Source organism: Monodon monoceros, unplaced genomic scaffold (assembly GCF_005190385.1).
Source record: "Monodon monoceros isolate NGI ecotype Baffin Bay Population unplaced genomic scaffold, NGI_Narwhal_1 Super_Scaffold_19, whole genome shotgun sequence".
NCBI classification, from domain to species: domain Eukaryota; kingdom Metazoa; phylum Chordata; class Mammalia; order Artiodactyla; family Monodontidae; genus Monodon; species Monodon monoceros.
This window is the reverse complement of record NW_021703775.1, coordinates 87,155,164-87,221,387: the sequence shown is the minus strand read 5'-3', so window position 1 is coordinate 87,221,387 and position 66,224 is coordinate 87,155,164. Positions and strand designations below refer to the sequence as shown.

The 66,224-nt window shown below is 54.2% G+C and overlaps 1 protein-coding gene across 3 annotated transcripts; it reads left to right on the top strand.

The window, feature by feature from the left end:
* The first annotated feature begins 5,739 nt into the window (after positions 1 to 5,739).
* Positions 5,740 to 37,817, top strand: TPO (thyroid peroxidase). Of its 3 annotated transcripts, XM_029232299.1 has the most exons (14): positions 5,740 to 5,833; positions 10,980 to 11,064; positions 14,541 to 14,710; positions 17,225 to 17,357; positions 21,087 to 21,216; positions 22,714 to 22,920; positions 24,037 to 24,552; positions 28,447 to 28,699; positions 29,244 to 29,414; positions 30,643 to 30,880; positions 31,395 to 31,603; positions 32,193 to 32,363; positions 36,856 to 36,987; positions 37,714 to 37,817. In XM_029232299.1, exons 1-14 carry the CDS (start codon positions 5,740 to 5,742, stop codon positions 37,815 to 37,817), a joined length of 2,613 nt encoding a protein of 870 aa, XP_029088132.1. The 3 variants fall into 3 exon arrangements, with proteins under 3 accessions (XP_029088132.1, XP_029088134.1, XP_029088133.1); XM_029232301.1 differs by lacking the exon at positions 29,244 to 29,414; XM_029232300.1 differs by lacking the exon at positions 36,856 to 36,987.
* The last annotated feature ends 28,407 nt before the right edge of the window (positions 37,818 to 66,224 follow it).

Here is a 66,224-nt window from a genome sequence, read left to right as displayed (position 1 = left end):
ACAGTGACAAAGGTCAGCGCTGACAGGGACGGAGGTCAGCGGTGACGGTGGCCAGGGTCAGCAGTGACAGACACAAGGTCAGCACTGACAGGGACGGAGGTCAGCGGTGACAGTGGCCATGTTTGCTACAGCATGTTGTCTCTGTAGATTCTCTGAATTAGGCGATTATTACCGCTTACCAGGAAAGTTACCCGCTTTTCCCACAAGAAACCACAACCTGGAACGCAGGGCTTCCAGCTGGAGAGCCCTTTTCAGCCTGGACACCGTGGACTTTAGTTTCCATCTTCATACAGCACTTGACCTTCTGTCCTTGTTAGCAAGCTTCTTACATTCAGAAAACTCATTTTGCAAAGTTATGAAAAATCGGTAGTGGGACTCCTGGGTTACAGAAAACACGTACAGCTGTACCTGAAAACCAGAAATACTTGTGACTTGACTGTGCAAGTGTCTGAGAAGAAGAACCGCTCCATTACACTGTGCGAATCTGCCCAGCGGTCTAAGTGAAGATGTAAGTTTACTTCACGTCTCAACGAAACCGATGACACGTTCATCGTAGGTGTGATTTTGTTCAGGATTTTTATCGGCAAGAATCAGATATTCACACAGACTCTCTTCATGTCTTGGCAAGTCAGTCACTAATGACTAAACCTAAAGGAGAACTTTTTAAAAAATTCCTCTTACCTTTAACAAAAATACAAATAGAGAGGCCGCTTTCTAATCACGTGTCCTGGTGGCAACAGCTGCGAGCCACACAAGTAAAATGAAAAGCCCTCTTACAGAGTCTCCCCTGTCCTACCCGTCCTCGGGCCTGGCGGGGACTCTGGCTGGTCCCCTGGGCCCTGTGCTGTGGGCGTCTCTCCTCGACCTGGACAGAGCACCCCCTTCCTTTTCCGAAAGGCAGAGAGCTTCGGTCCAGGTGCCCCCGCGTGCAGGGAGCACAGCTGTGAGATCGCAGAGGCCTCCAGCATTTGGGCCCCAAGTCGGCCCAGCAAGGCCACCTCTGGGGACGACTCAGCACCGATGTCCCCAGAGGAGAAGACCCTGCACAGCCGTGCCCGTCCCCCGCTCCCTGTGCCCCATGCCCCTCCGTCCCGCTGGCGCCCAGGAACACCCCGCACCTCCAGTGGGAACTGGGATCTGACACCCGAGGGCACGGCTGCCACACCCGCCTCAAACCCGGCCACCGGGCTCCACCCGGGGACGACGTCTCTGCAGTGACAGGGCTCCGGGCACTCGTCTCTCAGGGTAAATTCCAGATTCCTCCGGGGGGCCGGGGGAAGGGTCGGGGTTGGCGGGAGTGGGGAGCCCCAAGGCGAGCCTTTGCCCAGAGGCCCTGCTGAGCTAGCACCCCAGAGAACAAAGCACAGCGGGCAGGCGGCAGGCCCTCGGGTGCTCGAATCGCAGAGCGCGGTGTCGAGGCGAGGCCCCCAGCTGCCTCGGCCGAGCCTACACCTGTGGTACCATCAGCTAAGTGGGCACGGAGCGCTTTTCCCGCTCAGAGCCCTGGGCGTGGACCACTAGCCTCACCCAGAACGTAGACCAGTGATGTCCCCAGGCTGGCTCTGCCCACGCGGCCTGGGGGCCAGAGTCCGGGAGGCTCAAGTGACCCGGGCAGGACCACGCCGGCATCCCACAGGAGGCCACCATCACCGTGGGCGGGAGGGTCCACCTACCTACACATGGCAGGAGGCCACGCACTTCCCCGGCACAGATCACGTCCAAGAGTCACACGTGAACTGGTAGCGGAAGGCACGGGGCCCGCGGACACACATTTCTTCACACGGAGTCCATGTGGGCAGACCGGCCACGCGTGGTCCCTGGATCCAGCTGCCTCTCGCACACTGCCGTGAGGGCGCATCTTCTCCTCGGCAGGTAGGAACGTGCACAGCGGCTCTGCTCCCTTTGGTGCTGGAGCGAGAGGACACTGGGCCCCTGTGCGGGGACCCAGTGGGAGGGGACTCGCTGCACCTCACTGCAGCCTGGATGGGCTGCACCACGTCCCCCCAAAGTTCACATGCCAAAACCCTGACCCCCAGAACCTCAGGACGTATGTGCAGTTAGGGTCTTTAAAGAGGTAATTTGGGTAAAGTGAGCTCTTCATAAGGGGCCCCAGCCCAGGAGGACAGGTATCCCTGTAGGAAGAGGAGGTCAGGACGCAGACACGCAGACACACAGAGGAGGACAGTAGGGACACAGGGAAGATGCCGTCTCCAGCCCACGGGACACGACCCAGCGCCCTGGGGTCCGGGAAGGAGGTGAGGCCACGTCTCACTCTGGACACGATGTTTTCAAAGGAGGCGGATCACGTGACCCCATCTTCATTTGGAAGGTCGTGGGCACAGAGGGAACATCCAGATGTATTTAGTTGTCACCTCCCCCCATTTCGTATGTGTTCAGGGGACGACCAAGAGGCATCCACTTCTCCAGTTGTAGAGATGGAGAGTCACACACAGCGTGGAGGGGACCCAGGTCCTGGGGCGACGGACGGCGGGCAACACAATTATTAATGTAGGACACATCCTTCAGAAGCTTCAGGACACACGTCCTGGGGCTTTCATTTCTGTGTACGTGAACATGGGCAAATCATATGCACCGTGACTTTTAAAATACCTTTAGAAAGACGGTCACATCAATAAATTCCCACAGTCCTCGTGACCGACTGGGATGTGTGCGTATGTGGTGAGGGGCTGTCAATGTCTCACTACCTGAAGCTGGAGAATGTTTTATCAGAACATTGAAAAGGGCACATGCTCTGGGCCCTTCAAAGGCAGCTGGAAATGCAACGAATACCTCTCGAAAGTGCAACCCTGAGCTGGTTTTTCCAGACTGACCAAGCAGATAGGTTTCCTTGTGTAACTGTTACTTTAACAAAAGCCAAAATGTTTTCTTTATTTCTTTTTAAAAAGGGCGCAATTGCTTTTTAAAAGTCTCCCCAAAGATTCCCTTTCCTAGATTGTCTTTAAGCAGTTAGTTAAATGATACAGGTATTTCAGGAGAGTTCTATAGTTTTTTGTCTATAACTCACCAAATATCATTGTTCTTAATGCACAATATAAAACTGAGGTCGTCAGAACATTTAATAAACCGGAAAAGCACATTGCCGACTTAACACCCGCTAACATTTCTATCATCCCTTGGAGTGATTCAAATTCACTAAAGGAAGAATAATGATGCGACCTTCTTCTGTCTCTTTTCTGGAGGAAGAGGACCTTTGTTTGGGACCCTCCACTTCGGGGCAGGGCTGGGAGGGTGAACAGTAAAAGCCTCAGAGCACCGGCAAGGGCGAAGCGTCAGGTCCGGGATTCCATCTCAGGCTGATGTGTTTTGCTCAACCCTGTGCTATTCTGACCCCTCGTGTGAGGACGTGGGGTGGGGACACCAGTGAGCTGGAACCTCTAGAAGGCTCAGTGGGACGTGGGTGCTTCATCCCCACAGGGCACCACGCAAACTCCAGGCTCTGACGTGAGTCACGGAACATCTTGGGCCCAGTCGTGGAGGGTGACTTGAGCACAAGGACCTGCTGTTCCTGGGTGCAGCCAGCCGGCACGAGACGCCCGTGGAAACGGTTACGTCAAGGCACTGGCATCCGAGGCTGTGTGCACAAGGCCACCCGTCTGAGCGTCTGCCCTGAGCCAGCCAAGGACTCAAAGGAACATCCGGTCTCCACTGGGATCGTCCTCACATCCGGGGCCCTAAACACAGGCCGACACCAGCTGGTGTCCCAGTAAAGAGACTCCTCTGGGTCCCTGCGTTCTCCCTGAACCACCCCATGTGTCACATCTAGCCGCCTCATCTATGTTCACGACCCTCTTCAGGCACATTCCACCCAAAGTTCCAAAAGTGTGTTTCCAAATGCCACCAGCTGGCTGCCTGTGCACAGCTCCAATGCCTCAAGTCCAATGTCCAAACCCGAACAGTCACCTCTGCTTCTCTCACCCGGTTCCCCTCCTTTCCTGGCTTCCCCAGAGTCAGAAGCGGGATCTCCACGACTTCAGGCCAGCAACTCAGCCTGGCGGGGCCCTGGCTCTGCCCCCTCCCTGCTCCCAGGGAAGCAAGTCACCAAGTCCCTGCTTTGCTGTGAAGGGGCCTTGGAGTCTTGCCCTTCATCTCACTGTCTCAGCCTGTTCCCACCATTTCAGGGAGAAATTACCATAACTGTTGACGATTCCCCACCTGCTTTTCTAACTCATTTACTGTGTTGCTTTCAAACTGATCTTTCCTATGCTAATCGTGACGTTCTAGTGCTTCAAACATGTCCTGATGTCCCGATGCCTTGCATACGTGTTAGCATCTAACCTCAGCTTTCCTGGAGGGAGCATATCCCCAAGTTTGAATAAGGCACCAAGAAGAGAGCGAAAAAGAGCAGGAAGAAGAGGAGTGATTTTCATGTAGAAGAAACCCAAGACTCAGATGGGAAGTGGAGAGGTTCAGAAACCCCATGCTCTCCACAGACCAGGAGATGCGCTTCACCCCCTGTCAGAGACAGGATGCAGGGCATCGGCGGGGCTCCCTGGAGCCGCTGCCTCTGAAGATGAACCTGCTCTTTTTCATAAGGTGTTTAGCTCAGAGAAGCGAGAGAGAGGACAGTGCGAGCGTTATGAGGGGCCGGTTGTACTTGGTTTCTTCTTTCCCGACACATACGCATTCTTTCCCTTTCTTCCTCATTCCAGGACCAGAGGCTCAACCTCACATGGATGCACAACTGGCCAGCACACAGCCTTCTGTGCAAACACAGAGGTAAACGTCCAGCCAACCCAGGAACGGGAGCCGGTCCAGCCCGGTGATGTGGGCGGGGAATGGAGCCTGGAGCCTCTTTATAGCAGGAGGTCAGGCCCTGGGCAGACGGGCACGTCCAGGGTCACCTGTCCTGCACACCTACCTCTTGGCTGAGCGGAGGAGAGGGTCTGGCTGTGAAACATTTTGGCTTTCCTTTTTCTGAGAGAAATCCATCACTGAAACTTGTAAAGCAGTTCAGGGGAGGCTGTTCTGTGGGCTCAGGGCACATCTGGGAGGCTGTCTGAGCAGAGCCGCGGGGCTGACGACTGTTAGGTTTCCTGTAACCTCAGTGCAGAGAGCGTGGCCGGCGCGTGCGGCCAGGTCGGTTCACAGGTCAGCAGGCCCTGACACGTACTCCACTCAGGATGCCCTGTCAGCCCCACCCCATTTAACAAAGTTCGTGGGCCCAAAATAGCAGCAGAACATCCGATGCTAGGAGAAGAAAAACTGGGAAAATGGAAATGATGGATTTGGAATTTTTGCTTTGTCTTAACAGCTCCGTAATTCTGAAATCAGTTTATAGGCAGGAAAAAGAATGTTGTAGGAAATCCCATGTGCATTTAGAAATTTTATTTACCTCTTTTCTAAAGGCTAAATTCCTTGTATTATTCATTTTTTTAAATTCTACAGAGATGTGTTATGGGAAATAGATTTGTTTTATTCCCTGTAATTATCCCCAGAAGTTTTACGGCATTAGAGCATCACCATGAAATAAAACAGGTTGTCACTGAGCTATTCTGGTGACCACAGCTGCCCAAGAGGAGGGATCTGTTTTCAAATAGTTGGGCGGGTAAGGCCTGTCCACACCACAGACATGTGGGTCAGAACCCCCCAGCGCTCAGACCCAAGCTTCTGAGAGCAGCTGCCTCACAGGGACTAGCGCGTGGAGAGTCGTCGGCAGGGACTCTAACTGAGCGGCTGACCGTGCCCTTGACCACCTGATGCTCTCAATTCCTCTTCAGGATGGGAGCTCGTGCCGTCCTGGGCACCACACTGGCCGTGGCCTGTGCCGGAGCTGTCTTCTCTTTCCTCCTGAGACACAAGGACCTCTTTTGGGGTGAGTAACAATAAATTACGGTCTTCTGAAATCATAACGTTATTGCTCCCAGCAACCAGAACAGGAAGCATCGTGGGTTCTCCAGAATCAGGTAAGACCTCTTCTGAAAATTCTTTCTGAAAAATAACTGATTTCCCTATGATTACACAATAGAAAATTTCCATTTTTACCTACTCATATATTTGAAAAACATTTCTTTGGGCGTAGTTGTTTGTTCCTGTATCACAAAATCATTTTTCATTAAATCACTTCTGTGCTGTATTTTCAGGAATCAGGGTGCTACAATGTCAAATTCAGTTAAGAAAGGTATAGCTATGCTGTGGTTGAAATCATCACAGCTCAAACTCTGCTTCTGTTTTGGAAAAAAAGGTCCCAAACACGGAGAAGGGATGTGACTGGAGCAGGGTGTCGGAGGGCTTTTCGAGGATGCTCTCTGATCACCAGCCTCTGCAACACGGGCCCCCCGGGCAGGCTCGCCCCTCTGGGCTCTTCAGGGCTGGACATTCTGCTCCCCTGGCCTCTCCCCCGAGCCCCGGGCCCCTTGATCACCCTCCAGGCCTGATGAGCGGCCTGAGTCCACGCAGCCACGTCCACCCCAGGATGTCTCCTGCTGAGAGCCACGGAGTCTCCAGTTTCATTGAACACGGGGGCCTCAGGGCCACACGAACAGTTGCACCAAAGTCCTTTGCAGACCCATATGCTCCTTAAGAAAATGGCCTGGCCATCAAGGCCATGAGGAGGCCGGGGTCAGGCTCTGTCCCCACCCACTACTGACTGGGCCACTCTCCTGTCTGTAAAATGGAGAAAACTGGAAGATTCTCCACCACAGTTCTATTTGTGAGTGTCAATGAGATGCTCCGTCTAAAGTACTGAGTGCATCGTGCCTGGACAATACGAACTAGAAAAAACAGGAACCAACTCCATTTAAATACCCGCGCGATGCGGTCCCCCTCCTCCCAGCCCAGCAAACCCATCACAGCAGATGGGTGCAGGAAATGCTTTGCGAATTGGTCGTTGCTTTCGATATTTACTACAGTCCTAGTTCTACAAAAGCATAGTGACAAAGATGTCATGAGTGAGAGCCATTCAACAGAATATAAGTATATCTGCTCACTGGACGTTTTAGTTTTAGATGTCATATTTTTTTTTAAATTGGGAAAGGTGTATCTACAGCTTTGCTAGAGCAATTTTTGATTGTTTCCCCATCTCTAAGAGGTTATTTTTTTCCTCAGACTTTCAGTATATATATAACTAATGCACAGTATAGCATCTGATAAAAATACTGCAATTTGGAGCCTAATGTATTGCTCATTAGAATATTTTGAAGCTGGCTAATTACTTGTTTACTTTGTAAATTAATTATTTAGAAAATATCCTTAGTCTTGCAGTGTTTCACTTTTACAGCCTTTAATACAATGATTTTTTTTTTCCCCAGTTGACAAGCCAATGGTCATTTTAAACAAAATAATTGCGCACTGGTTAACTTCCTTTTTTATTTAGTTATTTATTCATTTATAATTGAAGAATAGCTGATTTACAATATCGTGTTAGCTTCAGGTACAGCAACGTGATTTACTCATACATATACACTGTTTCAGATTCTTTCCCCTTACAGTTTACCACAAAATACTGAGTATAGTTCCCTGTGTTATATACAGTAGGTCTTTGCTGGTTATCTATTTTATATACAGAAGTGTCGAACTTTCTTTGAAACATAACTTTTATCAGTCACATTTCTCCGTAGGCAAAATTTCAATGACGATCCCACCAGACTTTTTGTCTGCATTTGGGTTTATGTCACTGTGTTCACAGACTTTGTGACACGAGCTGTTGGATTGCTCCCTGTCGCTTGTTCAGAACCGGCTGGGGGCCCCGGGCATAAGGACCAGGTCCGGGCTGGACCACAGACGTCCATCTCCACCTGCCTGTGGGGTCCAGTCACCCGTTCACAGCTTAGAAAGTAGAGGTCCCAAGGGTCTCAGAGACGGCGGAGCTGTGGCCATGCTCACCCTCACCTCCCAGGTCTGCACGTGGAAACAACACACACGTTTGAGCCTGGTTGATAAACACTCAGGAACAGCTGTCCTTAGGCGTCACATCAGTGTGTGAACCATAGGCAGGTTTGCACAGCAGGAGTTCAAGTCCTCTCTCAAAAGCTCCGAATAGCGCTTATCATGGAAACCGCGTGAGTTCATCACCTCACGGACTGGGGTTCGTTTCTTGTGTTTGTGCAAAGTCAAGATTTAAGTGCAATCACCTGTGTGTTCCAACGCGTCATAGCTGTTGCAAGAGAATCAGACGCAAATGAACAGGAGGCAGCAGAGGCGTTGCTGCAGGTGGGGGATTTGGGAAGCCAGCCTGATGAGTGAATCTGTCTCACAAGGAAAGTTGGCAGACTTTCTCCAGTTCATTGGGTTTCAGCAAACAGGTATCACTAACGTCAGGACTAAACACAGAGCTCAGAGCAAAACCACGTCCTCGGAGTCAGTCGAGAGTACAGCTCAGAGAGGAAGAGTCCAGCACTCTTGCCTTGTTATTTTAGTAGTCACTCTTTGGAAATAAGTGACTTCCTTCTTTCTGGCCTGTAGTGTTTTCTTGCATAACGGCTTCCTGAATTCCAGCTCTTTCCATATGAGATGAGCATGTTCGGAGGGGACCTTCTATGGGTAGCGCACCCCCTCGGGTGGTACCCATCTTCAGAAGGCTGATGTCTCCAGATCAGACGAATCAGGAAACTCCCTCGAATTTAGTTTTCAGACCTGAAAAGAAGAGGTTGGGTTCCAGGTCTCCCAGTCTGTGGTCCTACGGTCGGATGCTGCGTCTCTGGACGCCACCCCGTGCCCCGGTAGCTGCCCAGCAGCAGCTGAAGGAGGTGATTGAAGAGCCAGGAAGGGAGGTGAGCCTGACCCCCCACACGGTGAGGAGGAGACGACACGGGTCACATCCGCCCGCTACCGGCAGAGACTGGAGGCAATTCAAGATGAGAACTACACTTTTATGGGGAATTTTCAGCACAAAAATATATTTCTTATGCAATATCTGAAGAGATAATAGTCTGCAAGCCTGTAACACTATCTTTAGGAACTCGGTAAACTACTTCATAGTAAGGAAAGATACTGGAGAATAAGTCAAATAAGTCAAATACAATCGATTACGCTTAAATGACAATGTGAATATCGTCAAGAAAAGGAAGGATCTCTCTAGCAACTGTTAATTCCAAAGACAGTGGTGACAGACAAACATTTTTCTTTTTACTGAATCTGTTCTCAAATAACTGCCAAGTGCTGCGAAGAGCCAGCAGTTGATCTCATTGCAGGAGACCTAAGAGGCAGGGGGGTCAGTGCATTCGGCCAACGCAGGGCCAGGCTGACCGCAGAAACGAAAATGTGGACGGACGGTTTGGACGGGAACGAAAGGAAGTACATGAAGGTCACAGGGCCTTAAACCCCGAGCTTTCGTGGGGCTCCCAGTCCTGAGAGCTGAGTGAAATCCCCTCCAGCCCCAGGGCAGGGGTCCCTGAAAAGGCCGGCCTCTCCTGCGGGTTCTGCAGCCCCAGACTGGTGGCCCCTCTGGGGTCCCCCTGACTCCTCCGCTCTGCCCGCTTCCTGTGCCGCATGCCCACCATGTGCTTCAGACCCCATGGCAGGAACCCATGGCCGTGGTGGCCTGGACCCGGCCGAGCTGAGGCCGTTTCCGCCCCGTGTGCCCTCCACCAGCCCCGGGTTGGAGGAGCGCAGGGGGCACAGAGGAAGGACCAGAGGGAGTCACACTGTGGAATGTGCGCTGATGGCTGGGAAAGGACACTGAGGGGCTGCAGGCAAAACCCGACGTCCTTCAAGGTGCCTTTGTGGGTCCACCAGGGGCGAGACCCCACGCTGGGCTCCTGGATGCAGGATGGACTCTGACAAGGTCTCCGCCTCCCAGGAACCTGCCGTCTGATTCTCCCAAATTTTCTTACAGTTTCGAGTCCCTTTACTTCTTCTTGCAACAAAATCTTTCGTTAAATTTTAGGACAAAAGCTATCCGGTAACTTAATCCTCCTAAATTTGCTCAGGAATTTAATGTATTTTTCTGGAATACGCTATGCCTACGTATTCTACGTATTCTAAAGATATGGAAATTTACCATTGTAAAAATAGCTTTCTTTCTATTTAGATGTGTAACATTCAAGAACATTCTGATATTCTATTTATTCTTAGAAATGAATGCATTTCCTTTGATGAAGTATTGATTATGCAAAAGGTAATTTAGTAACAGAAGTTACTTGTGTGCATTAATGAAAGGAGTTGCCTACTTTATGATATTCATTTGGAACCTCACGTTTTAACCCCAAGACGGAATCTTAAATTATTGTCTTAGTCTATTTGGGCTGCGATCACAGAACCATGGACTGGGGGGGCTTATACACAATAGACCTCTGCTTCTCTCAGTCTGGAGGCCGGAAGTCCCAGATCAAGGCTCCAGCACCTTCAGATTCTGGTGAGGATCCTCCTCCTGGTTCACAGACGGGCTCTTCTCACTGTGTCCTCGCCTGGAGGGAGGGGCGGGAGCTCATGGGTCCCTTATACGAGGGCAGGTACCCCATCATGGGGGCTCCATCCTCACGACCTCATCACCTCCCAAAGCCCCTCCTCCTGACGCTGTTCCATTGAGTGCTAGGATGTCAACATACGAATTCTGGGGAAACGCAAACGTTCATACCACAGAACTTGTTAAACATACCATGCACTAAAAACTAAAATAAAAAATAAGGGTCTTTTCACTGCAAACTGCTGGGGTATTGGAGTAGTTTATCTTCTCTTAAATGCACAAGTTAAAATAGGCAACTCTTATTGTAAACTTTCTTTACCACTGGTTTAGGTAACTAAAACTCAGAAAAGAAGTTATTCAGAATCCCTGGAGGTGGCTAGGGCAAGTGAGAAGTAGGAATGGCCGGGCTGCCCGTGTAAAGATGGTGCTGGGTCCCTCCCCTCCCCATCCCCAGGGTCTCTGCCAGAGAGGAACCAACACTCACTTAAGATGGGGAAACGGACCCAGGACCCCACGGAGGAGGGGCCCAGACGCCGCGTGGTTGTCACTACATCCGGCGGCGCGTGGCGGGGAGTTTGTGAACTTTGCGTTTGACGGTGTGATGCTTCGTTCGTAGGAGAGACGGAGGAGTGTCGAGTCAGGGGCATCGTGGAGGCGAGCAAGCTGCTGGTGGACGAGGCCGTCTACTCCACGATGAGAAGGTACCGTCCCGGGAGTGGGAAGGAGGTGTGCCAGCTCCTGTGGCTTAGCGGATTTGCCCACCATATTCTTCACAGTTTCCTCCACCTTACAAATTAGGGGCTGAGACTCACGTGAGCTTATTCTCATTTCTGGGGTCACATGCAAACAACCGAGAGGAACCGTATTCAAATTCTCTCTCTAGCAAAACAGAGCAAAGGGCAGTGATGCAGCCAGGGTTCAATATATCCTGGTTCAAAAGACAGATGAGGGAGCCTGGCTCCTGCAGAACTGGCCTCAGACCCAGGGGGCAGGAGGGGTCCAGACACACGGCCCCAGCGTCCGGGTTCTGTGACACAGCTGTAACCTTACCTAGGAATTAAATCTGCCCCGCATTCCTTTTAAATCATTAAGAAACACCTTCATTTTAAATATAAAAGTGACATCAATATTAAGAATATTATAGTCTCACATTAGATGTTTGTAAAGCAAACACGACAAACACACAAGAATTTAAAAAGCAGGTTTTATCTTCACAAGTGTGTTAATTTACTGGAATCTGACTAATAATTATTTAAGGTCTCAAGATACAAAATATCACAAGGCAGAGGCTGGTTTACTTCAAATTTCTATTATTCCACCAGAAGAAGGCCCTATTGTCCGTATTGGCTACAACTAAGTTTTGCTTATTTTATAAAAACTTCAATCAAAGGGGAAAGAAAGAAGAAATCTCTTGAAGTCTGACTCTGTTAGTGTGTCCACGACTATGATATCAACTATCCATGAAAAGGGGGAAGAGCTACTGACAACCCCCATGGAGAGAAGGCACTGAGCCTCCTTGGACCCCCCCTGCAGCGAAGGGCTGCACCGTCCTCTCCTGAGGTGACCTGCTTTCTCCCGAGGGGGAACTGACCTTTTGCAAAGCCTGTGGCCTGGGGGCTTCGTTTCAAATGTAAATGTTGGAACAAAGGCTACTCACTGACTGTGCTGCACAGTGGATCTTAGTAACAGCAGAAGAAAAACACTAGAAACCTGGGAATGAGGCTGTCCCCATTGAGACCTGAGCAAACGGGGAGGTGAGTTCCAGGCCCACACAGGCCCACCTGCTGCCCTGGGGCTCCGGCCGGCCGCAGCCTGGGGAAGGGCCCGGGGGCTGGTGCGCGGTGGCCCAGGAAGATCCTGTCTGTCTTCTAATACACCAGCTCTCCTGAGAAGGGGCCCTGGCTGCCTCCCTCCAGGCGGCTCTCCAAGGGTGTCTACACAGCGAACAGCCTTGGAAGACAGAGTTTTGTTCACTGTCTGACGTGCGGTTAAGGACTCCTTCCAGTAAAGGCCAGGCTTCCTGTCCTCCCAGAAAGACCCGGCTTCCTCTGCAGGACCAGAGCCCGCGGGCGCTGCCACCGTAACAGATCACCACAAACTCAGTGGCTACAACAACGTAATTTCTTACCTTACCGTCCTGCGGGTTAAAGTCCAGCACGTACCTCACGGGCCCAAAACCACGGTGTCAGCAGAACTGTGTTCTTCCTGGAACTTCAGGAACAAATGTGTTTCCTGCCTTTTCCACGTCCCCGAGGCCACCTACATCCCTTGGCTCCTGGCCCCTTCCTGCGTCTTGGAGCTGTCACATCTATCTCCCGAGCTCCCTCCACTGTCACCTTCCCCTGTGGCTACCCTGGGCCCACCTGGGTCATCCAGGATGAGATCCGCTTTTATGATCAACTGAGTAGCAACCTTGATTCCACCTGCAACTTAACTCCCTTTGCTGTAGAAACGAACATGTTCACAGGCCTGAGGGTCAGAACCTGGATGTCTTTGGGGGCCAATGTCACATCTACCGCGGCGTCCAGGGTGTGGAAACACACGCCAGCATGGGTGGGCAGCCCTGAGCAACGGCCTCATTCGTCTCTGAGCCTGGAGCCCGGGGTCTCTGAACCTGGTTCCCGTGGGAGCTTGTAAGGAAAAGCTCTGACCCTCAAAGTTCACGGCCTCACAGTACCTTTGGAAAACACGCTGGCAAGTCCAGCACGCTCCCACGTTAAGTTCTCTATCGTGTCCGTCTATACGCGCACTGGCTGGTGTCTAGCGTGCCGCGTGTAGGACCTTCGATTCTCAAGGCCGTCTCCGTCAGTCACGGGCTGTCATCCTGGGGCACCGCCTCCCTCATCTGTAAAATGGGCCCGCCTAGCGCCGGTCTCCCGCGCTTTGACGAGCAGTAACTGAAGACGCGGAGTCATGTGGGCCAGTGCTCGGCTGGCACCTGCACGCCACCTCCGCTCAGTGGGCTCCGCACATTCCACGTTGTTAGTAACAAGGGAAATGTGTGAAGGATCCACTTGCTCAGAGCTGGCAGAACGACTGAAGCACAACTGGGCCATTTCCCCAAGACCTCAGGGCTGTGAACCAGAAACCCAAGCAGCAGTGGTAGGGGGTGTCCTGCCCCCAAGCTCTGCCCCCACGGCTCTCAGGTTAGGCTTAGAGCTGGTTCTCACACGGGCTCCTGGGGCCTCAGTGGTGCAAACCTGCAGGGGCCACCAGGTGACGGCAGCTTCCTGCACAGGCCACCTGGGTCCTGCCCCTCCAGGGGTCCCCGGGCCCTGAAATGCTGGTAGGCAGGTGGGTCCCCTGTGGTGGGAGCTGCTGGAATCCCGAAGGCCGGGGACCCTCGTGAGAGGACAGAGGGACGGGAGGGTGAGGGGCACCCGCGGCAGGACTTGCAGTTCTCGCCGCCAGCAGCTCCGTCACCTGCTCAGCTGTGCCGTGAGATGCGTGAGTGACAGGGACACAGCAGGGTCGCAGCCTCAGCACATCTGGCCTGGGACCAGGACAGGCTGCTGGCTCTCAGAGCCCCGTCCATCAGCTGGAACCCTCACGTCTAACTGGGTTGTTTTCTCAAGTTACAAAATCAATTTATTTATCCACAGTAATATTCTCAGTGAAACGTTAATTAGCACTTAAAATACCCTTAAATAACACTAAAAATCAGTATTGCACAATGAGCTAGAGAAACTATCAACATGAAAATTGAGACGGCCCCATCTCAACAAAAATCTAACGTACATTACAAAGTGACCAAGAAGAATGAATCAGCGGCACACATACACAGATGAGCCATTGTCAAAAAGGGTTCTGAAACCAACTTAATTTAGTTTTCATGGCAATGTATGGTACATGTATAGGCAATGTTAGCAAACCCGCTTACTAACTGGACTTTGATGAGAAGGTTGATCTCACACAGCTGTTATGAGGGTCAAATGAGCTGGCTACGCAAGTTTGTAAAAGACAAACATCGGTCATTCTCCTCACCTTTCAACACTGGAAGATTGTCTACACTAGGGTCCCATCCCTTCACTAAATCCCGCAGTCCTTGTGGATGGGGTCCTTGAATCCCCACCTGCCTGTCACCTGGCAGGTACTAAGTAAAGGTGTGTGTGATTGATTAGTAATTACCAAACACCATAAAATAATAATTGACTTTACATCTCCTCTTTGTGCCCAGAAACCTCCACAAAAGAGAAACCATTTCTCCATCACAGCTTCTGTCTTTTTCCAAACTCCCTGAGCCCACCAGCCGTGCCGCGTCCCGGGCGGCGGACATCATGGAGGTGTCGGTGCAGGAGGCAATGAGGAGGGCTCACCTAGGGTCTGCACCGTCTGGGCCGCCCACAGGTGAGCACCCGGGGGAGGGGGGCAGGTCAGAGCCGGGCAGGGCTGCGCAGGGGCCGGGGGTGTCCCCACAGGGCGCGATGCCCACTCGTTCACAGGACAAATGAGCGGTTCTTTAAGAGGCTCAGTAGCTTGGTTTTGTTGTTCTGGGAAACCACTGCTTCTCTGCTGTTCAGATGGGGTTTGGAGAAGCAGCTCAATAACCTAAGTGTCCCGCTCTGTGGTAAGAAATGATTGAGGGATACTTTCAAGGCCCCGACCGACCTGGTTAAAACCTGGGGGAAACTCACTTCTGTGGGACGCAGTGTGTTCCAGGGAGACGGGGACAGCAGCCCCACTTCTCCTGAGAAAACTGCCTCAGGGTCCTGCTCAGGCCTCTGGGAGCCAACGTGCTCCTCCCTATGATGGGGCAGTCACACTGGCCGTCCACTCGGCTGGCCACAGGCAAACCAGCAGACACGAGGGGCGAGCTGCATCCCATCAAAGGCTCTGTTGATGTTAGGATACTGAGTGAAAGTGATTTCGATCATAGGCATATTTCTAAGTCCAATGATGAGGAATTAAAAAACAAGATTATTTTTAATGAACTTGTGGAGACTTTTTTCCATGTGGTGCCGTGAGCTACTTGGTCTCCGAGTTTTTCCTCCCAATTAGCTGTAGATTAGTTTCATGCTGATTTACTTAGCTTTTAGAATGAGACAGACTCAGCTAAACCGGGATTAACCTGAATTCTCAGATACTAAACTTAGAAGTTAAGTTTAATCAACTTTAGAGCAACCAAAGATCCATTTGAAATGTTTTTATTGAAGCAGTTGAAAACTGTCTCTAAGGACTGTTGGTCCGCGGTCCTGTCCCGGTGCAGCTGGGACTCCGGTAGCCGTGACTGCAGTCAGAGGTCCTGCCGGCGTCGGGTTCACGGTGTAGAGTCGCAAGGCCATTGCCCAGGTCTGCAGGTGTATTCAGCTGATGGGTTTCGGCCGGGCTGTGGTGCAGAACTGAAGAACCCCATAGTCTAGGCTGTTTTCTATTATTTCCACTATCAGCATAGCCAGTCTAGAAATTTCAGACTTAGTAAAAGTGAAAGGATCCAAATGTTTCCCCATCAGTTCGTCACCAAACAGTATCTACAATCAAATGTTGGCACCCCTCCCCTAGGGATGTTTCCTAACATTGGTTTTGTATTAACATAGCTATGATCGTGGTTCTTTTTTAAAAAAAGTAAATGCATTTATTTATTTATTTATGATTGCATTGGGTCTTCGTTGCTGTGCACGGGCTTTCTCTAGTTGTGGCGAGTGGGGGCTACTCTTTGTTGCGGGGCGCGGGTGTCTCATTGCGGTGGCTTCTCTTGTTGCGGAGCACGGGCTCTAGGCACGTGGGCTCAGTAGTTGTGGCACACGGGCTCAGTAGTTGTGGTGCATGGGCTCAGTAGTTGTGGCGCACGGGCTCAGTAGTTGTGGCGCACAGGCTCAGTAGTTGTGGCCCACGGGCTCAGTTGCTCCATGGCATGTGGGATCTTCCTGGACCAGGGCTCGAACCCATGTCCCCTGCATTGGCAGGTAGATTCTTAACCACTGCGCCACCAGGGAAGTCACATTGTGGTTCTTCTCATGGACTTTGTCTGTTAGACACTCGCACGTGCTTGAGCGTTTCCTGGTGCGAAGCCTCACCTTGTTAAGGAATGTGTATTTCTCTATCGACTAAATAAAAATTGTAGTCTAAGCTTCATTTAACTGTCCACATACAGTCATTCCATAGAGGTTGTTCAGTGAACATTAATTAAGCTAGTTTTGTTTCTCTCTAGTTTGAAAATGGGATGCGTGTCTTCCAGTGTTTTTCTATCTTGATTTCATCGGGATCTGGCCAGTTTTATGGCATTATCTTTGAAGATTTATACAAACCATCTTGGAGAGTAACCAGTGATTCCTTCTACCAACAGACAAGAAAGTGGTCCTTGCTTTGATTTGTCAAATAAACAGCAACAAAACTGGCAAAAAATAAGAGACTGTTTCCTGGGGCCCTAACCTAGAAAGATTTATGAGAAGGAACCAAACATCAACATGAAGGAGAAAAGAAGGGTTTTGTAGATGGACACGTGGATACTGTTAGGAAACTTGACTGAGGTAGGGTTTGCGGGGAGGATAAAGGCCAGGATTCGCCGTCTTCTGAGGTCAGGGCGTGGGCCCCCAGCCTCAGCCGAGCAGCACGGCAAACGCTGGAGATTCCACAAGCGAGGCTGCGGATGCCTCTGAGAAGTGCTCGCCTCTGGGGTCAGAGCTCTCAGAATTGCTTTTCTGAAAGATCGCAAAGCAAAAATAAATGTTAAACCCCACATTCCTAGCAACGAGGACACTCAAGGGGGTTAAATGAGAGAGGATTGATTTCAAGGAGAAGGAAGGGCTTCCTGCAAAGAATGAGGAGGTTTCTGTGTGAATCCCGATCACATTAGAACATTTACCCCGTCAGGTAGGTTTGTTATTACAATCGAGGGCTGAAGCTTTGGTGTTTGTTCCTTAGATGTTTTATCAGAAGATCTACTGAAAACGATTGCAAACCTGTCCGGATGCCAGCCCTACATGCTTCCCCCCAGATGTCCAAACACCTGCCTGGCAAACAAGTACAGGCTCATCACGGGCGCCTGCAACAACAGGTAATTCCTCAGCGCCCTCGGTCTCACCTGTAAGTTGTATTTGAACATGACAGGTGTCATCAGGGCAGAGTCTCCATAGATTGTTTGAGGTTTCATTAAAGAAAGTGGACAATATTGACTCCATTATATTAAGAAGTGGTCAAGCCTCTTCCTTACGCCCATGTTTCCAATACTTCTGTGTGTATCTTTAATAAGACACAGATTTTAAAGGTCTTCAGCTCCCTGGCAGCCAGGTACCACTTTCACCAGCGATGCTGATCATAAACCTTCAGGTGTCCCTGAGGTCATCCCAGCTTTCTTCCATTTCTTTTTCTGTGTATTTGCTGTCCACTCTCAGCCCCCGACTCAGGCCGTCTCATACTCTGATCGCTCTTTCCAGAAGGTCAGTCCATTCTGACAACCCCCAGACATTCCAGGTGACCCCAGCCACCTCCGGACCCCCAGCGCCCCCAGGGCCCCATGTGCCGTGTTCTGGGGAAACTGTACTTGCAGGTGGATGTGGGGTCACAGATGGCAGGACCAGGGTCAGGGGTCTCCTCTGCCCATGGCGCCCCTCCCGGCTCCGCTCTCTGCTGTCAGCCCCACTGCCCGCCGAGGAGGGGACAGCCAACGTCCCCTGCTGATGGGCTCTGGGGGACGCACCTTCCAGGGAACTGTGGGTGGAGGCCGAGTCCCTTTCTTTCCTTCCGTGATGACGATTGAATCTTGTGTCACAGTATTTACAGCAACTAGATCCAAAGGACCAGCAGGGACTTCATACTTATTTTCTGCCCCAAACATAACATACCTGCTCAGAAAACTCAAGTGATACCACCCTGAAGCCTCGCTAACTGTTTTATAAATGAGACACAAGGGCCGCTGAGCATCGGCCCCAAGGTGGCCGATTCTCTCTGCAGGCTCAGACTTGCTAGTTCAAAACCTGCCCACACCAACCTCAAATGTTCACACATCCACTTGTTATAAAAATAGCCCCCGGAGCAGATTTTCAGCTGCCTGGTGTCTGAGAGACAGGAGCTGGCGTTTCAAACAAATCCCAGTAACGTGGAGCCGCGGGGGGAGCAGACACCTGTCTCCCTCCTGAAACTCTCCTCCAGAGACGTGTCACCTGCTTGTTGTCAGCTTTGCGACCACTTCCAATGTGGTCGTCAATCCAAATCTACTAAAGGAAACACGTGCTGGTGAAAGCTGACCCTCTGGGGCCGCCGCGGTTATCCTGCTCCAGCCTAGCAGCATTGTAGAGCGATGCCGGAAGCCTGGAGGGGCCCCGCCTGGTGGCTGCGAGGTCCCCACATGGTGCCCCTGGGTCCTGCCGAGCAGGCTGGGCTCTGACCCGACCAGAGGGTGAGACGGTCACAGAAACCATGTGATGTCCCGGGAGCTGCTGAAACATGACCGTCAATCAGAAAAAAACACAAACAAACAAACAAAAACACCCAGTCCCCTGAGCAGTTAAATCAGCATTCTCATTATTCTCAATTGAGTGAAAGGGATGCACTTTATGGAATTTCAATAAAGAGAAAGCAGCTGTAGCAGGTCAGAGCTCCGTATTAAAGCTGACTTACTGCAGTTGATTAAATGCATTACTATCCATATGGTTTTGCAAATTAAGCCACTTTGGTTGTGCTGGAGACCAACGGAGTATTAAAACTAGAATTATCCCCATTTACTGTCCCTTCAGACGTGCAAAAGTAACCATCACCACCTACTGCTACTCATCATTCCCGAGTGGCCCCTGGACACAGCAGCAGGGCTGGGAGTGAGCCACAGAAGTGCCTTTTCTCCAGCGTCAGGAACCCTGGGGTGTCCCTGCCTGAACTGTGGGCTCTTGCCTCAAACAAGAGCTTAGAAGGTTCTCGGCAGCCCGTGGTTCATTTACTTCTGGGCAGAGCATCCAAACCAGCCCCATTTATACAAGAATGGTGGGAGGACATTGTGTCTCAAATGGTGTAAAATAATTTAGTGTCAAAACAAAGCAACTAATTCTTCAATATTTACATTTACAAATACTTTAAAAGTTTTAAAAATCCTTTGGCTTGCCATGATTCCTGTAGACTTCACTCCCTAAATGTTGTGTCTACACATCAGATGCGGGAAAGAATATTAGAAAGCCTAGATCCCAATCTTTTCCAATGCAAATGCTTTTGCTACATGACCTCAGAGAACCCAGCAAAGTTGTCTCCTGTCCACCTGCAAACTCCAGCCTCACTCCTTTCTTTCTGGAAGATTCTGCAACCACCAAACAAACACCCCCATGGCTATTATTGCCATAGGGATGTGTTGATAAAGGCCGAGGGACCTCGGATACCACAAAAATTTTGTACCCAAATAATCCATTTTTGAAAACCAACAAATTTTTCTCTAACAGAAAATTCCCCTTCTTTTCTTTTGTCTTTGAACTAACATTTCCATTCTAATTTGTCTGATGGTTTTCTTCTAAATGTAGGATATTTTATGATTAAAGTATTTTATTTTCTCCTTTTACGTAGTCCTTTACTTTTACGTATTCTCGCTAGGCTTTTTATTCTTGTATTTTCTAAATGTTACATAGTCACGTATTTATTTTATACATTTACGTATGTGATCACATACGTATATATTTACTATTCATATGTGATTTGCACAAGGACTAGTTACCAATCATTTGTCTCTCATTTCCTCATTGCTGGAAACATTTCTGGGGCACACTGATTCTTATTGATACTGGTCCCTTTGACGTAAAGGCACCCGCATGACTCAAAAATCATGCTCAAAAATAGTCTGTAGGGCTTCCCTGGTGGCGCAGTGGTTGAGAATCCGCCTGCCGATGCAGGGGACGCGGGCTCGTGCCCCGGTCCGGGAAGATCCCACATGCCGCGGAGCGGCTGGGCCCGTGAGCCGTGGCCGCTGAGCCTGCGCGTCCGGAGCCTGTGCTCCGCAACGGGAGAGGCCACTGTAAGTAGCCTGTAAAATCAAAATGTCATTAGACACAACTTTGCCTCATCGTGCACTTTATATTTTCATCAAAATATATTTTGACCAATAGAGTGAAACTGCAGATCAGTCTGTTTATGGAAAACATTCCCATTTCCCTTAATCGGCCGAGTCCATGCTCACTGTCAAATCCGTGAACCAAGTGAGACTTGCTGATACTTTCTCTCAGAAGAAGCTTGACTTATTTTAGATTCAAACAAATGTATTAATACGACCATCTCACTTCTGAATTTAGGACATTTCAGCAAGTTCCAAAGATTCAACTTTCTAGCAGAAACTTTGTCCTAAAGGTAAATACAGGCGATAGGAAAGGGCATCCTGCCCAGCTGGTTGTAGGAGCTTTGACGGGAGCACGTTCAGCACGGCAGGGTTTCAGGTGTGACTCTGTCTGGAGCCCCAGGGAGGTGCCCATGGCGAGCTCCCGAGTGAGACGCAGCCTTCAGAGGAAAAGCAGGGAAACTGGGCAGCGAAGGTGGGAGACACAGGGACAGGCAGGATGCCCCAGGTTCAGGTGCTGAGGAGGGAGGGCACGTGCATGTGGGCTTTGGGAGTCAGCTCCCTCGAGACCACCTGCACCCTTACAGCCCGGGAATGTCTCAGCACCACGGGGGCATGTGGTCCCCACTGGACAGAGGGCTTCACCCTCTACAATCACCCCGGGGGCGCCAGCTCCACTGTGTCCCTGGGGACAGTTCACTGCATCGGCCCTGCTGCTTTGTCCCTCCTCGACTCAAACACGGAGCCCCGCTGTCTCCACAGGGACCACCCTAGGTGGGGAGCCGCCAACACAGCCCTGGCCAGGTGGCTGCCCCCCGCCTACGAAGACGGCATCAGCGAACCCAGAGGCTGGAACCCACACTTCCTGTACAACGGGTTCCCCCTGCCCCCGGTGAGTGCCGCTGAAACGGGGCTGGAACTGGTTTCCCAGGACGGAGCAAACCTCCCCTCACCTTGGAGGGAGCCAGGCTTTGATGAGATCTCGCTCAGTCGGGCCGGCCGCTGCGCGGGCGCCTATATGATGGGCCTCCCGGCCCCTGTGGGGTGGAGAAGGTCTCCTCCCCTTATAGCTCGGGAACTTGGCTCTGACAGACCAGAGCCACTCAGCCAGTGAGTGGAACAACACAGAGTTAAGCTTCATCCAGCTTTCGACTCTTTACAAATAGGTACAAGACTAGACACGTTCAAAGACACTTACAATTGATTAATTCACTCATTTAAGTGGCAAAGATGATAATTGCTACCTACTCCCAGAGGCAAATCATTTGCCAAACAAACTCATACCTAATCTACTGATCACTCGGGTCCAAAAATGGATCATTTGTCCCCAATTCGACTGCTCGCTTCAGTGAATAAACCAGTGGGTAGCCACCCACATTCCTCGGCTTATACCCCCTCCCGGAGCCAGCAAGGCTGCGTCTCTCTGTGCCTCTTCTCTGAAGTTACATCTCTCCTGAGTCAAGGAAGGTCTCAGAGTCTAAGGACCCATGTGGTTAGATCTGACCCCCTGGGAATCCAGGCTGACCCCCATCTCGAGGTCCTTAAAGTGACTACGTCTGCCAAGTCCCCTTTGCCATGCGATGTATTCACAGGCTCCAGGGATGGGGGAATGGACATCTGCAGGGGCCATTACCCTGCCTACCAGTCCCCCTCTGACCCCAGAAGTCATATCCATTCCACACGCAAACTGCATGTACCCCCATCCCAAGGCCCCCCAAAGTCTCAGCCCGCCACAGCATCAACTCAAAATCCCAAACCTGATCTAAATCGCACCATTTTCAGACCCCCAAATCTCATCCTTTGAATAATCTGAATCAGGGATGGGGAAGCTCTGGGTGTGACCCCTCCGGGGGCAAAACTCCCCTCTTTTGGGGCCTATGAAACCAGAAAGCAAGCCTGCCCCCAAAATGCAATGGTGGGACGGGCACGGGATAACAGCTGAGCTGTAGACGTCCTGGTTCAGAAACAAAAAAGTGGAAAGGAGAAAGTCACCGATCCCAAACAATTCTGACTCAGGCCAGGCAAACGCCACTGGGCCTCAAGGCCTGGGAACAACCCTCGGGCTCAGGGCTCTGCCCCTCTAGGCCCAGCATTAAATGGCACTAATCGCTAGATGACTCAATTTAACCCCCACGACAGTCCCCAGACGTCAGCATTTTTATGTTTATTTACAAGTGAGGAAACTACGACTCGGCCGTAAATCACCACCCGTGCACGTCGGGGAGGAGAGCCGGGGGGCCCCCAGGGACCCCAGCCTGCCCCAGGAGCGCCAGCGTCCTGTGAATGAGCGCGGAGCCCTGAGCCCCCGGGCTAACCGCACCCCAGGGGTCTGCTTCCCCCGGCCCCGCAGGACGGCCTCCCACACGTGACCTCTGGTCTGTCCGCCCAGGTCCGGGAGGTGAGCAGGCAGGTCATCCACGTTTCCAACGAGGCTGTGACGGAGGACGGCCAGTACTCTGACCTCCTGATGGCGTGGGGACAGTACACTGACCACGACCTGGCCTTCACGCCACAGAGCGCCAGCCACGCTGCCTTCGGGGGCGGGGCCGACTGCCAGCGGACCTGTGAGAACCGAAGCCCGTGTTTTCCCATACAGGTAGAATTTTTAAACTTCCTCATTTTTACTATGAAACTAAGAGGTGCGGTCTTCAAAACTCAGACACAAGTCCCTTTTGGTCCCGTCCCCAGGGGGTAACAGCCATTATGAATTTCCTGTGTTTCCTGCCAGAAGTTATCTGCACATATATGTGTATAAGATTACGTGTGTGTGTGCTTATACCTTACAGTTTTTGTGTCCTACTATACGCACGTCCTGAACCCGGTATGGGCCACTTGGCAATAGTTCTTACACTTCTCTCCGTCTCGCTAAACGGACAGAGGCTGGGTTTCATGACCCTCCCTATCCCACCGCGTTTGCATTTTGACCTCTTTAACCCGATTTCCTTACTGATGAGCACTGGAGTCGCCTCCAGTTTTGCTGCTGTTCCGCTGCCACAAACAGCGAAGCAGAGAACGCGCTCTGACCTGAATCTCGGCCGCACGTGCGTGCCTAACAGACAAGCCACTGGGGATACAACCGCTAGATTCAGAGCAGGCGCCGTGAACTTCTGACAGAGATTTTGCAGAACTGTTGTCTGTTAATATTGCTCTGGTTTTCCCTCCGACCTGCAATGTAAGAGACATACAGGCAGGGTTTTTAATTACTTCTCCTAAGAAAATATCTCCGAGGCTGGCAAGGGGCATTTTCCACCTAGGAGCAGAGACTGCTTGGGGCTGGGGTCCTCCCTCACGTTTATTCCAGAAACCTTGGCCGAGCAGCCAGGATTCCGCATGTGGCGCCCTGAGCTAGGAAGGCCGGACGGGCAGGAGGAGGGGCTTCCTGGTGGGCCAAGGAGAGCCAGCAGGCGGGGTACCCCTGGCGTCCGCAGAGGTGGCCCCCCAGGCGAGGCAGAACACACCAAAAGGAAGACCTGGGGGGCCGGGGGAAGTGGGCGCCACCACACGGCTGCATGAGTCAGAGCAAAGGGAATTCCGACCAGTCTAATCGCCCAGACCCTGGGAGGAGAAGGGCTGCCCGCGGAAGAGCGGACGGGACCCCTGGGGCGCTGGCAGAGGAAGGCCGGTGATGGAGGGAGGTGGGCGGCCCGGGGCGCCTAGCGTCTATGAGGAGGGGGCCCAGGACCCCAGCTGACCCGCCGTGCCCTTCCCGCAGCTCCAGGCCAACGCCTCGCCGGCCGTGGGCACCGCCTGTCTGCCCTTTTACCGCTCGTCACCCACCTGCGGCTCCGGGACCCAAGGCGCCTTCTTCGGCAACGTGTCCTGGATGAACCCGCGCCAGCAGATGAATGGGCTGACCTCGTTCCTGGACGCGTCCACCGTGTACGGCAGCTCCCCGGCCTCCGAGCAGCGGCTGCGGAACTGGACCAGCGCCGAGGGGCTGCTGCTCGTCAACGCGCGCTACCGGGACGCCGGCCGCGCCTTCCTGCCCTTCGCGCCGCCGCCCGCGCCCCCGGCCTGCGCGTCCCGGCCCGGCGCCCCCGGGGCCCGCGCGCCCTGCTTCCTGGCCGGGGACGGCCGCGCCAGTGAGGTCCCTGCCCTGGCGGCCCTGCACACGCTGTGGCTGCGCGAGCACAACCGCCTGGCCGCCGCGCTCAAGGCCCTCAATGCGCACTGGAGCGCGGACACCGCCTACCAGGAGGCGCGCAAGGTGGTGGGCGCCCTGCACCAGGTGCGCGCAGGGGCCTCGCGGGCGCCCCGCGAGGGTGGGTGCGGGGGTCTGGTGGGCCCCCCGCCTGGGCGCTCAGAACCTTGTGGGTGGACGCCCTGCGTCGAGATTAACCCCGCTCCTGTCTGAAGCCCTGCGTCCCTGGCGGTCCCGTGGGAGCTGCCCGTCTGCTCAGGGGCTGGCGGTGATTATCCCACCAGGAGGCTGACCGCAGTAGTAACAGGCACGGCTCCTCCGGCCTTCCCCGGATATCCAGACCGCTCTAAGCGCTCTGAGGGTTCTAACTCATGTAGTCCTCATGGCGACCCTTTCAGATGGGTGTCCACCAGTGATTTTGGTATTTTGATATTATGGAGAGAATGAAAAGAAACACAATCTGTATGAGATCTGCAAATTAGCAAGTTAAAGTAAGGATTTATTATGATATTTTTCATCTTGACTCAGAGGATACTGGGTGGAGTGTCAAGTTGGCCAATTATAACGGAGCGAAGTTGGAAAAATTCCTTACGTCCATCAAATAACCTTACTAAGTCCGCTGGTCTCACAGGGCTGTTATGAAGGTGGAGTGCCTTGTTTTAAACCAGTGGTTGCTAGTCATGTGTCTCTGATCTGGGCGCTACAGCAGGCCCTTGATAGCATCCCTGTATCCCCTCAGTGACCCTGTAAGTCCTGTTTTACAAAGGAGGAAGTTGGGTCTTGTCCGAGTTCTCACAGGGACCACATGATGGGATGGGCCATCCCCAGGCACTGCCTGTCCCTTGCCCACCTTTGGTCCACCGTGGCCCAGCCACGCAGGAGTTAGAGCAGAGGCTACAGAGCCCTGCTGTGCCCGGCGCCACCCCATAGATGCTGGTGGGTTAGGGGACTCGGACGTGGTCCAGGAGAGGCTGGGCAGCAGTTGGGGGCTTGTGATTCCTCCGCCGAGGAAGGACGTCAGCGTTTTAATACCAGGGTGCTTTGGGTGAGCCCCGGCCCGGATGAGTGGGCTTGTGGAGTGTGTGTGCGCGTGTGCTTGCATGGCGCGGTGCGTAGACTGTAAGCCGGGCATCTGGTACACAGCCTGCCGCCTGGATGAACACTGCAGCGTAGTGTAAACGAGCTGACGGCTGTGGACACACAGGATGGATAAGTTAAGATAGAAGGACACAGGAATCTGCGAAGGGGGATTTGAGTGCCGCAGGGCCAGGAGTCTTGCGATGGTTTTCAGTAACAATCAAGGACCTCATCCGTCAGCTCTCACCCGACCGCCTTGAACAGAGTGGCCTGGCCAGTCAGGAAGCGTTAGGATGAGGTCCCCGCTTCCGAGCCGTCCTTCCTCCTCAGCAGTCGCACTGGTGAAATAAGTCCCGGGATCATGCCTCTTTCCGGCTTGCTGTCACCACCCAGCTATGCTTTGTTTTGGTTCCCTCTGTGCCGCTCCCCCGAATGTAAGCTCCAGGGAGACAGAGATTCCCTATTGTTTAATGGCTTCCGGGCACCTGGACCCAGCCTGGCTCTAAGAGGTGCTTCCCAATGTGAATTCATGAGCGAAGACCAGATCCCAGGAACAGTCCCGGGAGCCCCGCCCTGCTGCCTCCCCGAGAGCCAGGACGTTCCTTAAACTTTCTCTAAACGCACAAAAGCTCAGTCGGCACAGGGGCCTGAGCTGAGTGGCTGGATCTCAGATCCACGTGGACCCTCCCGGAGAAGAGGCTCCACGACCACCGTGTGCCCCTGCAGTGGGGAAGGCGGGGTGGTTATCTGGGTGCACGCGGCCCTAGACTCATACATTAGAGGTGCTTGCATTCGAGAATTCTGAGAACACCTGCTGGCCTGGAAATAACGTCATGTGGCTCCTGTGCTTCTCAAATAGTGAGATAATAAGTACGGCCGTGGCCCTGAGAAGCGGCAGGGAGGGACAGGGAGGAGTGCTTCGCTGGACCGTGACTGTCCCAGCGCACGCGGCGGGTGAGGAACCGCCGCGAGGGTTTCGGCATCGTCCTGGCAATTCCAAAGGAGGGTTAGGGCCCCGCCAATCAGAGTGAAACAGTGCTGCAGCCCTCACCCCGGGGAGAGATCCAGGCTTTTCGGCAAAATCGCCTCCAGTTACATTTCAGATCAGAGCGCGAGAGACTGGTGATGGGGGCTGTGCTCCAAGGTCGAGCAGGGACGATGTGTGGGGTGGACTGCAGGGCGCCCTCCGCTCTCTGAAGCAGCTGCTCCGGGGGCAAGGGGAGCCTTGCCAGCCTGCGACGGCAGGCTCTGCGTCCTCCGGGATCACAAGTGGAGCCTGAGTTAGGGAGCGGGGGAGGGGCCACCACTAAACAGTTTCCACTTGAGCGTGAAGCTGTCTCGCGTCCCCGGCGGAGAAGAGAGAAGATCTCCCGTCTGCTGGGGGCAGAAGGAATCAGAGCCGAGCGCTGGTGGGAGTGGAAGTCGCTGCGGTGTCCCCTCGCGGGGTGGGGAGAAGGCACGGCTGCAGCCCCGGCTGGTGGTGGGAAAAGCTGCAGCGTCTGAGGTGGTGGCCGCTTCTGTGTGATCGCGTCCTAACTTCCCGAATGCCAGTCGGGCACGTGGGTGTTTTGCTCGGATCCTTGAACCAGCTCAGGGATGGCACCTCAGTCTAGAGACCCCAGCCAGGCCCCTGCTCCAGTCAGCCCAGGTCTCGGAGGGGACGGCACGCAGCGGTGCGAGGGGCTCTGTGGGCCCTTCACCCGGAGGCCGCGGCCTCCGCTGGCCTGGGAAGTACCGGCTTGTGCACTTAGAAGACACACTCCGTCGTTTGGAAGGGATGGCCCACAAGGACGCAGATGCTCTGTTGTCACCTTCATATTGTTTCTGAGAATGGTACACGTTCCCTTCCTACACTCATAAGCTGAAATGTAAGACCTTTCGCTCTAGGATAGAATCTTTCCTACTGGTTTATATTCCTCATTTAGTTGTGGCTTATGGACCCAAATATTCTCTTAAATACCAGACAATTCAGAAGGGAAAAAAGGAATAACACAGGGATCTCGGCCCCTGCTTACATTTTAATTCGTGGAAGCCATTCTGACCGTATATGATCTTTAGGTTGTGTATCATTTCCTTTAAACCTGGGGACAGGTAGTTATCCATGCATGGATGTATACACTATATACAATATATTCATCTTCTCCGTATAATGTCTATATATGATACCATATGTCTGATACGTATAAAGCCATACAGTATATAATATATACATGTACTCTATAGAGTGTCTATATAAAATACCATGTATCTAATACATATAAACCCATGTATATTTTTTATTCTCACAAAAACTCAAAGGAAGAGGTTTTTCCAGCAGAGGAAACAGGTTCAGAGAGGTCAACCTCCCAGAGTCACGTAGCTGAGAAGGGGGGGATATGGGGTTGCAACTCACCTTGGTCTAAATCTTCAGCCTCTGATGCCCAAACCCAGCGAAGGGACTAGATTTCTGATTTTTGCTTTAGGTCCTGGTGTTAACAGAGGGCTCGTGGGTGAAGTGGGAGTGAAGGGGGGCTGATTGTTGGACAGAAACCTTTTCATGTTTCTGAAAGAGTGCAGGGGGGCAGCAGCCTCCTTGGTTCGTCTTCATGCACTGAGGGTCCCCCTCATTTTACATGGCCTGGCCTGGCCTGGAGGGTGTCTGGGGGCATCTCTGACATGCCCTGTACAACCCCGTAAAAGCCGAGAGCTCAGGACTTTTTTTGGAATAGGGGGTGTTCCTGTACCTGCTCCCCTGCTTCCCTGTGCCCCCAGGTGACAAGACCCCCGGTGACAGCTCTGGAGATGCAGCAGCCCCCAGGCTTGTGCAGGAAGAAGCCCCCCAACCCAGCATCGCTCTGACTGTGAGCCTGCATCCAGCCAGGGGCTCCACTGCCCCGGCTCCCACCCACTCTCCTTTCTCCGCAGATCATCACCCTGAGGGATTACATCCCCAAAATCCTGGGCCCCGAGGCCTTCGGGCAGCACGTGGGCCCCTACAGGGGATACGACCCCGCCGTGGACCCTACGGTGTCCAATGTGTTCTCCACGGCCGCCTTCCGCTTTGGACACGCCACAGTCCACCCGCTGGTGCGGCGGCTGGACGCCCGCTTCCAGGAGCGCCTGGGGCTCCTGCCGCTGCGGGATGCCTTTTTCCGGCCCTGGCGGCTCCTTGAGGAAGGTGCGCATCCCTGGGCCACGCTTGGGAGGGGGAGCCAGGTGTGCGGTCACCTGCCCGCTGGCCGGAGGTGCTCGGGTCAGCAGCGGGCATGGAGAATATAAATGCATCCACAGAGGTTTGAAAAGTGATCCTGTCCATCAGACGCTTTGCCTGGGGTTTCTGAGTCTCCAGAATCCCCAGGGGCGGCCCCGGGCTCCCTCAGCCAGGCTGGGGCTTGTTCACTAGTCTAGGCTTTAGGCTCAGCAAACACCTCCTTCAACTGTGACGTTTCTGCTGCTGAAAAACAAGCACAAAACCTCCGCCCCTGAGGCTCCTGGTTTCCTTCAGACACACGTCACGGTCCGGCCCGTTGGGGCCCTGACGGGGCGAATCCACCACGAGGCAGCACCCTAAGGGCCCAGGAAACTTGGGAACCCCTGGAGGTGAATTCCTGAGATTATGGGAGGCTTTTGTGCAGAACCAGCGTAGTTTACGATCTGAGCCCGTGTTCTGTTTCCCCAAGACTCACCTGAGAAAGCGCATCCCTCCTCTGTGCTGTTTCCAGGTGGTGTGGACCCCATCATGAGGGGCCTGCTGGCGACACCAGCCAAGCTGCAGGTGCAAGACCAGCTGATGAACGAGGAGCTGACAGAGAGGCTCTTTGTGCTGTCGGACTCGGGGACCCTGGACCTGGCATCCATCAACCTGCAGAGGGGCCGGGACCACGGCCTGCCAGGTGGGCCCTCCCGGTTCCTTTCCTGCGGGAGCTGCCAGATGAGCTGCTGTTCTAATGTATCTAGGACCTACTGCCAACGTCTGAGAAACGGCTTTGAAAGCCTCTGTGCCCCTCGCATTCTAACTGGAAATAGGGGATCCTTTCCTCTACTTCTGTTTAGTCTGAGCGCAAGCCCTCCCCCGCCAGTTTTCTGTGTCCCGCTGCCTCAGTGCCCTGTGGGGAGCTGGCCCGGTAATGCGTTTCCTTGTGTCCACGCGTTTATGCGGCACTTCTGTCGGGGGTCTGCTGTGTCTGAGGCCCCGGGCATAAAACGAGACCCGGTCTTGCTGAAAGGACCGCGGACGGCAGAGCACATAACCAGAGAGGAAATGATGGGGAGCCTCGGCGAGCTTCTGGTCAGACCCAGATGGCGAGTAAGGCGAGGGTTCACGCGCCATGAGGAGGGTTGGAGGTCTGGTGGAGGCGGGCCCCGAGAGCAGTAGGACGCGGAGGGAGAGGATGGGGGACCAGCGGCCCAGTAAGCCGGAGACCAGGAGGGAGCTGCAGCCCAGAGTCACACAGACGTGGTCCTTTCCGTGGCTCTCCCTGTGTGTGCGTGCGTGTGTGTGGTCTGTATGTGCGTGTCTGTATGTCTGCGTGTCTGTGTGTCTGTGCGTGTCTGTGTGTGTGCATGCGTGTCTGTATGTCTGTGTGTCTGCGTGTGTCTGTCTGTACATGTGTGCGTGTGTGTCTATATGTCTGTGCGTCTGTATGTTTGTGTGTCTGTGCGTGTGTGTGCCTGTGTGCCTGTGTGTGCGCGTGTGTGTGGATGTGCGTGTGTGTGTGTGCGTGTGTGTGCCTGTGCGTATGTGTGCCTGTGTGGAAGGAGGGGTGCTGGCGCCTGTGCTCTGGCCGCTCCTGTGGGAACGTGGATACGGCAGGTGAGCGCTGGCCTCACTGCTCAGCAGAGACGAGAAGTGGGTAAAAGTGTGACACACTCGGCTGTGTAGGGTTCAGCCTGGTCCCCAAGCATGATGCCTGGCTGGTTTGTGAGCAAACTCTCAATAAGGCCCTGCCGCCCGTGCTGGAATATTCCGACAGGGAGGTCTGCAGGCCGTGGGGCGGCAAGGTGGATTTGAGGCGGGGACCCTGTGGCCAGAGCCCCAGGTCTCGATGGCCCACAGCTGGCGGGGCGGGTGGGGAACGTCCGGATCCCGAGTAGGGCGGCCTCGGCCCTCTCCCCGCACAGGTTACAATGAGTGGCGGGAATTCTGCGGCTTGTCCAGGCTGGAGACCCGGGCCGACCTGAGAGCCACCACCAGCCACGGGAGCGTGGCCGACAAGATCCTGGACCTGTACGGGCACCCGGCTAACGTGGACGTGTGGCTCGGGGGCTTAGCCGAGAGGGTCCTCCCCGGGGCGCGGACCGGCCCGCTGTTTGCCTGCATCATCGGAAAGCAAATGAGGAACCTGAGGGACGGGGACCGGTAGGTGCCCGGGACAGGCGGGGACGCAGGGGCTGTTCGGTGCTGACGGCGTTCCCGTGCCGGAAGCGGGGCTTTATGTGGTGAGAGGAGCGCTCTGTGGCCTTCGGGTCAGCAGCTGTGGGCTTTGTCAGCGATGCAGCCTCTTGGGAGGAAAGTGAGACAGTTTCCCAGAAGCTGAATTCCCCTGGCGACGGGGCCAGAGGAGAGCCTGCAGGGAGGGGGCCTCAGGGCACGTCCTGCAGGGCAGGCGCAGAGCCCTCCTGAAGGCTGGGTTCTGTCCTCGTCACTCTTGTCGTAGAAGCAGCTCTGCACCCAGGGAAAATCAGTGCAGCCGAGCGGGTTAACTGGGTCCCTAAATGGAAAGAACGGTCCTCCCGGTGCCGTCCGGGCCTCTCTCCTCCCCTGGGTGCGCCCGGCCTCCGGTGCGGCGTGGCGTGGGCACAGAGGGTGGGCAGGAGTGGGCAGCGTGGCAGGGACTGGACTCTCACGTGTCCTCACGTCTGTCCTCCTGGAGGTTCTGGTGGGAGAACCAGGCGGTGTTCACGGAAGCCCAGAGGCAGGAGCTGGGCCGGCACTCTCTGTCCCGCGTCATCTGCGACAACACCGGCCTCTCCCGCGTGCCACGCGATGCCTTCCGGGTCGGGACGTGGCCCCAGGAGTTCGAGTCGTGCGACAGCATCCCGGGGATGAACCTGGGCGCGTGGAGGGAGGCCCCTCCTCCAGGTAGCCGCGAACCGGGAGCATCTCCCCTACAGGGTCAAGGACAGGGTCTCCTGGGGGTCACAGCTCCTGAGAGAAGCTGCTTCAAATCCTCTCGGGGGGAGGAAAGAGCCTCCCGCCCTGCGCGGGGTCCCGGGTGAGACCTCCTCGGCGGGGAAGGCGCAGGTCTGAGGCAAAGCCCCCCTCGGCCCCTCCTGGGGACCACACTGGCCTGCACCTGCCAGCAGAGCAACTGTGTCTCGGGTCCCAGCCTCGGGAGGGTCGGCCGACGGTGAGCTCCCCTGGGGTCAGAAGAGGAGAGGGGCTGAGATCCAGCCTGCCTTGTGCAGCGAGGACCATGGTCGCCCTCAATTAAAGCGGTTTCGTCGTGGTGGGTGGGGAAGCCTGGTCACGGCCGATACATGGGGAAGGGTTAGAGGCGTGACTTTGCCGCAGGGGGTCAGTGCTGAGAGGGGCCCGTGCTGTGTCCCACCTGGAGGGAAGGAGATTGCTGACGTGAGCCCCTTGGGAGGCCAATCGGGGGATGCAGCCCCAGAGGAGGGCGAAGAAAGGGGTCCGGTGTTGACTGTATGTACCTGTCAACCTGGCCCAGAGGATGCCTGTGGCTTCCCGGACAAAGTGGAAGACGGGGACTTCCTGCTGTGTGAGGAGTCTGGAAGGCGTGTGCTGGTGTTTTCCTGTCGCCATGGATTCCAGCTCCACGGGCCGGAGCAAGTTGCCTGCACCCGCCGAGGATGGGATTCCCAGCCCCCGGTCTGTAAAGGTCAGTCGTTAACAGGTGTCTTTTCGTGACTTGACCCTGGAGTCTGCATTTTTCAAATACAAATTAAGAATAAATGTCCTTGAAAAATAAATAACCTTAAAAATTGTGAATCACTATACTGTACACCTGTAACTTATATAATACCGTATAGCAACTATCCTTCAATTTAAAGAAACACTGAAAGGAACCCCCAAATGAAAACATACATAAATGTCATTCAACCAAAGGTGTCTCCGAGTATAATTATCTTCCAGGGACTCTCTGAGTGGAAATAAAGTATCCCCTCCCCAGTGGCCCATGTTCCTAAGTCGATGTCTTTCTAGAAAATGAAGCACCAAGACGGTCACCTCACGACACGCCCGTGGGGTGACCAGGGAAGGACAGGAGGAGGAAGAGGCTAGAGCTTCAGGGAGGCCTGTAGGAAGGAGCTCACAGAGCCAATGCTCCAATGAAACACGAGTGTTTCCACAGGAGGCATCAGTAGAGCAGGCCCCCCACCTGTGGTGGCCCGTTTCCGGGGAGACTTCAGCAGGCCCTGCCTGCTCTGGGCCCCAGTCTGCCTACACCTGGGAGGACCCGGAACCGGGACCAGGCAAGCAGAAGCAGAAAGCCTCCCTCGTCCCCTGGGAGAAGCTCCCTCACGTTTCCCTCTAAGCTGCACGAGGAAGACCCTAGAGGAGCAGGAGACGGACTCATGCAAGAATTGGGCTGGTTTACAAGAAATGAAAACAAGGCCCAACTTGTTCAGTTCTACAGTTTTGATTTGGGACGATGAAACAATTCCAGAGATGGAGGGCGGTCATAGTTGACGACCACGTGATCGTACTTAATGCGACCAAAAGGCACACTGACAAATAATTAAGATGGTAAATTTCATGTTATATATGTTTTACCACAGTAACAAAGTTTTCACTTCAATTCTGGGGACTCCAAAATGGGTCCTGGAAAGTTACAGAGGCCACACCCGCCTCTAGACTCCGAAGAGTACAGGAAAAGCCCAGGAGAGGCCGGGCCCCCAGGACCCTCAGGACTCAGCCCGGGGCACCAGGCTCAGGAAGGTCCCGGCCGCTCCCTCCAGGTGAGAGGGAAGGACAAGGAGGCAAAGAAGGAGGGGCTCCAGGGCGACGTCCAGGCCACCACCTGGAGGAGGGCGGATGGCACAGGGAGCTCATCGGGAGAGTGAGGGTTTGAGGGAATCTACGGCCAAAACCAGCACGCTGGGCCAGAGAGCCCTGGTTAAATGGTAAGGCAGCCTTCACACACCCAGGTCTGCACCAGGAGGACGTGGGCTGCAGCCGAGCGGGCACCCCACACATCTCCTTGGGGTTTGGGCGTGAATGACGGTGGACTTGAAGCAGAGGGGGCCGGGCAAGGCCGCGCAGAGAGTCACATTCCAGGAGCCTCCCGTGACAGGAGCCCGACTGTCCTGGACTGCGGTGGCGTCCGGACGTGCCTCTTCTGTCCATCAACCTCCTCCCAATATTTATGTTCCGTAGACGGTCCCGCAGGAGCAAAAGTAGGACAAATCTGGAAGTTTTTAGTGCTGTTTCCACTTAGCGCTGGTGCAGAATTGAAACATCCCTGTTACCCAGGGCTGTGGTCCTGGTGTCGGCAGGGCAAGGACACGAGCCCGGATCGGGGGAGGGGGTGAGAGCCCTGCGTGCTCCAGGCATAAACGTCACGTGTGTGCCTTCCGTCTTTACTGAATAAACCCCTGGACCTTTTATGCTGCATCATGCTGGCTACTTGTTTTAGCTATTTATGACCCCGAAGCTCTACTCATAGGGGTCCACAAAGTACAAATAAAAAAGGAGAAAAGCTTAGAACCAGAGAGTAAAGGAAGGTCAGCGCCTCGGGCTCACCCGCTGCCCCCGATCCGGGCTGACGCCCAGCTCAGACTGTCTCCCCCAGGGAGGCCTTCTGTGCCCTAGCGATGCTCCGAACGATGCCAGCATCGCTCTTCTACTCCCAACGTCCTCCCACCTCCCAGTCAGCTCCCCCACCTCCTGTCTTTTTCTAACTTAATTTTTCATACTAACAGCTAACCGCGCCCTGAAAGCATGTGCAAGGCACGTGTCAGTACATCACTAAGTAAAAACGCGAGTTACAGAGCTGTGTGGATAGTGAGAACCCACTTTCTAACAAGCAGTGGGTCCTATTTATTTCGACATTGATAAGCGTCCCATGGAGACAGGAGCTCCTTAAGCTCGGTCACGTGGGCACAGCGAGATAGGACCAGGGAGGAGGGTACTGACTCTGTTTATAGAACCCTGTGTCTTTGTCTGGACACATCGATAATTAAGGCAGAATATCTTTAACGTAAGTATATGACAGGAAGCAGGATGAGGGCCACCCCCGGTACAAATGCACTCACTCCTTTACACAGATATTTTTCGCCTGATCTGTGCCTCTACTAGAAGTTTCTAAGCCAAGAATTGCGAGAAAAAAATGACTCTGGAATGTAGCAGGGAGGGAATTTTACTTCCACTGTGAATTGATGTGACAGAAGGGCTGCAGCCCGTCCTCAGCGGAATCGCTTACCTGCACGTCCATGGCTGCAGAAAGGGCAGCAACAGCTTTTAACTGAACATCTAATCCACAAAATCTAAGGAGACTCGTTCTCTCTTCTCTGCTCAAATCCTGCTTAGCCCCCAAAATCATCAGATTAAAAAGAATAATTAGCAAATGAGTGTAATGAGTCTCTTTCGAGGGCTTTACAGTCGCGAATCCAGGACGGATAAAGAGCAACATGTCCGTGGCTTTTCGCTCCAGTTATTGCCGAGAGGTTCTGTAATAAATGAGCACAAATAAATGTTTCTGCACCTACAGGGAGAGTGAGGTGTGCCGTCGGCACAGATGTGCTTAGGGAAATGGAACATCGTGTAGATGTTTGTAGCTGGGCCTGGGGGTGTGGTCTTCAGCTCTCCTCGGGAGGTAACCTATCCCGGTAGGAGCAGCCACGGCCATGGTGGGGATCTGGGGACACACAGGCTTGAGACGGCCCTCACCACCCGTGTGGGGCTGCCACACATTCTGGGTGGACTCCCCGGACCAGGAGACCAGACCCTACAGTCCCCGCTCTGGCTTCTGATGGGAAGAACCTGACCATGGAGTGAAAGGGGTTGAATTCTGTTCCCCCAAAAGGTATGTTGAAGTCCTAAACCTCAGGACCTCAGATGTGGCCTTATTAGGAGTAGGTTCTTTGCAGGTGCAATCAAATTCAAATGAGGCCATCAGGGTGGGCCCTGGTGCAGTAGGACCGGTGTCCCTCTAGGAGGAGGACAGGCACAGAGGGAAGACGGCCACGTGAGGACGGAGGATGGGAGAGATGCAGCCAGGCCGAGGAAGCCGAGACGCCAGCAGCCCCGGGAGTCGGGCGAGACCGGGAACGATGCTTCCCTCCAAGTGAGCTCAGGGCCGCGTCTGGACTTCAGGCCTCCAGAACTGGGAGAGAAGGAACCTGCTTTGTTTTAAGCACCCTATCTGCAGTCCAGTGTCCAGGATGGAGTGAGGGGCTCAGCCAGCAGCGGAGGCTGAGCCCACGTTCACTTCATTCCCTCAGAACAAGGACCACCTACGAGGACACACGCGTGTGACGTTTGCTAATGTGATGTGGCTGGACAGCATGTATTCAGGACACATTTCTTCTTTTGACATTCTGCTGCTTCCTTCCTGAAATTGGCCAGAAAAGATAGCATGTTATTTGGAAACAGGAACCTGGGGTCCGGTCGTGGTTATGGGTTCCGACAGAAGGAGACCGCAGGGGCCGCACACGCTCCTTGTCTGGGAGGACTCATCACACCCACCTGCTCTGCGGGCCTGGGTGTCAGGTCCCGGCTCCTGGCGGCACGGCCGGTGTTCTCCCAGCGGTGGGTGGAGGCCCAGGCCCAGAGCCGGCTGTGTGGCTGGAAGCTGTCTGCTTGGGGTGGGCGGACTCGCTCCCACCGGCCCTCACCCGCCTCCTTCCCACCCACTCTTGAGTCCCGCCCGGGGTGGAGTCCTCCTCAGTGTGGAAAGCACCAGCGGCCTCCAGGGGGGCCACGTGCCCGCGTCTGAGCGAGGCTGCTGGCCTGTGTGGCCTGAACCTCCGGGGACCTGCCTCACGCTCGGGCCCTCGCAGCACCTGGCAGAATTTGAACGAACAGAACTGAGTCTGGATCGGCACCGGCACCAGAGGGATTGCGGGCCTGAGGCGGCCACTGGGGACGGGCCAGGAGAAGCAGTCAGGCCAGCGGGGCAGAGGGTGGCCATGGGCCGGGCTGTCTCCTGAGTGGCCGAAGGGCCGCTGTGAGCAGAAGTGGGGAGGGAGGGAAATGCCCGTGGGACATCAGGGGACGTTCTCTTTTCAAAGGTGCGGGGATCCAGGGGAGACGCAGCCCCAACATGGGGTGACGTCCCTCTGCCTCCTGGACACGGGACAGAGCTGGGGAGGGGCCGGCCTCGTGGGGAAGGGAAGCAGGAGGCTGTCCCTGACCTCTCGTCGTGTGTGCAGACATCAACGAGTGTGAAGACGTGACGGAACCCCCGTGCCACGCGTCCGCCCGGTGCAAGAACACCAAGGGCGGTTTCCAGTGCGAGTGTACCGACCCCTACGTGCTCGGCGAGGATGGCAGGACCTGCGTGGGTGAGACCACGGCCCTCGGGCATCCATGCTGGAAGGGGGTGTCGACATACAGGCAGGGATGACCGAAGGGTCACCCTCCGGCCATGTGTGTCCGCGCTGCCATGGCCTCTGATGCTGGGTGAGAGCAGGGAGCCAGCCGGTTTGTACCTGAGGCTAGATTGTGTCTGAGACACAGGACCGCTGTGAAACCCTGGGCGGGGCGGGCTCGCTCCAGACCCTCAGCTAGTTTCACCCCCCCGTGAATTATCTCCAGGAGGAAAGCACGAAGCTTGATCCCCATGTGCAGAGCAGAGAGGGTAAGTGGCTTGCTCAGGGTCACACAGCCACTCAGCTGCAAATCTAGGAATCATAACTTGGCTTCCAGCTCCTGTAAGAAAAATTATAAGAAAAGAATACTAAGAAATCTATTTCATAAGCGGTCATAAGAAAAATTATGCACCGGGACCTGTTACAATGGCAAGACATTTTATTAAAGCTCCTGCAGTAGGAAAAGGAGAGCTCAGTACAGAGCAGAGCTCAACTCCAAGTACAGCAAAGACAGCAGGGGATGGACAGCCCACGGGGCAGAGCAAGGAGGTCCGTGGAAGGAAAATTACCCAGAGGAACTTGGTTTCCAGGGTCAGGGATGCTCGGTGGTGGCTGGGGGTTGGGCTGGGGTTTGGGAGGGCGCACTGGCCCCTGCCCTCAGCTGGGCAGGCTCACCGGCTGGCTCTGTCCTTGCTCCAGACTCCGGGAGGCTCCCGCGGGCGTCCATGGTCTCCATCGTGCTGGGCGCCGTGCTCGTCTGTGGCCTGGCAGGCCTCACCTGGATGGTGGTTTGCAGGTGGTAAGTCCCCGCTTTTCAGCAACTTCCGCTCCTATGGGCCCGGCTGGAGATTCTGCTTCTTTATTTTTCTGAAACCAGTAGAGAGCACCGGCGTCCAAACCCACCTGTCTCCAGAGCTACTTTGTTCAGTGTTAGCCTTTCTGGCTCTTTCATTCTGCTCCAGATAATGAAAGTGGGGTGACCGTTCGTACACATTAGAGGGTGTTGAACACCTGTGGGTGGAGATTCGGGGATATTGGATTCTTGGTCACATTAAATGATTGTATTGAAAGTCTCTTTCATTAGGAGTAAAGGTTCTTACAAAGGTTTCTCAGAGAAAAAAGGTCATTCCTGGATAAAAACCTTACTCTTCATTTCTCTCCCCTCCCTCAAGAGCAAACTCTGGGGAAATTGGGAAATTGAAAGGTGAACTTTTATGTTAAAAACGGCACAGCCGTTGAGGCCTTTGGCGGCCGGATCTGCATGTTTCTGGGGGTGAGAGCCGAGCCAGGGCTTCCTTTGGGGGACTTCACTCCGTCCCCACCCTTCGCTGCTGCTTCTCATCTGCCAGGTCTTAGGAATCAGACCCGGTGCTGCTCGGTTTTCAAATGTGTGCAGTTAATAGAGGCCACGTGGAAGCCACTATGGGCCAGCAGCAGACCCAGGCCCCGTCCTCTCTGGCCTCTGAGCTGGGCTGACCTTCTGGACACCCTCGGGCCGCTTCCCCTCTGCCCAGCTGCAGAATCCCTGGTTCTGTGACTCAGGCGCAGCGCCAGCCCCGCATCCATCCTCGCGTCACCCTGACCCTCTGCTCTCGGGTAGCCTTTGGCTCACGTCCCATCTTCCTGGTGAGCTCAACGCTTCACACCCCCTGTCGTTTCTAGAGACTCCTTGGCACGTTCAGAACTGCCAGCTGCTGGACCCCAAAGGGAACGTCCCCCCGTGGAGTTGCTCATCTTACAGGAATGGGTTTCTAATACTCAGAACCCTGGACCTCAGCGATCAGGTCTCAGGACTGACATCACGCCTTGTGGTCAATAATTGAGTCTCATCAATAATTGAGGGTCACGACCTTTTCGTTTATTCCGAGAACCTGGAAGGGGGACCTCTGTGTCTGTGACCCCCCGGTCCTACTCTGCCCCCTGCCAAGATGCAGTAGTAAATCCAGGTCCGTTTCTTTCATACTCCAGGACGCTCTCTGCCACCCAGACTTCAGATGACACAAGGCTGTGATCTCCAGGTGAATGACATTTAGGTGACACACTTGCTCATGGACTCACAGCTTCTAACTGCGCTAATATCTGCCATAGTTCAGCTGCCACGGAGAAATTCTTTCTCCAAATCACAAGCTTGTAGAACAGCCACAAGTCACGTGTCAGATACACTGAGTAATTTTGGTCACTGTCTCAGTCTTCCTTTCCATGGCGAGTACTCATTATGGGCTGATGGTGTCCCCAAAACTCATGTGTTCAAGTCCTAACCTCTAGTATCTTGGAATGTGACCTTATCTGGAAACAGGGTCATTGCAGATGAAATTGGTTAAGATGAGATCGTGCTAGAGCAGGTGGGTCCTAACCCTACAGGACTGGTGTCCTTATAAAAGGGGAGTTGGGACACAGATGCAGGGGGAAAGGCCAGTGAGCATGGAGACAGAGACCTGTGTGATGCACCTAGAGCCAAGGCTGACCCAGGCTCGTCAGCAGAGCAGCAGGAGGGAGCAGGGGACCTCACAGCCTCAGAGGAACCAGCCCTGCCCACACCTGGGTCTCACGTCTAGACCCCCAACTGTGAGAGAGCAGGTGCTTACTGCTCACACCCTCCAGCCCCAGCACCCCCCAGACACCGAGACACCTGCCTGAGGTGGCCTGGGGCTGAGGACTGCGCTCCATCGGGCCTCCTCTGGTCCTCAAGGTCGACTTTGGCTCGGGGCGCTTCATCCTCAGGACTGTTATTTTGACTAATCACTGATTTTCTTACACCTGCCTTGTCCCCAAGGCCCCGCCGCTCCCCTGCACCGGGAGAAGATGACTTACAGTGACTGCAAATGGCGTCTGGAGTTTTAGATGAGGGTGGTGTCAGAAAATATCGCCCACGTTTTCAGAATCACTTGGCCTTAAAAGCTTAGATATTATCGATAATTAAAACCCTTAGGTGGGGCTTCCCTGGTGGCGCAGCGGTTGAGAGTCCGCCTGCCGATGCAGGGGACACGGGTTCGTGCCCCGGTCTGGGAAGATCCCACGTGCCGCGGAGCGGCTGGGCCCGTGAGCCATGGCCGCTGAGCCTGCGCGTCCGGAGCCTGTGCTCTGCAACGGGAGAGGCCACGACAGTGAGAGGCCCGCGTACCGAAAAAAAAAAAAAAAACCCTTAGGTAACCATGAAATCAATTAAGCAATAAAAATGAGATGGGCCGTAGGCGAACACCCCCAAACTAGCTGGGTTCTATAATCATATCTACTAAATGCTCCCATTGTGAAAAGCTGATATTACCGTAAGTTAGCACTCGGATGCAATTTTGTATTTGCAGACATCTCTATTAAACATCAATCACCTTTTTATTATGAAAAAGTTATGCCTCTAGCCCACACACCCAAGAAAAATAGCTGTTTTCTTTAAGACTGACAGCCACAGATTAAATGAACAGCTATCTGAGGAAGTTTGGGAGGGAAACATCTACCACCCTTGATTGTAGACCCTGGAGCCTGAAAAATACGCCCTGACACCACTTTGGTTTGCAGAGTACCACTTACCTGAATGACTTGCGAACCCTGCGGGGGGAGGGGAGGCCGATGGCAGGGAGGGGGAGGGGTGGGCCTTCTTTGTGGGGCCACACGGGGCCTCTCTGCACTAGCCCCTGAGTCACCGCAGCTCCCTGCAAACACTGCATCCTCAGAGCCTGATGGAAGGAGCCACCTGGGTGGAAGGAGCCACCTGGGTGTCTGCACGCTGCTGCCCCGAGGATTCCAAACCTGATCATTCCAGCCACAAGGGTGCCAGTGGGAGACTGACGGGAGAGACAGAGACAGAGAGAGACACAGAGACAAAGAGAGAGACAGAGACAAATAGAGAGACAGAAACACAGAGACAGAGAGACAGACATACAGAGAGAGACAAAGACACAGGGAGAGACTGACAGAGAGAGACACAGAGACAGAGAGAGACATAGAGAGATAGAGAGACATACACAGAGAGACAGAGACAGAGAGAGGCCGAATGGTGGACACCTGTCAGGTGCTCCATGGGCCTTGACCTTCATTCCGTGTTGATTCTCTCACCCCCCCCCCACATTTATACCTCCCCTACTATTTTGGGTCTAAGGCTATATATTTTGGAGCAACAACTATTAACATAAATATTTCAATCAGAAATGTACCAACATTGAAGGGTTTTCACTGGAAGGCTCTGATCCAGAGTTAACCCCATTAAACCAGCTCCTCAATCAGCTTTCTTTACGCAATTAAAATACACCCCAGTTTGACATTGTTTGTCTCACTGAAATTATATTCACCAAGATAAATCCTTTTCTGTGCAACTTTTACACTAAAAACTTGATTCATGGCCCACATCCATTTCGCTCATTGGTCTCCAGCCCAGGAGAGCTTCCTCTGCACAGTTACTTCTTCGGGTCTGAACTTCTCGGGTCAACCCCTTCGGTCTAAATTTCATCCAGACTGTGTTTACCTATCGGTTATTAGTCAGTGGAAACTGAGGTGTACATGTCAGCTCCCGCGACGGGCTCTTGCTTTATCGCTCGTCCCGTCAGTTTCAGCGTCTGAGGTGTGGGTCTTCAGTTCCTCTTTGTTTAGGGACCGCTATGCTGTGCCTTCGGTAGATGGCAGCTGCTTTTTGCACTATTTCTACCGGAAGTATGATTGCAACTTGGGGAAAGAGGGTGAGTTGGCATTATTTCCCACTTATCCCTGAGAGGTGATGGTCCCCCAGGCGGTGTGGCTTCTCCTCTGCCCGAGGCCAACCTTGCGTCCACACCGCGGGTCTGTGCGTGTCCTCCCGCACCTCCCCCTCTCTTGATGACGGGATGACCTGCTTGGGACAGATCCACGGGGAGGTTGGCCTTACCTGCTGTACCGCCCGGAGCCCAGAGCTGGCGAAACAATACATATATTTTTCACTGCCGTAAGAGTGCTGCAGGTCAGACGGCTGAACCTGGAATGCAGAGTCCTGCTGCTTTGGTTGCTGTTAATTTCTTTGCTATTTGTCAGCTTCTCTTTAAGGAAAACATAGTTATGCCTCTTGCATTGAGGGGCTGAGGGGAGGCAGTTTCAGCACAACTATCCCGTCCCGCCGTCCAGAGCGGGTCCAGGCGCGTGACTCGGGGTCCCGTGCCCTGTGGGGTGCCGTCTCAGTCCCCTGTGCTCCTTCCCTGCTGTGCCCTCACAGGACTCCGGTTCCCGAGGCCGGGCTCCCGACATGAGACCTGGTTTCTTCAACTCTCAGTCTCTTTACCCCTACCGTCCCCTCCCTCAGAGCCCCTGCAGAGGTGAAGGTCGATGGCCTGCACCACGTTAGTTGTCCTTATATCCTGGGACACGTTTTTAAAAGTCCCCCATATCTCAGTATTTGATTGTGTCTTAGAAACAGTCAGATCGAAGCCACTTTCACGCTATGACCTTCGCTGTCATCTCCCGTCGTTTGCTCCTGGGGAGGTGAAGAATTCTATGAGGCAGAGTCTCAGCAAATACGCCAGCAGGGGGTAAGCATCTACCTCCAGCTGTGCTCCATGGAATTTCCAGTTTTGTTTTCTAAACCGAGGTGTTTTCTTGAATCTACAGGCATTTCTTTGTCTTTGCGGGGAGCGAGCTGGTGACCCTCTGAGGTCACATGGCTTGGGGCTCCCTCTGTTTCTTGTAAGTAATGACAACAGTGTGTGTCCACAGGACACATGCCGACCCTGAATCCTCGCTGCCGATCCTGGAGGGAGAGGGAGAAGGGACTTCCCAGCTGGGACACGGGAAACCCCAGGACGTGAGCTCTCCACAGCACCACAGTCCTGCTGGGGACTCAGAGCAGGTGGGTCCACACCTGGCCTTCCTGAGGTTTGCAGTGTCAGACGTTCCCCTTAAGACCCCGGAAGTCCCTGGGAATGCCGGGGCTGCTGGCGCTCAGCGGGAGTGCCTCCTGCATTTCTATTTGGCGCTGTGTCCCCATCCCTTTTGCACCTTCCCGCCGCGTGTTTCCCTCTTCTACAAACTGTATTTACAGGAGAATGCTAATTTGTCAAAATGTTAACCTACTTTTTAAAAAGTAAAGACAAATTGGAATCAGTGAGCCAGGGTGAAAGGAATGAAAATGCCTTTCATTTGTACGAAGGGCTTCAACCCCAAGACTAACTGTGGGGCATCCGTGGCAGCACGTCTGAAGTACGGGCTGGGGTGATGGGAGAGGAGCCAGGGCTGAAAGAAAATACTGACTTTTGAAATGTGCTTTTTTTAGAAAATGGAGTAATTATAATCAGTGTGAAAGACTCAGTTTAAACTCGCTTTTCACTATCTTTATGCACATGACCCCAAGCGGTGTTATATTAAGAAGTTACTGCTGCTCCCTGGGGCCTGCCTGAAATTCAGGGCTGGGTGGGATTTAGAGCTAAAATGATCCTCTCCTTGGAGGCAGAGTGGAATCAGCCTTGGCACCTGCCTCCCAAGCGTGGAACCAAAACTACGGCACCCGGAGTGAGGCGGCGCCACCGACATGCCCAGACCAGGCCTCTGCAGCCACGCCAGGGACCGTGTACCCGCCGCACACCCCATCAGCCCCCCGGGACCAGGACCAGGACCAGGGCGAGGCTTCCTGTCGGTCTGAAGCTTGTGGCGGCTTCTCTCCTGCAGGACCCGGCCTGTGGATCCCGAATCCTTCTCTGCAAGCAGGAGCCTGCACGTGTGATGCGTGCACAGCTCTTGGAGCCCGAGCCAGACACCACTCTCGTCTGTTTCGATTTCCAAGGACGGGGACCGGTGGAAGCGGCAGGACGCCCGCGCGCTGCCCGGCGTCTGATCAGGACACGCAGACCCAGCGTGGACGAAAAAACCCCACCACCTTGCGGTTGTCTGGCTCTGTTTGCAAAAGCTGCCTGATTGTTTCCTCCTGGGGGGCTTGCCATGAGAACGTATTTACATGTTATACATATTTATAAACCTGTCCCTCCAACCAAAGGAATGGAAGATTATTTTCACCACCCTCACATCCCAGGCTCACTTTTTCTCCAGTTTTAATGTTGCCTCTTATCCTGTGATTCCTTTTCCCCCCGAGTTTCCTGCCCACTCAGCCAGCTTCTCAGCTGACTCACAGGATGGACAGTGCGAGCCCAGCTCATCTGTCTCTGCAGATGCCTGAGCCTGCGTCCCGCCCCTCCTCCTGGGAGCGGAACTCGAGATTTCCTGGAAGGACTGTGATTCTGAGGACAGAACAGGATATAAGTGGCTTGTCTCCTCATCTGAGAATCTGCCGCCGGACTTAGAACCGAGGCCTCCATTCCCAGCCGCTGCCCCCTCCCATTTCCAGGCCCCGTTTCTGCCCCTCCATCTCTCTCCCTCGCTTGGGTACCTTAGCCTGATTATCCTCTGAGGGACCCCCTCCGGGCTCGCGGGCAGTCCTGGGGGAGCTATTAGTCACATCAACCATAAAGCAGTCGTCACCGGGGCCCCTGTTTCACACGTGAAGTCGCGAGCCCGGGGAGGCCAAGCAGCCATAGCGACAGCTCTGAGGTGGGGCGGGGCTTGGCCGCAGTAGCCCCCGCCTGTGCTGGCCCTTCCCTCACCCAGGACACAGGGAACCCTCCTCCTTCCTCCTGAGGCGTCCGTGCCCTGCACCTGCTGTGTTCCAAGACCACGTGGTAGGTAGGGATTGACAGATGAGAGCCTACCGCCCGGCTCTGCGCCAGCAAGGAGGAAAACCGCCAGGGGAACTGAAGGTTTGCTCTGGACGCTTTACACAGGTGTTACGTGGAGAGACAGGTTTTACCATTCGTCACCTAAAAATACTGCTTCTCCTAGGTCCTGGGCCATCCTGTTCTGTGTTCCCAAGTTCTTATCATTGCTAATATAAAACCCGTTAAAGACTTGATTGGACCAGTGTGGGAGACGCTCTAACCACCCTCCCATCGTGCCCCTGGGAGATGAAGCCGGTTTCTGCGCCGGAGATTTTTCCATCAGAGGCGACGTAGCGAAATAACACGCATTGTAAGTCACTGCGCCCGCTACGGGAAATGAAGTGTAGCAGCTCTGAGTCTCTGAATGATTTCTGCTGAGGAGACAGAGGGATGGCACTAGCTGGTTGGCAGACGGCTCTGTTCTCCCCTGGAGCCTCGAGCTGACATCACCACCAGGAACCACCGGTCGGCTCGGCTCCGTGTAGCTCTCAGCCTCTGGCCTCTGGGACTTTGTTTAGTTCTTATGTGTCTGTTGGGTCCTGTGTGCTGCATCCGGCCCCTGAGCTGCGTTAATGACCAGCTGGCTGGAAGGAACAGTCCCGTCTCCTACGAGTCCCGGGTCAGTTGTCTCACCGGCTCCGGGTCCGGACGGGCCTCAGCGCCCAGTTCGCCCGGTGTTCGCACCTGTCACCTTCCATCTGCGCCGAATCCTCACTCCGCCTGAGGTCAGCTTGTTACGGTGTTAGTTATTCTGCTGCTGTAATAATTCCGGTCCATCTGCTGTCAGGATTGGCACTAATTTGCCCAGGTTTTGTACCCTCTGAAAGTCTAACCCAGGAGACTGTGCCCTTGGCCTTGCGGTCTAGGACTCGACCGGCTCCCGGCCCAGGCCCGTCTGTGTCTGCTGTGCCTCCTGTTCTTACTATTTCTGTGGGGAATTCACACGAGACGACCTGCAAACTGGCGGTGAACGTCGCTCGCCCTTGGGACACTCAGCATCGCGTGATGCTTACCCTGGACGTCACCCCGAAGATCACTTGGTGCAGCTTTGATTTTACAGAGGAAGTAGCTGAGTCCCAGGCGATAGAGGTGAATCGCTCGGCATCACACAGCAAATCACAGTCAAGGAGAGACGGGACTCGGCTCACAGGCAGCCCTTGGTGATGGAGCCGCTGGCGGCTGCCATGGGATGCAGGGCCCGTCGTCTCTGCCCCAAACCCAGAAGCTGTGCGTTGTGTTCATGGCATCTTCTTCCTCCTCGTTAAACCGTCTGCTATTCACGACTAATTTGGTCAGGCTGACGAGAACTGAGCCTCGCCCGGGCCTCAGAGCATCAGTCTCGCCTCGAGGCAGCCCCGAGCGGACAACAACCCAGGACTGTCGCCGAGGCCTTTCCTTTACGGAGGTGGAGGGGGCCGGTTCCGCGGGCGCACAGCACCGCCTTCTGGGAAGCAGGGGCATCGCCGATTTGCGGCTGCTCTTTCCGCCCGGCACCTTCTCTTGTTCTGCTGAGAGGACTCTGTCTCTGGTTCCAGGGCACCGACCTGTGCCTCATACCCGGGCAGCCTCTGCTTCACCTGCTTCCTCTGCTGAGAGTTGAGTATCACCACCGTATGTATCACTCGGCCGTGACCCTGAGGGGCCCGGTCCCCTGCGGCTCACGGGGCTCTGGGACCAGCTGGCAGAGACTGAAGCATCCTCCCAGCAGCAGCCGCTCCGCGCCTCCCAGGGGCCCAAGACCCCAAACGTGCTCAGCAGACCCTCCCTCAGCACTCAGTAACCCGAACTCACAGAGCCCCTGCCCGGGGTGGTCGGGGGCGGATGGCTCCGAGCATCACGTCCTTAGAGCAGATCCTTGGTTTCCCTGCACGTTCCTTCCATCCCTGGCAGAATCCGGGCGTCAACTTGGGGCGGAAGCCACAGGGGTGCCGGTGCCCTGGGTGGGTCAGGCAGGGGCAGGGCTCACCTGGCAGGAGAGGACCAGCCAGCTGGGGTGAAGAGCTCAGGTCCTCATCCGGAAGGCTAAACCCCCAGGGCCACAGCCAGCACCCGCGCCGGGAAGGGGAAGAGGGGCCTGGGGCCCTGAGCTCTCAGACAGGATGCAGAGGCGCATCCCGGAGCAAAGAGCCCAGCGTGACCTCCACCACCAGCCCCTCTCCTGCACGTGCAAAAAAGAGAATGCGCCGGCTGCGTCACGTGTAAGATCAGGGAAGGTTAATTCCCAGGTCGGGTCCTGCCCAGGTTTGACCCCCAGGCCCTCCCCAGTGGACATCGTTATTATATAAGCAGATCTAAAATGTTAAATCTAGAGCAAAACAGTAACCAATTAAAAAAACATTTAAACTATCAGGCAAACAGAAAGGTCTTTGGTGTGATTTAGCTTTAGCAAAATTGTTGATAGATTTTTAGATCTTTTTTTTTTCTGACTCCTCTTAGGGCCTAACTGCTAAATGTTGTTTGAACAGAGTATTCTTTAAAATAGTTTTTAATTTGTTTTTAATCTGTAAAAAGAACATTCTCTATCTGTCAGTGCGGTGACAAAAATAGTCCAAGCTAAAAATAAAGCTCTATCCCCAAAATTGTATAATTTTTTCACAACAAAGTACATCTGACAGTTTTCATCTCTGTTGAATTGTCACGACTTTTGGGGAAGGAAAAGTACACTATGTCAAGCAGTCTTTCGTTTGAAAGGAATGAAAATTACTTTGCACCTTCTATATTTCCACAAACGACTTTTTTACCTATTTCCATTAATTTACTTAGATTAATGCAAAAAGCCAGGAAAAATAATTTACCCTTGAATGAGTCTTGTCTGCCTGGGTGATTCCTATGCAATTAGAAGATGGGAAATGATGCACTTTCCTCAAATTATTGCAAAATACCACAGTCTCCTCCTCTTAGCCTATCAGTAGGCAGGAGGAAATACAAAATACTCTACACCTTGGTGAAGTTTTAACATGCTGAGCTTTAAATGGAAATGCACCCAGTCACCCCATAATCTGCATGTGACGACACACGTCCATGAGCCACGGGCTCTGAGCAGACCTCCTGCCGGCCTGTGCCCACCCGCCTGGGTCCTCGGATCCCAGGGCTTCTGTACGAGACCAGACCCGGGCTCCACAAAGAAGGAAGCTTAGAGTAGCCTCTCTTACCAAGGCCACCACCACCTCGGGGTGTCTGGAGAGTCTGCAGGGCCTGGAGGGCCACGGTGATCAGAGGGATGCTGGTGGCTTTGAGGGACAGAGCCCGGGGGTCCGACGTCCTGGCTGCTCCGGCAGCCCCAGCCGTGGAAAAACTGGCCCAGCTCCCACAGGGCTTCTGGCCGTCCCACCGGACCCTGATACAGGAAAAGCACTTCACACCCATTTCTGGTGTTCTGATGGTCTTAATGTAACCTGAAACACAAACATATTTTTGGCACAATTTTAACTGCAATGAACTTTAAGGGATGATGTCATCGTGCAAACCATGATGATGTTTCTTCAGAACTTTGCCAAAAGTTCTCCATCATTTCAAAAAAAGTGTTAGACTCTCCAAAACTCTGCTCAAGGTCACTCATCCAAAATACTTATATTCGAGGTGATGGCATTTGTACTTGTATGAATATATGTTTATCGTTTTCAGACATGGGATGGAAATAAAAGCATTGACAGCATCCAGCTGAATACTGTTCTACCTATTTTCAGTCTTAATAAATCCCTTCTTCTTTGCTCTTTATATCACCTTTAGGACACTATCCTGATTTTTCATTGTATGTGCAGGTAAGTTCTATTAGTTGTAAAACCCATCCCAGGATAGTAAGGAAGCACCAGAAAACACCCTGTGCAACAAGGGAGGAGTGAAGACTTCGGGCTCAAAAGTTTTGTCCTAAAATTCTCACTAACAGCATTTCCACCCTCAGAATGCGCTGTGACGGCGGGACGGGAGTGGGTGGTGGGACGCGTCTGGGGGGTCACAAAAGCAAGGCTGGAGCTGAGGATGGATCGGCTTCCTGGGTATCATTTCTTCTTCTCCAAAAGCTTTTGGCCTTGAACGCGAAGGAAAACACTTACCAAGAAAGGCCTTGGGAAGGGAGATTTCCAAGGAAGCAGGACATGGTGAGAGTGTGTTCCGATTCCCCAGCTGGAAGTTCAGTTTTAAATCCAAGGAGCCAGAATATTCCAGGTGGATACCCCGTGAGAAATCAGGACGTACGGTAACAACACTGACATCTCCCATTAGCTAACGGGCCTCAGTTTTAAGTTCTCACCGTGGGAGCCAAGGTGGCTTTGGAGAACTTCCTGAATAGCAGCCTGAGAGCAGGGGGGGTTTGGGAGGAGAGGCCTGTCTGATGTGCACTGGGGAGGCCGGCAGGCCGCCTTGGCGTCACTTCCCACCCCGACGCAGCTCTGCAGTCCTTGCGCTGGTGACCCGCCTGGCACACGAAGAGCCGCAGCACGGCAGCAAGGGCCCCGTTTGCTCCCCGGAGGGCCCGGGAGGAGTGAGACTCGGACAGCAGAGAGGAAGGAAGAGCTCTCCAGGGACGCCCGCGTAGGGGTGACAGTGCAGGGGCTGCAGGCTCGGCCTGACCCTCTGTACAGACGCCCCGCTGCCTCCCGAGAGTCCTCTGTCCCTCGCCAGGCTCCCGCTGCCCCTTCCTCTTCTTGTGCCAATCCTGGCTCCGTCCTCCTGTGCCCTCTCCCTGCACACGGCTACTCCTGCCCACTGCCGTAAATACCAAGAGCCTCAAGTTTAAATTTCCTGCCCAAACGTCCCCCCATTCATCTAATTGTCCCCCGAATCCCCACCCGACTGTCTCCCACGAGGACCAGGCGGGATGTTTCATTCCCCCTAAACACAGCCCCCCGTCCTCCTGGTACCAAGCGCAAGCTCGTACTGCTCGCCGCACGACGGGCCAACAAATCAACATACGAGGTGAAGGGGAAGGAACAGTGACTTTATTCGGAAGCCAGTAGACCAAGAAGGTGGTGGACTAATGTCCTAAAGAAGCGTGTTAACTCGGGGTCGAACTCAGGCTCTTTTACGCCAAGGGAAAGGGGAAGCAGGAGGTTCAGCGTTGAAGGTGGAGGTGGGCTGCAGACTTTGGAGCCCCGGCCTTCAAGGAAGCACAACCTTCTTGCTCTTCTGCTTGTCCCGTGAGCCGGATCACGAGGTCCTGCAAAACCTCAAGGGGTCAGCAGTTATTTTTCCTTTACCGCTCTTATCCCTGCAAGGTTTCCAGGCTGAAAGTGAACGTATCTACAGCGAGCTTCAGCCGTCACTAGCCTGGGACGTGGGATGGAACTTTCTCTGGGAAGCGTTACGCACTTTCTGGGCACAAGCAATGTTTCTCTGATGTTTAGCTCCTGACGTGTGGGGCTTGAGTGACCCAATACAGGGGCCGAAGAATGAGGGGGGCGGTTCCAACGTGGTGTTAGTTCCCTTCTTCTCTGTTCCCCTCCCCCCGCTCTCCCTCCCGCCCAGGCCCCCAGGGACCCCGCGGGCGTGCCCACCACGAGGGCGCGCTGCCCCCGCCTCCCCCCGCGAGCACGGCCCCACCGGGAACATGGCGCCCCAACCTCGGGAGCGGCACGCACCGCACCTTAGAGAAAATGTTCTCATAGAGGTTCCCGTGGGAGTCGCTGAGAGTTTATTTCACTGTAAACATTTTCAGAGTTGTTTTTAATCGGTAATAAACTCCAGGAGCCATTTTACCTGAAGGTCTGAAGAGAAAGTGAAATGCTGAAATACCCTAAGTGTCCCCTTCTGCACGAAGCCCTCCTGGCCCCCTGCCCCCCACCCCCGTTCCCGGGGACCAATCTGAAGGGCCGATACGCTCACCTTGGTTGGACACTAAGCTCATGAAACTAAAAAGAAAAAAATACAGTAGATACACAACAGAACTGAGACTGGGTAACAAGTTGCGTCAAAACATCCAAGGATGGAGGTGGGGGGGGTGTCTCCCCTGGGGATGGGACACCCACAGGACGCAGGATAGCCTGCCCACGGCTCACAGAGCCACCACGTCTGCACGAAAGTGAAGTATCTGTGATTCGCTCTCAAGCCCAGCATCCCGTCAGCACCGGAATCCGTACGTCTTCACGACGAGGAGGTCGGGGTGAGCCGCCTGGGCCTGTATCCCTCCCGGTGCCAGAGGAGCAAGCGTGAGGCGGCATTTCCAAGCTGGAGCCGCCGGGCACCGGGCTCAGCACAGCTGCCGTGAGCGTCCAGCGGCGCCGCGGCCCGCTCGGCCTGCGAGGAGGGAGGCAGCAGTCACAGCCTCTCACATTGGCTCGTGCGGCTCCGGATAAATCACCTCGACACTCACGTCTGAGCATCAGACGAGGTGTCCGTCCCCAAAGCTGGTAAGTGGCCACCAGTGGGTGGCGTGGCCGGGGCCTCACGTAAGGGCAAGGCTGGCAGCTCAGCCTCTTTCTGTGCGTCCTGTCCTTGTGTCTGTCCACATCTGTCCTTGGGCCGTCCACACACCTCCCAGCTCCCTGGACCCATTCCCCTGCGGTGCTGTCTCCAGGAGCCTAAGCTGTGTGTCCGTGTGAACGAGGCTGTGTCCCAGCTCGGCTCCAGGAAGCTCCCGTCTGCACTGCTTCGGGAAGAACCGATGTCCCATTAGGCCAAGGGCAGAAATGCGTCCACAGACGTGCTGGGCACCGGGCCCTGTGAAACCCCGCCGGACTGAGCACATTCAAGCCCAGGATCCGGGTGACTTTTCTGACGAACCGCTCTGTCCGGGCCCCTCTGTCTGGTATGGCCTCCTTCCCTTCCTCCCTGGAGGCCCCCTGTCCGTCCTTCAAGAATCAGATCACACGTCACCTCTTCTTCTCTGGACCCCATACAGAGCTCAGATTGGCTGTGGGAATGAGCAGAGGAACTTGGGTCTGAAAGGCCCTGCGTGTTCACTCAGCGTCAGCTGCCCCTCCTTCAGAGAAGCTCACTGGAGGGTTAGTACGGAGCGTGGCTTCTGGCTGGAGGCTCATCCCGCCCTCATCACGCCTCCCCCCACCACCCCGCAGCCCCGTTCTCTCCCGACGGCCCAGGCCTGCTTGTCACCGGAAACCACAGCCCACGCCCCATCCCCAAATGACGCGATGTGCACTTGATTCCACGGCTGTGGCGCAAATCACCCCAAAACTTCAGGATGCAAAATACCCAGAATGTGTCCAGGCGACCTGTGGGTGAACTGTGTCACGGGGCAGGAAGGGGGCTTGCCTCTGCTCTGCCTGGGCTTGCAAATGCTGTGCCCTTGTGGTTGGCGTCCATCTGGCAGGGGGCGGCTGGAGGGGCACCAAGTTCTCTCAAATGTAGGGAATTTGTGTGCTGCTTGAAAGCAGGCTGAGATCAGCAAATGCCACAAATCAGGACACGGGCGAGCCCAGCATGGGCGGGGAGCATCCCTCTGTGGCGGCAGCCCTGGATCCGCAGCTGTGGCCGGCGGTTAGCTTTCCCGGGTGTGGTTTGCTCCTCTCCAAAGTTTGGGTGCTAATAACCCCGGCACGGGGCTGCCGTGTGGGCAGCATGGTGCGGGGGCGGATTTCACGCCGTGTGACAGGGGCCGGCAGGTTTGGCCGTGCCCACCGGCGGTGTCCCCATCACCCCAGAAGCACCACACTCTGGTCTGTCTGGTGGGAAACCAGAAACCTTCCCCAAACACCGGCCCCACTGTTCAAATAAAAACCTAAGCGGGGAAACCTATTTTCTTAGAGGGCGGAGAACGCTCCTCGGGAATTTTCCGCAGACCTAAGGAAGTGGGATCCTTCCAGGTTCTGGAACTCATCTTGGGGCCAGGAAGGGACGCTTCGAGCCCAGCTTGCCTGGTGGAATGCAGACCGGCTCCATGGGCGCCGCAGGGCAGGAAGGTGAGGCCAGCATGGGGGACACAGCCTCTCCGAGGGACCCGCTGTCCAGAGGCCTCTCCCCTGGCCTGGCCCGGCGATGGGCGGGTCAGGGCCCAGCCCCATGTGGTCAGAGGCGGGCGAGACAGGATGTTCTAAATTCCAGCGGAGAGAAGGCAAGCGGGTCCTCTGGACGTGAGCAGGCGGCTCTGGGGGGCACAGCCCTCACGTGCCACTGTGTCCCCTGGTCACTTCCCCACCCGGGCCTCAGTGGACCACCCCTCCTCCCAGGCAACTTCCAGGCAGTCACCCCGTGTCACGCCTGTAGACGGCGGGCCCCCTGCCCTCCAGCCAGAAGGGCCTTCCCTCCCCCATCCAGCAGGGGCCAGGCCCACATCCACAGCCCAGCCTCTTCTGCTCAGCGGCCGGCGGCGCCCCTGGGACTGGACGGCAGCCTCCAGCTTGTCTCTGCTGAGGTACAAACCTAAATCAATGTGCATTTGGGTTGCTAATCACTAGGGGAAAATGTCACTATTTATAAAAAATAATTTCCTTCAAAAACATTAGTTGCTAGTACCGACCACAGAAAGTCAGAGAAAGTGCAGGAGGCTAAGGCAGCAATGATTTGCAGCCAGAAAAAGAAGGTTTTGGAAAAATATGAAGGTGGAATGTTGAGTTTGACAGAGAGAAGGAAAAGCAATTTTGTGCAAATGTTTCATCATGAGCTCCAGCCGGAATCTGTTTTTGAAGATTTATAAATGACTTTACTCTCATGTTACAGAACCATCTGGGGGCTGAGAGGGTGACTTAAATTTGTGGTTGTGTGTTACTGAATTTTATGGGAAAATTACACGGTCTGGTGGAATCTGAGTCTCAGAAGATCTCCTCCAGTGACGGGGATCCTGGCGTCCTCGGATCACCCTCCAGGCCCCAGGCTCGCGGCCGGCTTGTCCCTGATGGGTGGCTGGGCCCCTGGGGAGATCCCAGGTTGCATCACGCTCTGAGTCCTGCCCGAGGTCTGCTTGGTGAGGCCCCTCCAGCAGACCAGGGACCTCAGGAGCTGCTTCCGTCCAGCTGTCACTGCACAGGCCTCAGTACAGACAGACGGACCCGATTCACCAGCGTCCGTGGGAACCAGGAAACGTGAAGCCCGTGGGCTGGCCAGGTGTGCCGAGTGGCCCCAGCATGAAAAGCTTTGGGGATGTCACACAAGGATTAAAGGAGGCAACTTAAGTGATACCAACAAACTTTATCCAACGCGGCATGAAGCAGCCGGTTTCCTTTGGGAGAACGGACAGTGGGGTGAAGGGAGGGCAGGAAGCTTTTGTAGGATGAAGAGTAAAGAGCAGGAAGAGAAACAGAAACTCTCCGAGTGTCTAGGACCACCGTCTGCCTTATTTGGGGTGAGACGGCCCAGAGCTGGCCTGGTGGTTGGGGTCTGGCTGACCAGGGACGCTGGGCTTCTGGGCAGGGGAGCCTTTACAGGAACACGGACGTCACCAAAGGGTCCCATGGGGAACGGCTCCATCAGGGCCCTAGGAGGTTATTTCAAGACAGAGAGCTTGCCATTTCATCCCAAAAGGTTCGCAAAGCTCCAGAAGGTTCTGAGAAGGAAAGCAGGGAAATCTGAAGCTTTAAAGGAGCTTTTCTGTGCGCCGCGAGGAGGAGAGCAGGCGGGTGGCTGGGTATCTGGGGCTGAGGCTTTAAAGGAGCTTTCTGTGCGCTGCGAGGAGGCCTGAACTGCAGGCGGGGAGCAGGCGCGTGGCTGGGTATCTGGGGCCGGACAGCAGGGGGCACGGTGGGATGGCTGATCACTCACTTACCCGCCTGTTATCGAAGGGCAAGTTCAAAGCAGGTTTCCCTGAGCACCGATCTGATCGCTGAGCCTTGAGACCTTGTGTGGGGTGCAGACACTGCCCCCTCCAACCGCCTGGGTCATTCCTAGGTTCAATGTGGGACTGCAGTAATGGTGATGATAATAATAAATTTGAAAAGATACATGCACCCCAATGTTCACTGCAGCACTATTCACAATTGCCAGGACATAGAAGCAACCTAAGTGTCCACCTATGGATGGATAAAGAAGATGTGGTGCATATATACAATGGAATACTACTCAGCCATAAAAAAGAATGAAATAATGCCTTTTGCAGCAACATGGATGGACCTAGAAATTACCATACTAAGTGAAGTCAGACAGAGAAAGACAAATACCATATGATATCACTTACATGAGGAATCTAAAAAATAGTACAAATGAACTTATTTATAAAGTAGAAACAGACTTACAGACAGAAAACCAATTTATGGGACTTCCCTGGTGGCACAGTGGTTAAGAATCTGCTGCCAATGCAAGGGACATGGTTTCGAGTCCTGGTCCCGGAAGATCCCACGTGCCGTGGAGCAAGTAAGCCCATGCACCACAACTACTGAGCCCACGTACCACAACTACTGAAGCCCACGTGCCTAGAGCCCGTGCTCTGCAACAAGAGAAGCCACTGCAATGAGAAGCCCGCGCACCGCAACGAAGAGTAGGCCCCGCTCGCCACAACTAGAGAAAGCCCGTGCTCAGCAAAGAAGACCCAACGCAGCCAAAAATAAATAAGTAATTAATTAAAGAAAAAAAAAAAAAGAAATCAAATTTATGGTTACCGAAGGGGATAGTGAGGGAGGGGTAGGGGAGATAAATTAGGAGTGTGGGATTAACAGATACAAAATACTAAATATAAAATAGATAAACAGTAAGGACCTACTGCATAGCACAGGGAAATGTATTCAATATCTTGTAATAATCTATAGTGGAAAGGAATAAAAAAAGAATATATATCTCCATATATATATATATATATATATATATATATGAATAACCAAATCACTTTGCTGTACACCTGAAAGTAACACAATATTGTAAATCGACTCTACTCCAGTAAAAAATTAATTAATTAGTAGTAATGACAACACACTGGGGTATCCCACGGCAATTCGAACTGCAGGTGGATCCAGGACACTGGTGGGCTTGTAATTGTTTCTCATTTCTTCGTTCTACAAAAGCCTCAGATGCTGGATACAAACTCATTCAAATCTCTCTACAGTCGACTCTGTGCTGTAAAAATCCTTCCTGAGAAAATAGAGCTGTCTAAACCTGCCATGTGAAATATTTTTTGCTGGCAGCATTTAAATCCACTTTCCTCCAACCCCCAAACTGGGAAAACAATTTTTGTTTGGAAACGCTTGGGATGCCACGGTTGGGGAGAGCAGTCTTTCTCAGGGTTTGCGGTCTCACCACAGGAGTGCTTCCATATGTGCGCTGAGCTTCCACTGTTTCGTCTTTTCCAGCCAAAATGTTTGCATTTCCTGCTCCGACACAGAGTATGACGAGCTGGGAGGTGGCCGGTCCACCCCAGGGAGCTTGGGAAGCCATCACACCTGCGGCTCTGTGGACGCCTGCTGGACAGGCCGGGAGGAAAGTGGAAAGATGCTGGGTCACGTCCAGGGAGCTCAGCTGCTGCATTTAGCAAAGGCCTCCTGGACCCGCTTCCTCGGAGGCGTTCCTGTTCCCTGCTCCCCCTCAGACTTTAGGGAGCTCGTGGTCCCCCCAAAGGTGAAACGTTCTTCTGCGGAAGCCCCTTCGACAGCTCCCACCAGGCAGTGAGTCAGGGGTCTGTGATCAGAGCTGCCAGGACGCCGACACTGAGGCTCCAACAGATGAAGCACGAGGTTGGAGAACCGCACGCACGCGCTCGGCTCCCGAGGGTCACAGGAGACAGGACGCGCCCGGGAGGAGAAGCGCCGCCTCCGCCCACGTGACCGCCCCGTCCCCCTTCCAGGGCTCTTCCTTAACCGCAGACTCCAGGCCTGCAAACATCCTATTCGCTGAGAGGCATTCGTGACCCCAAATGGATGCTCACAGTATCTCGAGGGCACCGATAGGCACCACAGAGCAGCACCCGTTCCCAGCTGGGGTGCAAGCTCAGCCTCTGCTCCAGCTCGTCCCGTGCACAAGGGTCTCCATCACGGCCCAGTTGGCGCTGCGTTGTCTTTTTGTGCTTTGGGTGGTGATTTCTCTATTGAAAGTCGCCCCAGGCAGAGTGTGGCAGAGCTGCCTGGGGCCTGGGGGCCGGGAGGCTGCGGGACCCCTCAGGGAGAAAACACACGTGTCAGCTGAGCATCCTTCAGGTACCAGCGCCGCCGCTGGCGCAGCGTTCACGGTTAAGGAACCAACCATCTGTACGAAATACGGTGTCATGACACAGAAACGCACAGAAAACAGGTTGGGCGCTCATCTGTTGATGAAAGGCGACCGCAGGCTGGCCCCATGTCAGCTGGAGCGGGAGTGCCAACTACTGTTTCATCACCTGAAGGACCGTGGTTGTGTTTCTCCAGCACTTGGCCTGAACTCAGAAGCACATCAGCCCTGACGGCGGCCTGGGGACTCCAGCCGGCGCCCAGCAGCTCCGAGGGTCTGTGCGTTTGTCTTCACAGACCGCTGCCCTGCAGGCGGTCCCACTGGGGGTGTCCAGAGCGAGCCGCTCATGCTGTTCTGACGGTCGTTCACAATCGCATCTGCAGGGCCAAAGAGGACGAGGAAACTATGGCTCCGGCAATTCTGGCTCAAGGAATCGCACCCCTGGGAGAAAAGTCAGCCTTGCACCCACCGTGGTGCACGCCCAGCCCCGCTGACCTCCCGACTGGACCGGACCACTTTGCAAGTTGTTCCCTGAATGCGCCAGCTTTACGGAGGGCAGGAAGCACCTCGTGCGCCACTCGATGTCTGTGTTTTGGAGGCTCCCAGGGTGACCCAAACACCCTTTGTGTTGGCGAGAAGCAGAGATAAAACTAAACAACGAAAAGCATCTGCGGAGGCCCCTGGCAGTGCCACCAGTCACCCCCACCCCCGGAGACCCCGAGGCTCTGCCCCTCCCCAGCACCATCCACCCGCTGAGACCGGGAAAGTGACACTGAGTACTTAAAGACAGGGTCGACTCACAAGATCAGTGTGCTCAGCCGGACAAGATTCAAGGAGGCAAGGGGTCAAGCCCTGGACGAAGGTTCACCCAGCAGGTTGATTCATGCCTGCTCTCTTACCTGCACTCCCCTGTCCTGAGCTGGGTGCTCAGACAGGGACTAAAGGAAGAAGGCTAGGGCATTCTTGCACAGAAGTCTGATTAATGAGTACAAGAGACCTTATTTTCCTATCCTGACTGTGAAATTAACCAGGCTCCCAAACTGAGCCTTGTTGTTACAAAAATCCTCGTTGTTAACACAAAGAAAACCATGCACGTGGTCCAGATTTACCAGTTCAGCACTAGAAATAATGAATTGTTATTTGTGAACTTTTGACACTTAGAACCGTGAAATTGCTCAACCAGAAAATTTGGTGCAATTACACATTGCAAAAATAATATCTCTAAAATGGTATAAAGAAGACAGAAAAACAATCCCAAGTTTACTGTAATTATTACAGTAAACTATTATTACTGTTTCTGAGCACCAACTCTATTTATGCAAAAGAGAACAGGGACTGACCACATACAAACCAACAACCAGGTGAGACCTGCCAGGCTGTGGACAAGCAGGGCACCCAGTGCCGTGGAGAGCTGGAAAGAAACACACTGTCCTTATTTACAAAAAAAGATTATATATATAGAAAAATCTAAAAGTATATTTTTAAAAAGCTATTAGGATTAATAACTGAATTTATCAAGATTGTTGGATACAAGGTCAAAATCCAAAATTCACCTGCTTTTCTATATACAAACAACATGTAACTAGAAAGTGACTTTAAAAAAAAATAGCCTTTACAACAGCATAAAACAGCAGTAACAAGAAGTACACCTAAGAAAAATGTGCAAAACCTTTGGGAAAGGTTATAAAACTTTGCCAAAGCCTATTAAAGAAGCCATAAAAAATGTAGGAATATTTCATGCTTACACATCATGGGAGGATTAAGTGTTTTAAAAAGTCAACTGAACTCAAATTGAATTCTTGATTCAATGCAATACCAGTCAAAGCCCCTGCAGACACTTTCTCTTTGGTGGAAATCGACAAGCTGATACTAACTTTCCATTCATATAGAGATAAAAGGCTGCAGAACAGAGAATAACACTTGTCTTGCTGGAGGCTCACACGAACACCATTACCTGACCTACGTGGTTGGACGCAAGAACAAAGGATCCAACACCAAGAAACCTGCAACAACCAGCCACACCCCTCCCTCGCCTGGCCTTTTAAAACGCTTTGTTGAAACCCTTTCAGTGGTTCGGCGCTCGGGGACCCTAGCCCCCCATTTCCCTTGCTCGGCCCTGCAATAAACCTTTCTCTGCTCCGAACTCCGACATTCCGGTTTATTTGGCCTCACTGTGCATCGGGCACATGAACCTGTGCTCAGTAACAAAATCATTTCCAAATCACTTCCTAGAACTAAATATGAAAGGGAAAATTACCAAATTATTAAGTTTCTAGAAGATTATATAAGAGAATATCTTAACTTTCCTTAAGATTTCTTAATGAGAACCCAAAAAGCCCATAAAGGAAAAGACTGGTGAGTAGGACTTGATTAAAATGAAGAATAAAAGTAAGTATGAAGTATATTAATATACAGTAAGTACACGTATTAAATATATTAAGAATATATTGAGAGTAGGAAAGGCAGGAGGTAAGAGAAGAGGAGGTTTCTGTGCGGTCCTGGGGTCGCTGGGTGCTTCCTTGGTTCCTCCCTGACCCCGGGGAGGACCTGCAGCCTCAGCCGCGGGTCCTGGCTGAGCTGACAGGGCAGCTGTCCACACCAGCCACATGCACAGCTGTGTTAACCCGAAGTGGTGTCAGATCCCACGTCTCCACCACGGCTGTGTCTCCAGGAGCGCGGCGCACGTGAACGCCTGATTTCCCACACCCATCTCCCTTCTCCCCTCCCTCCCTTCGCTTTTTGAAAAAAGCTTCCCACCAATTCCCCTGTGACTGAACTCCCGGCTGGGATTAGGATTCCTGCCCAGTTTCAGAGTGAAGAGCCCTCAGCTACATCCTCCTCCAAATCCTCTAACTCAACAAGATCTCAGCACAAGCCCGCCTCATTAGAGCAGGAACCCATCACTCACTCCTGTGCCCCGTGAGAGGAGCAGTAATGCAGGGACCCTCGGCCGCTCCGCCCCACAGCATCTGGTCTATACTTGCAGCTTGGTTTCTTTTTTTTTTTTTTTTTTTTGCGGTACGCGGGCCTCTCACTGCTGTGGCCTCTCCCATTGCGGAGCACAGGCTCCGGATGCACAGGCTCAGCGGCCATGGCTCAAGGGCCCAGCCGCTCCGCGGCATGTGGGATCCTCCCGGACCAGGGCACGAACCCGCGTCCCCTGCATCGGCAGGCGGGCTCTCAACGACTGCGCCACCAGGGAAGCCCGGCAGCTTGATTTTTACAATTTTTCTCCCGTGTACACAATGCTGGCGATCCGGCAGCCATCCTAACAAATATCGTCCTTGTTTCTTCTGGCCTCTCTCCTAAGAGACCATGATTGGAGGGTGGAAAGTTCGTACCCGGGAGGACATTCCTGATAGAACCCCAAGAAAACACAGGAAACATGATTTTACCATGTATTTCTTTGTGATAAAGTTGTCCTCCCAGGTCTGGCAGTTGGAATACAGCCGTGAAGATTTGTGTCATCTTTAGGGAGAACTCAGCTCTTCCCCACTTTACCAGAAACCAGAGCTCAATCCCCATTCAGTCCCACCAGACGGGGTGTAGGGAGCAAAACCTGCCACCCCAAATGTCGTTGGCCTGTGGATTATTCTGAGCTGAAAACAGTCAAGGCACAAAAGACCCAGGAAGAAACTTTGAGTTTCCCCCTTCGCTGCCTGAAGAATTTAGACAGAGCGCCTGTGACAGGGACAGAGCATTGCCAGACATGCCTTCAGGGGTGGTGGAGAAACCCTCAGAGACCAGAGTCACCCTGTGTCCTGCGGTCTGCCTGGCCTGGCGAATGTGTGCTTGTCCGTCTCCCTGTGAATTACCTTCCTCCCCTTTCGAGTCCCAAACCCCCAACACCCTCTTTTGTCTTTGGTTGAAGATGGTGTGTTAAGGGCGGGTTTGGGCCATTTTGGTGAGCGACTCATTTTTCCTGGGGGTCTCCCATGCATACGTGTTATTAAAACTTGGATTTTCTCCTGTTAATCTGTCTCATGTCAGTTTAATTCTTAGACTAGCCAGAAGAACCTAGGAAGGCAGAGGGACACGTCTTCATCCCTGGCAGGTGCTAAGGCGGGAAGTGCCCTGGAGCAGAGCGCCCTCTCTCCCTGGGGCCCCGTGGTCACCCTGTTATCTGGGTTGGGCACATGTTGGCTGGAATGGAAGTGGACAGAGCCTGGCTGGCCACCATGCAAGTGTCATCAGCCCAGGTTCTCTTCCACCGGAGCCTCTGCCGTCTGGCCCTGTGTGTCCTCTGTGCAGGGGGCCGGGAGAGAAGCATGGCGCCAGCCGCTCTCATAACCCTCCAGTACCACCTCCTGGTATGCGGCGTCCACACACACGGCCTGCTGCTCGTGCCGGAGGCCAGGTCTGGCTACCCAGCAGCCTGTTTTGGGCCCTGTACCCCCGAGTCACCAGTGTCATGCAAACAGAGGCCAAGTGACCGTTTGGGGGATGCTTGTCCCATGGCATACTCCAAATTCTTCTGTACTGCAGTTCATGGGAAAGCTCCGCCCCCTGGGCCTGGGGTCAAGGACATCCCTGGGCGCTTGGTGAACCTCAGTAATGGTGACTGTATGACTGCGCCTGGCCAGCCTTTCAGACAAGAGAGGCTCTCACCTCTGGATACGGCAGGGGACATCCCACAAGTTCCGAGCGAACGTGGGGCTGAGCCTCGTGCGTGGCTTTCCTCCTTGTGCCTGCGGCTCCTCACGTGGGCTCAGAGCACTTCTTAGGCTGTAAGCAACTCCCCCCACCAGCTTTGGAGACTGGGGACAGACCATCCGTTCTGGTCCCAGGCCGGATGGGCACAGAGACAAGTGTGAGTCCCGAGGCTCCAGAGGGGAGGGGCCCAGCCAACCCCGCTTCAAACACTTAGAGATCATTTCTGCCTCTGCCTGAACTGGGACAGATGCTCCGCTCAGGGGCACAGGTCGCTGGCTTCCCCGGTCGGCTCACGGGACACGCCCTCTCCTCCCAGCACCCCTGACCACAGCCACTTCACCTGCCCCATTATCCTTTACTCACTCTTCTGCCTCATGTAGCTGGCCCCAGCTGCTCTGGCCACCCTATCCCCCTGGAAACCTACCCAGCAGAGAGCAAAACAACCGGCTTTTGTGAAAGAGGAGCTTGGCCGGGAGGGGCGGCTCCGCCTGGACCCTGAGATGCTCCGGGGACTCTCGCCCTCAGGGGCCGAGTTATTCGGAGGTGCCAGGGCTTTCTCTCCACAGCTCGTGTCAGAGTCGGGGAGGCACGGCTGCCCGCGGGCAGGTCAACTAACTGGGAGCTGGTGCCTCTGTGCCCATAGCGAAGCCACTGTCCCCGCACACACGGATTTTCTCATGGGGAACCATTTTACACGGCAGGACGGCAGGACGCCCACGTCCCCAAACAGCCCTCGGTGTCTTCCCAAGACCACAGTGGGTCCCGGCCCTGCGCCCTGGGCCAACGCTCTTCTCCGCGGCCCCAGAGAAGGTCCTGGAGAGCGGACGTCGTCCACCTGTGTCCTCGGTGCCTGGACTCCACTGAAACACCGGGTCCCGCTCAGGTGGCCCAGGATACCTCGGGAGTCCCTGGTCACAGGTGGGAGCCGAGGCCAGAGAAGCCCATCCTCCCTGGCCCTGCCCAGCGTCTCCTCTCCTACACCATGGGGTGCACGGGTTTTGGTGCTGCCTTTGGTCTGGTGAGGGGTCCCCTTCCCATGCCAGGCACAGAAGACGGCCTGCTTCCCCAGCACGTCCAAGTGCAGCCACGTGGGTGGATATGGGCTGACCAGGCAGGAGGGGCTCTGACCACAGATGTGCTCAGACCAGACGGCGACCCGGGGCCCAGGGGAGAGCAGAGGGGAGGAAGGGCTCGGGGCTTCACAACCACCGAAAGTTTTACAGGGAGATTCACCCCAATTCCTGTGCCGAGCCGACTGCACTGTGTGTCGAGAATTCTGAGGCCGGCTCCGGGGGTGATGAGAAGCCTACCTTTCACCCTCACAAAGGCTTATTGAGAATTGGCCGCGTCCCAGGTGCCGTGTAAGCGCTAGAGATTCCGGGTGAACAATTTCAACTCCCTTATTAGAGGATGACTATCAGACAAAAATATAGACAAAAACTGTTTGTGGCAACTTTTCCTTTTTTCTTACTGATAGAGCGTCTAATTCCATAGGTAGCCATGTGCCCATCTGAAAACTGACACTTCTCAGCCCATGCTGCAGGCGGGAGCGGCCGTGAGCCACAGTGTCCTTGGGGGGGTTTCCGTGGAATGTCTTCAAGCGGGTCTAATCCAACCGGCAGCCTCCCATTTGCTCTTGGCCCTTTTGCTTCTTCCTGCTGCTCGGAACACGTGAACAATGACAGCAGCCCCAGTAGCCACTCTGAGCGCGTGAGGACAAGGGCCCCACAACGCGATGGCCGAGCAGAAAGGTGGGCCCTACACTGCCCACCGCCAGATGTCCTGATTTATGAGAGAAAAACAAATTCCTGTCTCTTTGAAGTGTCCCTTATGTAGGTTTTCTGCTGGCATAATCCACTCTCACTGGGAGCTCAGCAGGTGGACTCAATCACCAGGGCAACACAAGAAAACAAACGAATCGGGGAGACGTTCAGGTCGACCTAAGTGCTGTGAAGAACACTGACATGGAGACGAGGCCCAGTGGCAGGAGGAAGATGCTCTGGATCCAGAGGTCGGGGAAGGTCGAGCTGGGCTGCTCGGGACGCACAGGACCCGCCACGCAGGCTGGCTTTCCAGGCAGAGGCCGCGGCACACCCGACATCTGAGTCGCAGAAGGCAGCCCGTCTGGCTGGAGGAGGCGGAGCGGGAGGCAGCGTGGACGGACGGCACTGAGGGGCCGGGGCGTGGCGCGTGGCGTCGGGAAGGGCAGGGGGTGAGCGAGAGCCCTGCAAGGCCGGGCTTCCAGATCACAGGGCAGAGCTCAGAGTGGAGCGCTCCCCGGGAGGTCGCTGGACAGAGTTTGGGGCAGATCGGGGGATCTGCCCCAGGTCTCTGCCTTCTGCCCAGGACACTGGGGGCTGCTCTGGGCTGGGCAGGGTGGCCAGCAGCACCCTGCCCCCCGCCCCCAGATGCCCCTGTCATCCCCAGGCATCGCCCGTGTTCCAAGGTTCAGAACCAGTGCTCTACTGTCCCGGGGAGACCAGAAAGGAGGGCATGAGGGTCCCCAGGATGCAGTGGGGACAGGCCACATGCCTGGAAAACCTCTGGCAGACACGCTGGTGGTTGAATGGCCCCCGCCAGGCACAAGAAGGACTCTGCTGGCCTGACTTGTGCATGTACCGGGACAATCGAATGTCCTGGACACACAGGACCCCAGCTCCACCCCATGGAGGGGCCAGGACCACGGGGAGGGCTTTCTGTGAGAGCTGCCAGACAGGACTCAGAGGACAGAGGACGGCACGGCTGGGGAGTGACCTCCCCCGGTGATACTGGTCTTTAATCTGCTGCTGCGGGTGCCGGACAAGGGCCCCAAGAGTGCAGAGCGTCACCTGTGGACTCAGGCCTGGGAAGAGGCCACGGACAGTGGTGCTGTAGCTGGGAAGGGGAAGCTGGGGGCACAGCGGGAGTATCCGATGCTTCCCGGGGACTGCTCTCAGATGTCCTGGTGGAGACCAGGCAGGCAGGCGACCTGAAGCCTGGGGATGGCTCTGAGCTCCAGAAACACTTGCAGGAGACTCGGGGGAGGTCAGATGTATCTCCAGGAACCCTCACCTTCAAACAAGGAAACCCTGTCTTGGCCGACACCGTGCGGGACCGAGGCTCTGTCCAGCTTGTCGGTTTTTCTGCTGCAGGTACTTCAGGACGTAGGGACACTGCACACGGGGGGAGAATCCAGCAAACGCTGCCCCTGGCCTGACGGCCACTCTGTCCGAAGCAGAGTCTCTCGTGGCTCCCTGCAGCAGAAATTCCTGCTGACTCCTGCTGGATGAAGGCCTCAGGCTGGGAGAGAGTATGGACCAGAACCTTGGGGGGTGAGATGACGAAGCACCTGGAAAGGACCCGGCCCAGAGAGCACACACCAGCGACTCTGGGATTAATTTTAAGCACCAATTGTTCCAGCTTTTGCTAAACACAAGGAACCCTTCCAAGAGCCCTAGTGCACAGCTTCCCAACAGAAACAGCACTGCAGGTCCAGCCAGCCCTGGCTGGAAGATTCTAGAAAACCTGGGGGGGGACCAAAGCCATCCACTCCCAGTTTACGGACAATTCATATTGCTAACGTTTTCCTGAGCATAAGTAATTACAATAATTCCAGGAAACCAGATTTCCATGAAGGCACTTAGGGCAAATCTGGAGGAAACACCTTTAGTTTTGTAAGATTCACTGACAGTTGCCCTAAAAGATGGAAAAATACAAAAGGTGGAGGGAAGATAATAAATGGATGAAGTCTGAGTAGTTGTTACTTGTCCTGATAACAGACAACTGTTCACATGGTTACTTTCCTGTAAAGGACCTGTGCTCCCTTGTGGTTAAAGGTGCGACTGGCCCACGAGGGACCCTAACACAACTGTGATGGGGAACTTGCAGTCCTGGCTCCTCTGAGTGTGACCGGCATGCCCACCACCTTCCTGAAGACCCCGTCTTGCTGTGAGGGGGGCTCACCCTCCAGGAGGTGGTTTGGGCTTGAGCGGCCATGTCCTCACAGCTCCCGGGGACAGCCCCAGAGGTGGGCACTGCCCCAGACACCCGATCACCACTGTTCCCCGGGCTGTGAATGGGGGTCCTTGTCTTTCTGGGGGTGAAGCAGCTAATGCGACCCTGGATGCCACCAAGACCCACGTCTTCCACTGAAAGGTTACAGCAGCCTTGAGAGGGAAGTGGAGATAGGAGCTCACACGGGGGTCCTGCTTCCTTGGGGCTCAGGTACACCCACGTTACCACGTGCCTCGCCAGCAAAGTTCACATTCTCTCTGGGGGTTGAGCTATGTTTTTGTCATTGGCAACAAGAGTTCTGACAGATCTAAGTTGTAATTCTGGGACTCGGCGATTCATCTTTCGAATTTCAGCCAGAGGGTGTCAGCTCAGCCTTTGAAAACGTCTCCTCGGTGACAGCAAAACTAGGTGTCTGTCTCCAGGGGTGGAAGGAGAGAAGAAATCCACACCTAATGCTGTCTTACTTTATGAGGAAGGTGTTCTTTCTCCTGTCTTACATGAAGAGAAAGGGAACCCAGATAGGTCAGGCAACTTGTCAAAAGTCAGGCAGGTGGCACGTAGGTGTCAGGGGAACTCAAAGCACTGGTCTCCACCCCAGCACGCCGACTCGTACAGTGACCAAGAAGGAAAACAGAGATCTCTTCGAGCCCAGAGATGAAAGGGTGGCCCTTACATCACCCTAACTGCAGCTACAGCAGGAAGACGTCCCCAAGGGCCGTTCTACGACCCCACGAGGCTGCAGCCATGCCAGCAGGCGGGTGAGTCATATGCAGGAGAAGGATCCAGAAGCCGGCAGCACCTGGGCTCGCACGGGCCCCTCGGGGCCCTGGGGCTTCGTCCAGGGCTGGGAGGGGTGAGGGAGCGGGTTGCAGAGTTAGACGAGACGGAGAT

What these genes read in the sequence shown, in the direction of transcription:
- TPO (XM_029232299.1), top strand. Translation starts at nt 5,740, where the DNA reads ATGGGAGCTCGTGCCGTCCTGGGCACCACACTGGCCGTGGCCTGTGCC. An exon ending in ACACAAGGACCTCTTTTGGG is followed by an intron (nt 5,834 to 10,979) that starts GTGAGTAACAAT and finishes CTTCGTTCGTAG; the next exon opens with GAGAGACGGAGGAGTGTCGA. An exon ending in AACCTGAGGGACGGGGACCG is followed by an intron (nt 30,881 to 31,394) that starts GTAGGTGCCCGG and finishes GTCCTCCTGGAG; the next exon opens with GTTCTGGTGGGAGAACCAGG.